This window comes from Ursus americanus, chromosome 10 (assembly GCF_024610735.1).
Source record: "Ursus americanus isolate L20-20 chromosome 10, mUrsAme1.1.p, whole genome shotgun sequence".
NCBI classification, from domain to species: domain Eukaryota; kingdom Metazoa; phylum Chordata; class Mammalia; order Carnivora; family Ursidae; genus Ursus; species Ursus americanus.
In genome coordinates this window covers 15,565,409-15,630,466 of record NC_142136.1, presented here as the reverse complement: position 1 = coordinate 15,630,466, position 65,058 = coordinate 15,565,409, and the positions used below count along the sequence as shown (strand labels likewise).

Below are 65,058 nucleotides of genomic sequence, written 5' to 3'. Positions count from 1 at the left end.
ATAAAGTTGCAAGATACAAGATTAACATAAAAAAAATTGGTAGCATCTGTATACATTAACAATGAAATTTTTGAGAAAGAAATCAATCCCCTTTACAATGGTATCAAAACCAATAACAGGAATAAATTTAACTAAGGAGGTAAAAGATCTATACACTGAAAACTACAAGACATTGATGAAAAAAAATCAAAGAAAACAAAATAAATGGAAAGGTATCCCATGTTCATGAACTGGAAGAATTGATATTATTAAAATGTCAATACCACTGAAAGCCATCTATAAATTCAATGCAATCCCTATCAAGATTCCAATGGCATTTTTTACAAAAGTAGAAAAGCACTCCTAAAATTTATATAGAATTTTAAAAAGCCCCAAGTTGCCAAAGAAATCCTGAAAAAGAAGAACAAAGCAGGAGGCATCATACTTCCTGATTTCAAGCTTTTCTATAAAGCTATAGTCATCAAAATAGTATATCACTGGCATAAAAACAGGCAAATAGATCAATGGAACAGAACTAAGAGCCCAGAAATAAATTCAAGTATATGCAGTCAACTACTATTTTTAAAGGGAGCCAAGGATAGTCAATGAAGAAAAGAAAGTCTCTTCTTTAATAAATAATGGTGGGATAATTGGATATTAACATGTAAAAGAACGAAACTGGGCCCATATCTTGCACCACTCACAAAAATTAACTCAAAATGGATTAAAGACTTAATGTTAAACATGAAACCATGAAACTCCTGGTAGAGAATGAGAAAAAAACTCCTTGACATGGGTCTTGGCAATGATTTTTTTGGATATGAGACCTAAAACCCAAGTGACAAAATAAAAACTAAACAAGTGAGACTGTATTAAACTAAAAAGCTTCTGCACAGCAAAAGAAACCATCGACACAGTAAAAAGACAACCTAACCTTAGAGAATGGGAAAAAATACTTGCAAACCATGTATCTGATAAGGGATTAATATCCAAAACATATAAAGAACTCATACAACTCAATAGCAAACCCCCCCACACACACCCCCAAAGAACAACTCAATTTAAAAATGGCAAAAGACCTGTTTCTCCAAAGAAGATCTACGAAAAGCCAATAGGTACTTGAAAAGCTGCAAAAAATCACTGTCATTAGGGAAATGTAAATTAAAAGCACAATGAGACATTTCCTACCTGCCAGAATGACTATCATCAAAAAGACAAAAGATAATAGATGCCTGTGTGGATGTGGAGAGAGGGGAGTCCTTGTGCACTGCAGGGTGATTATAAATTGGTGCGGCCACTATGAAAAACAGTATGAAGCAGCCTCAAAAAAATGAAAAATAAAGCTATCATATAATCCAGCCATCCCACTTCTGCGAATGTATCCAAAGACAACAGACACACGAACTCAAAGAAGTATCTGCACCCACATGGTCTTAGCAGCATTATTTGTAATAGCCAAGACTTGGAAACAACGTAAGTGTCCTTTGGTGGATAAATGCATAAAGAAGTTGTGGTATAGCTGTAGCAGAAGATATCCTTCAGCCATAAAGCAAAACAAGGAAATCCTACCGTTTGCAACAACATGGATGGATCTCAACCGCGTGACGCTAAGTGAAATACATCAGACGGAGAAAGACAAATACTGTATGATCTCACTTATATGTGGAATCTAAAACACCAAAACAAAACCAAACTCATAGAAACAGAGCTCAGGCTTGTGGTTAGCAGAGATGGAGGGTGGGAGGGAGAAGTGGAGAAAAGTGGTCAAAAGGTCGAAACTTCCCGTCCTAAGTGAGTACTAGGGTAGAATGTAGGCTTGCCTCTAGCTAACACGGCTGCATGGTACAGAGCAGACTTGTGAAGAGAGGAAATCCTAAGCGTTCTCAGCCCAAGGAGAGAAAACTGTTTCCTTTCTTTTTTTCTTTTGATTGCATCCACGTGACAAGATGGCAGTCGGCTGTGCCTGTTATGGTTGTCACTTCACCATACGTGTAAATCAAACCAAAAAAAGAATTGCTTACTTGGCACTTTCCCCTCTCAGCAGGCTCTAACCAACGCTGGTAACACCGCAGTGGTTCTGAGGACAAGTCACATCCATTTTAGAGAAGGGGTAGTCTTCTAGCCTCCTCTCTGAGAGGAGATTACATAGATTTTTAAAAAGTCTTTTGATCCGGCCCACAGCTGGACCTCTCTAGGGCAACTTCCCCTCCACAACGTGTGGCATTCTGATGGCAGTACCTGAGACCACTCGAGTGCAGAGAGGCCCTGCCTAGAGCTTTTGACAAGCTTTGGCTGGACCCACAGCCCTGAAGGCTGAGAAAATCAATACCTTGGCTTGCCTCTGACTCTGCTCTTAAGGCATACAAGAGACAGAAGTGAGCCATCATACGGAATATTCGAACGTATTCTTCTAGGGTCTTGCTGGCCTACAGACTCCATGGATGCCCTGCGTGTCTTTGAAGAATACAGGGAATCTGTCTCCGACCTCAGCCAGCATCCCCAGCGGGCAGAGCTGCAGAACACACCAGATCCACCACACGGAGAACACATGGGATGCCTTGTGCACAAAATAAAAAAGTACAGTTCTGGGTGCTAAAACAGAAACCGTTTTCCTTTCTTCTGCGATCTCTCTCCCAACGTGTCATGGTGGGTTTTTTTAATTTGCTCTTGAACGCTGTTCTAAGTGTTTAAGGAATTAAAATATAGCATGAGTTTTATTGGTCGTCATTATACTGTACGTTGACAGTTTGAAATGAGAATGTAAGTGCGTGCGGAAACCATTAAAGTTGCACCATCTGTAGCTCTTAGCTGGTGCGAGTGTATTCTGCTCTCACCAGCACAGTGGAAACGCTGCGCCAAACTAACTCAACTGTTTCCATTTCACTTCTTTTTTTTTTTTTTAAGATTTTATTTATTTATTTGACAGAGAGACAGAGCGCGCACAAGCAGGGGGAGGGGCAGAGAGGAGAAGCAGGCTCCCCGCAGAGCAGACAGCCCCACGTAGGACTCCATCCCAGGACCCTGGGATCATGACCTGAGCCAAAGGCAGACGCTTAACTGACTGAGCCCCCCAGGCGCCCCTTCATTTCACTTCTTGATACTCACACCCCCTATCAACACCCTGTACCTTCAGCTTACTGGCAAGTCAGGCAGGCAGGAGGAAAAGGAGCTATGGGTGGCTCTGCTTTTCCCTTTCCTTCCAAGTCCTGCTGTGAGGGTGAGTGCTTGCCGAAGAGAGAAGTAACACAGGGAAGAAATGCTGTGATGAGGTTCACTGGCCATTCGTGTTACTTAGAACCCCATCACCCCCTTTCTGCACTCCGAGCGAGTTCTCATTCAAATGAAACTGTGGCCCTTGGGGTCAGCGATGCTCCACTCACCAGTCCCAGGTGTACCTTGTGTCTTGCTGGACTCCCTCACACCCGCTGGGGGCACCGGAAGTTTGTGCTCGTGGGGCACCCCCAAGGCTATCTGAGAAAGCAGGGACAAGGCACAGCAGACACACATAGCATGCCTCTCTTCTCCTCTGCGTGCGTGCTGCGCTGTCCCATCAGACTTTACGTACAAAGCTCAAGTTCAAAGGTAAAATTATTAGGAATTTCAAGATCATGACAACAGAGCATTAAAGTGAGCACGGGGCCCTTTGGAGCACAGGACATACAGGTTACACACCCACGACGCTGACCCGGGCACCCAGCCTGGGCTGGGCCATACACCTGGAGCCACATGTGGCTTCTAGAGTTATGGATGCAAAACATTTACTACCCAGACAAGGAAGTCTTGAAAATAAGGACCCATTTCCTGGAGAATAATGAACCCTTGAAATAGTGAATGTGGTCAGTCAGCCTGGGTGGGTGAGGGAAAGGGACAGATTTTGTGGGTCTCCTGAGTCATTTAAGGTTTTGACTTGCAGTGAGATGGGTGTGATTGGAAGATTTCGAATGCGGTTTGCTGCTGTGATGGACAGTATAGGAAAAGACTGGAGGGGGACGAGGGAGATATTCATTCTAGAACAGCATCAGACACACACCTCTTTGTCAAAAAAATAAATGCTTAGCACTTAAATGTTGTCAAATCTATCGATCTTTTATAATTTTCTAAATTAATGCAAAGCCTTAAAAATACTTTCTAAATTTGGTGTGGTAACTAGAAATGTCCTTTCCTACATTACATTCTAAAGATAATTAACTTACATTTTCTTCTATCACTCTCACAATCTCATTTCTTAAATTTGAATTTTCATCTATCTACAATCTATTTTGGTGAAAGGAGTAAAATTAGGGAGCAGCTTTATAATTTTCCAAATGACTAGTCATTCATGCAAGCTCCGTTTATTATATAACCCAACTTTCTCCTACTGAAAATCTAGTGAGATTTAGTTCTTATTCTGACATACATATGAGCTATGGATAAAAAACCCCATTCCTTATGCCCACTTTGACATGACATCTATACCCCCAAAGAGAGGCATCTATGTACCATACAAGGTAGTTAATTAAGATCACTACCTAAATTACCTGCCAACTCAGTAACTAACAGTTTTTTCTCTTACTTTTCATGCCAACAATCACTTCCTGTGATTAAAAAATTAGGAGAAAGAAACAGGGAAAGACAGAAACAGAAAGAGTCACAAAATTTCCTCCAGTCTACGTGGGAATAGACTTGAATGTTTACTATCACTCTGCCTCTGCTGCACCAGATGAGAAAGCAAACAAGAAGTTAGGTACAAGGAAAACCTTTTTCTCTCCCTCCATCTTCCTGTGAAATATTTCCATTTTAATTGAAAATGGGAAATGGGAAAAATTATGTAAAGAACTCACCAGGAAAGAAAGCCTATTGTAGCAGTCGTCAAAGAAATTTTGTTAAAAAGTCAATAACCAGCACTTACAGAGTAGGGGTGGCTGTGACAATCCTGGGAGAGTCGGGACTGGACATTTGGGTTGAGTTATGTAACCAGATAGTCCACTAGCGGTTCAATCTGTCTTCTTGTGTTTGGTTGATTTCATGTTCTCTGCTTCAAAGAAAGGGATGCCTGAATGTCACCCGGGCAACCTAGGGAAGGTGAGTCACTGAATGTGGGCTCTACGGCAGTGGGTTTGGGGCCGCATGAAAGCCTCCAAGTTCATCTTCTTTTGAAAATAAGAGCAATTGGTGCCATTGTCGCAGGAAAGAAATGTGATCAGACACCTGGAGCTCTAAGATATGTAAAGGAAAAGCTGCCAGGTCCCGCGGGGAAACGCACTCTTTCCTCCGCAGGGAAGGGACAGTTAGTTCAAAAACAAGACTGGTCTGATGTCCAGCTCCACGTTCCTGGGGCAGCTGGTGTCCGAGGAGAGGTGTGCATGTGTCACTGAAGGAGTTGCACCCATCTGCAGCTCTGGCAAAGGAAAAGGGACAGCGCCCGTCAAAGGACAGCAGCAGACAAGGGTGCACAGATCCTTTCAGTAAAGACGGGGCCAGGATGTGGTCAAAGGATAGGAGCTCCCAGTTATAAGGTAAATAAGCGGCGGGGTGTAACATACACCATGATCGCTGTAGGTAACACTGCCCTGTGATATATTTCAAAGTTGCTAAGAGAGCAAATCCTGAAAATTCTCCTTATAAGGAAAAAAACATTTTTTTTCTTTTTTTAGTTATCTATATGAGAAGATGGATCTTAAGAAAACTTATAATCATTTCATATAATATGTGTAAGCCTAGTTATTGCTCTGTACACCTTAAACTTATATGGTGCTGTAGGCCAATAATATCTCAATAAACTGGAAGGGGGAAAAAAGACCCTGAAAAAAAAGGGGAAAAAAATGTCAAGTAGTTGCAACAGAAACTGTCCAGCCGACAATGCCTAAAATAACCATCTGGCTCTTGACAAAAAGTTTGAGGACCCCTTCGTCAAAACAACAAATATAGTTTTATTACCACAAAATTGAACAATATGTGTAAAACTATGGTTTTTATATAACTGAGAGTAAACAAAATATTAAAGACAACTAAATTCAATTATGATTTCAAATGATTGGTCTTGTGTTGTGGCCAGCAAGATTTGGATAAGTAATAAGATAAAGATATAATAAATTTATAAATTTATTTCAGAAATTTTCCATTGGTATGTTCCACAAAATTAAGTTTTCTCTTAATTTTAGTAAATTCAATGTCTTATCATCTAGTTTTCACAAAATTTATGTTTTGTGGATAGTAAAGATTGGAGGATTAAAAATACAATATAACTGTACTTAAAGTATTTGATATTTTCATAAATTTTCATGAAACTGCAAAGTAAACATAAATTTTAAATTATTTTTCATATTTTGCTCTAAAAACTTTTTGTTCTACTGAATGTCCAACCCCATGTTCCTGAGGTTCAAATGTACTGGATTCAGAATGTACTAGATTTTTAAAAATAAATTATTAATTTCAGGGGCACCTGGGTAGCGCAGTCATTAAGCGTCTGCCTTCGGCTCAGGGCGTGATCCCGGCGTTCTGGGATCGAGCCCCACATCAGGCTTCTCCACTAGGAGCCTGCTTCTTCCTCTCCCACTCCCCCTGCTTGGGTTCCCTCTCTCGCTGGCTGGCTGTCTCTGTCAAATAAATAAATAAAATCTTTAAAAAAAAATAAAATAAATTATTAATTTCAAATTTAAGTCAAAGCTATATAAAAATCAAATTTGTATTTTCTTTTAAAAATTTGATAAAACCTTTAAAAAATATTTTTATAACATTAAAAAGAAAAAAAAGTGGACCAAGGTGATTGGCTGAACTGTTTACAACCAATTTCATTAGAAACAATAGGAAGAATAATGAACAAATTGCCAGTGCTTTTTTTCCTCAGGGATGAAGTCAAACTGAAAACTACCTAAACGCTGTTAGTTTTGAGCATTTCAGGAAGGGGAGAACCCCGAGATGGAAATCCTGAATTTCTTAGTAGTGGCTCATATATCATATAACTGGAAAAAAAAGAAAGACGATCCTTTTGGACCTCAAGGCTGCAACTTCAGTCATGCCTACTACTTTTGGAAACAGGCTTTTTAATAAGGTTAGGAATATAATTGCTATCTGTTCATTGAATTGGTAACAGTGATGAGTGATAAAAGAGCCACATTATATTTGCTTTGTTTCTTTAAGTTGTGTTCAGTAAGTATATCATTTGGAGACAGGGGGATGAAGTTCGTTTTACTTAGATTTAACAGTTTAAGTACATAGACATTACTTTGATATGCTTAATAGCTTAATGAAACAGAATTGTCCAGGGTTAGGATTGCAGATTAAATTTAGCCTTGGCCAGGGGCACCCGGGTGGCTTAGTCCGTGAAGCAGCAGAGTCTTGATTTCTGCTCAGGTCATGCTCTCTGGGGGTTGTGAGATCGAGCACGGTATTGGGCCCCATGCTCAGCAGGGAGTCTGCTTGAGATTCTCTCTCTCCCTCTCCCTCTGCCCCTACCTCCTTGCGCTCTCTCTCTCAACTAAATAAATAAATCTTTATAAATAAATAGCTAGTTAGCTAGCTAGCCTTGGCCAAATACTGTTTACCTGACAGCAGCAAATCTAGTTCTAATGATGGTAAATATCCAAAGACGTTGAAGTTGAAAGCCCAGCAGCAAAGATATATTCCCAAGGAGTGAAACGATATTCTCAACATTTTAAGTACACCTCACCAGTTCCACATAATGTCTGATGACGTATCTTGAGGATTTTTGTTATTCTTTCTAGTCTTTTCTTTTGCAACTAAACCCACAGTTAACCAGCTTACATCCTGCTGGGGTTAAATCTATCCCCACTTGATTTCCATCTTTGTATCACATTTGTGAAACTTATCACTAGTGTTATTTTCTTTTTGTTTGTTTTCCACTCACTTTTCTAAAATGTTAAGGAGTAAACACGCAATTAAATATTCAAATAAGTATGCAAATAGCGCAGAGGGAAAAACCTAACAGCTCTGTGGGAACTGAGCAGGCGCCTGGCAGGGGGCCTCCCCCGTGTGGTGTAGCGCACAATTTCCGTTTGGTTCGACGATCCGTGGGAATCCCATGTGCAATCTGTAAGGCGGTCTAAGGGTATCAGTGCGTGATTTGGGCAACAGTATGTCTATAGCAGTCAAATATGCGAAAGACAACAGACAAAATATGGAAAGACCAAAAATGACCTCTGGATGTTTGAAATGATACATTGAAACTTTCAAAGATCCAGGCGAGAGCCAAGTAGGAGGGGCATGTGGCCCAGCAGGGGGCGTCTCTTCATTTCTCCCGCCTGGTCTGTAAGCCTGTAAAGGGCTCACGCTCCAGACGGAGAGAGGTGGAGAGTGAGTCAACCCTTTCCCTCCCGACCGTTCGGTCCCCCTCTGTTTCTCTCCCAACTCAAGGCTAGACCAAAGGAGCAAACTCAGGAGAGGGCAGGGTCTGAGGATCGCAGGTGTATCTGCGGTGACTCCAACCAGAGCCTGCCCATGAAGTTCATGTCTTAGAAAGAACAGGGCACTGGGAACATTTGCTCTGGCTTCCGAGGGGGAAAAAAAAATGAAATTGGTAATGAAGCAGAAGCACCCTGTCAATTGCTTAAAGTTCATTCACATTTAACATTTCACACCCCATTTACATTCCTGTTCTCTCTCCACCAAGTGAAAAAGGCAGTGGTGCCCTCTGGGGCTTAGCAGGACGGTTGGCCTCCTTGAAGTGCCTCTCTCTCTCTGCCACTCTCTGCCTTCCGCTTTTCCCTGACTCAGTGGTGAGAGGTCTTCATGCCAATTGAAACCATCTGTGGCTCAGTGACACTCCCCCCCAACGGAGCGCCAGGAAATCACACAGTCCCTAACGGCGGCGTGAAAGAGCCACGATCGTCCAGCAGAGCCCAGCTCGGTTTTGCAGCTAACCTCGCAGACCCCGCAGAGCCTGCTTTCGCGTTTCGGAGCTGTGATCGCCTGGCTTGATCAGTGAGGTTTCACCTGCCGCACTGGCGTCACACACCGCGCCTTCCAAACAGACCTGACGAGTGACTTCGACATTTACTGAGCGACTTCTCTGTTCCAGGCTGTTATAGGCTGAATCGTGCCCCGGCTCCCATTTATACATGGAAATCTCCACCCGCAGTCCCTCGGAATAGAACCATATGTAGAGATAGGGCGTTTAAAGGGGATGAAGTTACAATGAGGCAATGAGGGGGCCCTGATCCAATCTGACTGGTGTCCTTCAAAGAAGAGGAAATGTGGACACACACAAAGGGAGACACCAGGGGTGCGTGTGCGTGGAGGAGAGACCGCGTGCAGAGGCTGCTGGAGGGTGCTTGTCTTCAAGCCAAGGAGAGAGTCGTTGGACGAAACCGACTCTGGCGCCTGGATCTTGTATTTCCAGCCTCCAGAACCAGGAGAAGATACATCCCTGGTGTTTAGACCCCCCAGCGCAACACAGGCACAGGGTTCTGAAGAGCTTACACAAGTGAGCTCAGTTCATCCCTCCAACGACCTGCGTGTGTACGGAGAGGGAGGTGCGTTCTTAATATCCTTTTGCACACAAGGAAACGAAAGCCCAGAACAGCTAAAAATTAAAAGTTGAAAATAAAGATTAGGTGGCAAATAAGGGATTGAGCTGGGATTTTAATGCCTCTCCTCTGCGTCCAAAGGCTACAAACTGAATGACCCAGTGTACCGTAGGACCCTTTACCTTCAGGGGAACCTTCCTTATACATCAATGTCTTTCTTGCAATCTTTAAGGAACAAAGAAAATGTTTTTTACCCAATAAAGGCATAGATTATGGTGTCTGAAAATAAAGAAGCCAGCTCTTCTGCTTTTTCACTTTATTTTTAAAGTCCCTGAAGATGGGGACCTGGGTGGCTCAGTCAGTTATGCATCTAACTCTTGGTTTCAGCTCAGGTCGTGATCTCTTGGTTGTGAATCAAGCCCCACATTGGGCTCTGCATCCAGTGCAGAGTCTGCTTCAGATTCTCTCTCCCTCTCCCTCCCACTGTCTCTCAAATAAATACATAAATAAAATCTTTTTAAAAATTCCCTGAAGGTGAGTTTATCGTCATATTGTAGAAGAAACCACAGCTCAAACTGGCCTAAATTAAAAAAAAGAGAGAGAGAGAGATGCCCCTCACCTTCGAACTTTCCCTCAAGGAGATAAAATGGCTGCTGTGATTCCAGGCTTCATGTCTTCACACCATAACACTCTGGGGTAAGACCTTATCTTTGGGTTTTACTTCCCAGAAACCTCAGCAAACCTTCCTTTCCGATGTTAAGGCTTTCGGTTTTACATTCGAGGCTGAAACACTGTAGCCAGGGGCATGGAATAGAGTAATTGATTGAAGACCATATGGTTTCCACCCAAAACACAGAACTGAGGGTCTCAGAATGGAGATGGGAGAGACTTCTGAATACCTTGTTAAATAAAGGTTTCCAGGGGCTGGGGGGAGGGGAGAATGAGGAATTATTGTTTAACGGACACAGAGTTTCTGTTTGGGATCACCACAAAGCTCGGGAAATCGATGGTGGTGACAGTGTATGACATTGCGAATGTACTTAGTGGGGCTGAACTGTACACTTAAAAATGGTTAAAATGGCACACTGTATGTTATCTATATTTTGCCACAAAAAAATTAATTTAAAAAATAAAGTTAAAAACTTTCTGAACCCATTTTACTTGCAGGCCAGCTGAAGTCAGTTGGTATTTCAATCCCAGAGTACCCCTCTGCCATTGAAAATAGCCCTTGGGAACCCTCCCTACCCACTAAACCAGGCCAGGCCAACGGGCATGAAAAGAAACCTGCCAAATGTCAACACAGAGAATTATGCTCAGATTGTATTGATCTCTGGCCTGTGACAGGGCGCGGGAAATACCGTGCTATTCACAGGAGCAGACAACCCTTATCTTAGACTGCCAGATATTTCACACGGGGAGATAATTAAGGTCAAGTCTCTTACTGGTGGTTTGAATGGGAAAAGAGTGGGCTTTTTAACAAATATTTTCTAGTGGCATTTTTTAGTGTAGAGAGGAAGGGAACAAGCTTCAGCGGGGCAAGTGACAGCTATCAATAGAAAAGGATCTGCAGCATCTGTTTTGTCCTGTGTCTATGTATAGGGAGCTACATACGCAGAAGTCTCAGTCAAACGTTCCAGACAGCAGAGTTCTCGCCTTCTGACAGTTACAACAAAGGTGAGCAGATTGCTCTGTGATAAAAGCCATGCCGTTGCATCCTGTCTCCAGCAAGTGGAAAACCAGGTCCCAGGCAGCCCTCTAGCTGCAAGGTGAGTTCACAGTCATCTGATGTTCAAAAACAATGAATCTCCATCCATGACACCCTGTGTCAATTTCAGAATGATTTTATCGCGCCTGCTCTTGCACCGCTAAGCTGGAAAATGTGGACTGTGACATAGTGAAGCAGAAAAGGAACAAATTTGCATGTTACTAGGCTGGAAGAGCCCTTTGATTGTTGGAGACACCCGATGATGCTGTCAAGCGGCGGCAGACAGGGCACCCAGGAAGCCCCGATCTCCACTCCCAGAGGCTGACAGCAAACGATTTAGAGTCGGCATGAGATCAAAGAGTTGGGTCTATCTCAAGTAAAAGTGTTAAAAACACAAAGAAGCCACCATCTTGATAAGAGGACAGGGAGAGGAGAGAAATGCACAGAGAGAAAGAAAACGACCTTGAGTCTATATAATATGTTACAAGCCTCGGAATTGTAACATGCCTGAAATGAAAAGAAAATGTGCAGCTCAGATGAGAGTTGCAGAGCTGAAAAGGTTGGAAGTTGTATGCTTGTCACAATGGAAGAAGAAATGGGAACAACAGAGTTCCACAGGATTATGACTGAGATTACATGTCTTTTTTCAAGATCACTTGTTTGCATAAGTAGGTCTGTAACTTCAAGCTCCAACACGTATGCGTTTTAGCTGAGTGTGCCTCCTTGGTGTCAAACGCAAGACTTTTGAAATACAAATATTCTTTTAAGAAGAAAAGAACCGCTCCCTGGCAACAGTCAAGTCAAAGCTTGCTATTTAAAGAAGCAAATAAAAATATTGGAAATGAGATTTTCAGTAGAAACATTAATAATAAATTTGCTGCTTTGGGAATTGGCTTTTCAGCCAAGTGCGCCATGTAATAACGTATTCATCAGTGGGGAATATATTAATGATTCCCCTTAAGAGAAGGCTTCATCTTTCGGCAGTATTCTAAGTGTTTCAAATCTGATTCCCCAGTTTTTTGTTTTTTAGGGTTTTTTTTTTTTTGCCTTTTTCCTACTTTCCATAAAAACAGCTACCGTCACCATGTCTGGGATGCCCATTGAAGAGAACCACCAAAGAAGGAGAACAACAGCTGGGAAATTCTGAACCTCCGTTTTTCTCATGTAAACACAATGTCTCAGAATAGGCAGAACAAAACAAAACAAAACAAAAGGGATGGGAGGTGCCTGAGTGGCTCAGTCAGTTAAGCGTCAGACTCTTGGTTTCAGCTCAGGTCATGATCTCAGGGCCAGGACATGGAGCCCCGCATCGGGCTCCTTGCTGAGCGTGGAGCCTGCTTAAAATTCTCTCTCTCTCTCTCCCTCTCCTCTACCCTCCTTGCTCATTCTCTTTCTCTCTCAAAAAAAGAAAGGAAAAAAGAAAAAGAAAAGCCCTGTCCTGTGTTTCTCCCTTTAATCTTCTCCTGGGTACACATACTAGAAGGGGAAACTTCATAAAAACTAGATAAACAGCATGCTTTCTTTACTATTTGAGTCCCTTTTTCAATCACCTAATATCAGGTAAGCCAGTGTGGGCACCCAAAACAATAGTTGCTTTTGGTAACATCCTGCCAATAGTCTGGTCTTGAAAAGTGAATTTTACACAGTGAAGGACATTTCCTGACACTGCTCACACCCTCAGCTAAACTCGGACACTTAGATCTGGTTTCCATTCACAGATCCAGTATTTTTTCAGAAAACTTCTAAAAACTTTCTCAAAATTTGCCAGCTTCTCAGTAAAAGTTTTTAATTGAAAAAGAAATTTCCCCAACCTCTGGCTATGGTATGAATCACATTAATAATACTGGATGATAAATTATCCCCTGTGTATATCTGACAAGCATAAAAGAGTTTTGCCCAGTGGCTAAAATGTTCCCCCAAATTTTTATGGTTTGCTGTTGAGCATTCAACATTTCAAAATTTACTAAAAGGGAAATTCTAAGAGGCTTAATTATGACTGCCTTGCCTGCACAGGAAATCATTTCCTTCTAAATATTGTGCTTTGTCTGTTCTGATTTCTGAATTCACGGCAAAACTTTCCTCATTTGTTGTTTGTTTATTTGTTTCCGAATTACCCACGGTAGAAGAAAACAGCTAACTTTAGCCCGTGGTGCAATTTTCTATTACAACACTAGAGGGCAGGTTTTGCTTTATTGTAAGTCTAATTCCACACTGCTGTTCATCAGGATGGTCCTTGTGCTAATTACAAATTCAGAAACGCTTAATAACATACAAAGTGAATGAGTCATCAGAGTGTGTGCTCTGGCAGTGAAATCTCTACTATTTTAATGAAGGACAAGCTTAAGCCTTTCTATGAGGCGTTATTTACGACACAGAGCACAATTACACTTGGGAGACACGGGGATAATTTTAGCAAAGAATGGCTTGAAGAAAAAGGGACCAAATTCAGTCATATTACATCCATGAAGTCTGACTCGAGTCAATGGGGCAAATAACACAAGTGGGTTAAGGGTTTTTGCCAAAGAGACAGAGTGTTGATGAGAATGTATAAAGCATACCTGCTTTGAATAGGAACCTTGAGTTTTGTTCTATTTTCTTTTAGAAAACTTCAGCTTATCTTACCGCTCACAATTTTCTTGCATGTTGTTTTCAAGATTTCATTAAACTACCTGCCAAAGCGTAATTACATTCACAGGGGTTATTTCCAGCTTGAATTACCCTTGTAGCTAAAACCAAAGTATCATGTCATTGGTGGACAGTTTCTGAAGAAACTCTTGGGTCCTTCTGCCTAAGAAAGGCACTGGTTTGCCTGCCTTCATAACTAACTCCTTCCACAGAAACAAGGCTTTCAAGACATCAGATAGGGGAGGACCCTAAAATGATATCATGAGGTCTTCACTTTCTACCCTAGTCCCTACAAATGGTAGAATTAAGGCCTACCGATGGTGGGAAGAAGAAAATAGCTGGAAGTGGTCCCTTGCATTAGGTTGCACGGGACAAATGTCCACATAGCATATGGACAGCTCAGAACCTGAAAGAGAGGTTGTTACTAATTTCATGGCAGGGATTGGAGACCCCACTATCTTATGTTTTACCCAGCACATGTTAAAACAGATGCCAGAGGCCCTGAATGAAAAGTTCTACTTTGAGATCAGTTCATTCCTTAAAGAATATTTATGAAGGGGCGCCTGGGTGGCACAGCGGTTAAGCGTCTGCCTTCGGCTCAGGGTGTGATCCCGACGTTACGGGATCGAGCCCCACATCAGGCTCTTCCGCTATGAGCCTGCTTCTTCCTCTCCCACTCCCCCTGCTTGTGTTCCCTCTCTCGCTGGCTGTCTCTATCTCTGTCGAATAAATAAAATCTTTAAAAAAAAAAGAATATTTATGAAGTCCTCAGGATGAGCAAGGTTCTATAGAGATAGGAAGAGTTCAACCTTGGGTTTTGCCATTGCATCGAGGAGGGTGATTCTCTCCCCACTGCTCTTTTACGTCCCTGTATCGCTTAGCCACCAACATTTTCTGGGTACCTGAAGTGCTTTGATATAATGGCACTGCAGCTATACAGAGAGGTGTCCAATCGGACCTCTAGAAGCTTCAATTCTTAATATGGAAGCGAACTCCTCATCACCATTACTTCATGGACTCTAACTTCTTTCTTCTGTGGTCTCAACAAAATGATTGAACTGGAAGGCTTCCCAGGACGATCAGCAAGTTAGCTGCTGCGGGACCTTGCCTCCCTGGTCAGTGACTTGAAGATCAGCCTTTAAACTATAGGGACATCAGAAGTAACTTATCACCTGGGAAGGGGCCGATGTCCTGTTTTTCTGCCTGTATAATTGAGAGCCAGGAAGTAGCAATTGCTAAGAAACTCAAAAGGAAGTAGAAACATCAGTTTATCCAAGAACTTATTTTCAAAAATGAAGTTGTAATTATGTATTTTATATATATCTATATCTATATAGATACAGGTATTCCAATATATGCATACTGAGTGCCAAAAAGATGGGAACTGATGTCCACAAATTAAAAAACAATGGCCTCCAACAGATGAACAATAATCTGCAAAACATTTATTTTTATTTTTCTCTTTAATAAATTTTTTATTTCTTGTTAACATGAGATTAAAATGATTCATTAGGATTATTATAATTAACCATGTTAAATCCTAAGCAAGACACAAATTAATATCCAAGAATTTTAGAATTAGAAGAGAATTTCATTCCCAAAGGAAATAGGCTATTAGATTGCATTCACCTCTGAATGTTAGCTTTAGAACAGCATTTCTTTTGAAGCAGTAATTCATATACCCACAGTTTTTCTAATTCTGAGGCAATAAGCATATAAAGCGATCTATTCATTTTCTTCAGGGTGGAAGTTTTCCCCCTACCGTTGGGAAATATAACCCTACAACACTTTGTGGTATTTTCTGAGTTTATTTGCCTAAGATTCAGTGTAAGTAAATACTAACTTGTTCATTCTAACAGGTTTGTTCTATCTTTAAATTTCTTAACAGGCATTCATCACTAACTGACTGTAACGTCAGGAAATGTGAGAAAATTTTATTCCTCTTCTATGCACTACAACATTAGGGAATCATTTCTCTTAGGAAGATGTTATAAAACATTATATTTATAAGAAGTTGCATCTGCTATAGATAAAAGTAGCGAAGTATAAATGATTACCCTCTATTTCTACCTCAGATGGATCTTGCTTTAAATAAATCGTGTGGGAATACGATGAATGCAAATGCTGAGGTACCAGAGGCAAGAGAGGCGGCTATTTGCTTTATGGAAATATTCATCTAGTTCATCTATAAAAAGTCAATCTCCCTGCTACTTTTATTTTTATTTTATTTTTTTAAGATTTATTTTATTTATTTGAGAGAGAGACAGAACAAGAGAGAGCATGAGTGGAGGGGCAGAGGGAGAGGGGAAGTCTCAAGCAGACTCCCAGCGGAGTGTGGAGCCAGACTCAGGTCTCTATCTCACGACCCCACGATCATGACCTGAGCCGAAACCAGGAGTCAGGCACTCAACTGACTGAGCCACTCAGGCGCCCCGCCCCTCCCCTGCTCCTTTTAACATGTACTTAATTTCAACGTAACTTTTCAGAAACACACTTACCATGCACAATTATATCCTCATTTCAATATTTCTCTTTTGGGTTAAAAACAGGATGTAAAACTGTGTTCCCCAACAACCCTGAGTTTGGACCATAAACCTTCCAGAGTGGAGTATGTTTGTGAAACTTTGCCAAATTTTCCATAGATACTGTTAAAGGCAAGAATTAAGATCTACATGTGGTGGGGGCTAAAGAGCCCCGAACAGGGCTTCAGCCCACGAAAGCCTCTGGGCTCTTGGTTCTCATCTGCTGAGCCCACTCTCAGATATGCCTGTAGCTTTATCAGGTTTGTTCAGACTCAAATTCAGTTCCGATGGGGCTTTGTCCATTTCTCTGGCTTTCACAGTCTTATTTTGGGGGGATAACACTGTGTGCTGATGAATCTCGCCCCCTCTCGCCCCCTGGCCCCTATGTAGAAGGCAGCTAGCTCCAGGGTCCTCTTCCCACCCATCCTCCACACACAACCATTCCAGTAGAGGGCAGCTGAAATGAGTTGACAGGCTGCCTTCTAGACCTTTGGCCTCACCCCTGAAGCACAGGTACCAGATATTAACAGATGAAATTTACCTTGAAATCTCAGTAATCATAAACTTCTCAGAAGTAGGGATCACTTTAGTAAATAAAGAGGGCTTCATTCTTATCTCTCATGATATGATTACTTAGTGGAACATAACCATTTAATTCTGAAATGTTATATTTTGTATGGATGGTTTGCTTTTAAATGATAAGACTTAATTGATTACCATTCATAAGTAACTGTCAGCACAGTGAGGCATTAGTAAAATCGGAAGTCAACTCTTAAAAATGAACCAACTGTATTATACGTGAATAATTTTTGATCTGAGGCTGCCTGGTGAAGAAATTGGTTCAGGATCAGCCAAATAAGACCCTCAGAGCAATGGAACTCTACTCAAATTGTCAGGATTCTAGCCTCACAGCCTTTTCCAGCCAGCCTTTCCTGGAAGAAGTGGTTCTATACGTGTTAGGAGACTTAAAACAGTGTATTAATTAACTAGAAAGCTCTATAATTTAATCTCTTGTCTATTTTTCACTATAGAATCAATGTTTATCCAGTTAGAGAGTCTCACGATATGTCTCCTATTAAGAGCTACAGATTTTGATAAATTCTAGAAAGTCTAATTTACAGAAAAGAACCAAACTGGTCATTCATTCCTTCATTTGTTCTCCATCCTATTTGGAAAATAAGGCCTATTTTCATCTTCAAGGCCGTTTTAAAGGCTGGAGAAGAAAAGACACAGAAAGGAGAAAATTAAGCTGCAGAGAGATGATCGGGAAGGCACCTAAAAGCATAGATGTTCATCGCTAACCTCACTGCGACCCAGGATGCACCTGCCACCACCACCACCACCACCACCACCCTCCGCTACCCCATTAAAATGAAGACACTTGGGCTAAGAAAATTGAACCATCTTGCTCAGGTCTCAAAGTACAGTGACCTGCAAATGAAAATGAATCCGCTCTATCAGTTGTGTGCGTGCGCGCACGTGCGCGTGTCTTCTCAGAACACGAGGAGGCTTAGTCATCATGGGGAATTATTACCAGATACCACAGATTGTCAGCTCTATCTTTGTTTGATGGTAGAGACAGCCTCAAAGATTCCAGTTTGTGTTTGTTAAACAACGAGTAGACCAGAGACGACAGCTGAGCATCTTCTGTATTGGGGTGATCGCCGCAACACGAGGGACTGCGTCCGACGTCTTCAGCTGAAGGAAGAACACTGAGTAATAGTTTGTTCGTAGGCAGGGTCAGAACTACGACTTGGGTGGGCCTCTCTAGGGGAAGGCGTAAGCTCTCTAGGGGAAAGCGTGAGCTCTCTAGGCTTCCTCTGTGTACATCTTATTGCTTAAATGTGTCTCCATCAGCGGTGTGTAGCCTTTCCGGAGTCTTCTGTACTGAAGGAAAAACAGCACCACGAACACACCAACCAAAGCCACCAGCATTCCCATGACCACCAAGAGCGTTGTGCTCCAACCTGGAGTTTCTTCAGCTGGAATTAAAGCAGAAGAGAAGGGGCTACGATTGGGATTTTCACCAGCTGAATACTCTTAGAGAAGAAAAGAATGAACCAATTTGCTTTTCACATGCATTTTTGTTGATAAAGCCAAACTATACCGGCTAGGATAAAATTTATCTTCTTCCCCACCAACAATTTGTCATATCCACAATTGTTTTTCTTGAGGAAATGGCATTCCATTATTTAAATACAGCTAATTGCTTGTTTTCGATTTCTTACAATAAATACTTACACAGAATAAACCCTCCAAGGAAGTATATAACTACTTTTGTGAGTTAGAAACTCATTTGTTAAAGTGTTTGCTAAAGTTGTATCTGGGGAACTGGAAATATGCAACCCTCAGGTGGAGAAATTCCGCTATTGTCTCTACCTTTTTATAGGGTGATAAATGTATAAGATCAGATTGGCTATTATAACAGGAGACATTCAATAGCAGGAGAGGATGAAGTTTGTACCCATTTAAAGAGTTGTGAATAAAATCTGAATCTTGCACCTGATAAATACAATACTCGACTCAAATATACTTTATAAGCACTCGCCACAAAATTAATGGATTTCATCTTAATATGCTTATGCCTATTTGTCGTGTCTTCAAAAACTGTCTTATCCTTGGCCAGCTATTCTTTTTTTTATTATTATTGGTTTTAAAGATTTTATTTAAGAGAGAGAGAGAGCACACGAGCAGAGGCAGGGGGAAGGGGAAGGAGAGGGAGAAGCAGGCTCCACGCTAAGCAGGGAGCCCAATGTGAGGTTCGATCCCAGGACCCTGGGATCAAGACCTGAGCTGAAGACAGACACTTAAGCAACTGAGCCACCCAGGCATCCCTAGGCCAGCTAACTATACTTAAATCCAGTTTCTCCAACCTGGGTTCTTCGTCTACACCCTGCACTTACCTAAATGTAAAATCCTCCTTCTAGTGTTTTCCTCCATTCCACAGAGGGCCCCTGCTCACCCTGCAGGGATTCCTCCAAGATGATTGTACTTTTTCTCCTCCTGCTACAATCCAACATCTGTTGCCAGAACCATCTTCTTAAAACACAGATGTTTATTCTGACATTTCTTTGTTCAGGAACCAAAAATGATTGTTCTTTTAATTGTGGTAAGATACACATGACGTATATTTAACCATCGTAATCATTTTTAAGTGCTCAGGTCTGTGGCATTAATGCACTCACACTGTTATGCAACCATCACCACTATCTACCCACCAGACATTTTTCATCTTACAAAACTGAAATAATATCTTCTCGGGGCCCCAGCCCTCCAGCCTCTGCAACCCCCATTCTACTTCCTGTCTCTATAAATTTGACTACTCTAGAGACCTCATAGAAGTGGAATCAGAAAGTTTTTGTTGTTTTGTGACTGGCTTTTTTCATTTTGCATAATATCTTCAAGACTCATGCATGTCATAGCATATGACAGGGTTTCCTCCCTTTTTAAGGCTGCGTAATATTCCGTTGTGTGCATACCCCAGACTTTATCCATTCAGCCACTAATGAACGTTGAGTTCTTTCTTTTGTCTATTATGAATAATGCTGCTCTGAACAGAGGTTTACAAATAATCTATTTGGGTACTTGCTTTCAGTTCTTTGCTGGATCGTATGGTAATCTGATGTTTAATTTTTTGAGGAGCTGCCATATTGTTTTCCACAGAGGCTACGTACCACTCTGCATTCCCACCAGCAGTGCACGAGGCCTCCAATTACCCCACTGCCTCATTGGCACTCATTACCTACTGCTTTGTCAGTAATAACCATCCTAATGGGTGGAAAGCAGTATCTCATTGTGGTTTCTGCCTCGCTTTTAAGGCCCTCTGTAATCAGGCTCTTCTCACAGATCCGGACTTAATTCAGGTAATCTTCTTCCCAAACCTTCTTCTCCAGCCAGGCTTCTTCACGCAGTCCTCTATACAGACTACGCCTTTCACAGCTGTTTCCTGCCCTTCTTCAATCTAAAATGCTCCCTTCTTTCCACCTCCCTACAGAAGATCCACCATCTCTTTAAATCTGACTCAAGACCCTTCCCCATCAAGAAGCCTGTCCCAAATGCTCCACTCCCTTCTCCAACCTTCAGCTATAGTTATGTCTCCCCAGACAGGATTGTAAATTTCTTTGTCAGACCCAGAAGTGAAACGTGAATTTGTGTCTCCGAATGAGTTCACACATTCTGGGCATAGACTCTCGGTCTATACCTGTTAATTGGCTGATGTCGGAGGAATGGAAGTAGGGGCAAACGCACACCCCAAAGTTTGTGATTGTTACTATGTTCAATTCCAGAGAAAAGAGAGTGAAGTTTTAAAAAGATATCTCAGTTGTCCAGAGAAAGGAAACTTCAAATCAGTAAGGAAAACAAGCAAAGTTGCAGGACTAGAAGGAAAAGCAAGAGACAGATTCCAGGAAAAGCAAAAGACTCTGAAGTCAGAGAGAGAGAGAGAGAGAGAGAGAGAGAGAGATGTGAGCTCACAAGTCATTATGATTATACATAGGCAGAGATTTAGGGAAGATGGAATAGACGCAAATGGGGAAAACTCACCAGCATATGGGCTGTGTGTTTTGGGGTTCTGGACAAAATAAGATACTTTTTATTGTTTTGTCTTTTCTGCCTCAACGTGTCCTAAGATTGTTTAAATGGCCCATGGAGCTATATTGGGGCCTGGGCAAATAGAAAAATATGTGCCTGTATATATACTTACCAATATCCTCCTATATTTTCAACCAAGTGGAAAAAGCTAATAAAAAATCTACAGTGTAAAAACATGATTTAAAGAACTTGAATTAAGAACACATAAATGTGCAGCCCCATGTAGCCCAATCTGTTGGCAGACCAACGTCAACCTCATAAACCCACAGGAGCAGGGCTGGTACGGGCTAACAAACAATAACAACAGCCTGTCTTTATTTAAAATTTTGATGGTGTAATCATCTTTTAGTATTAATTTTGATTTTTAAAAAATATTATATTACGTTATTATTTATCTCAATTACTGAATTTTTTGGTCTCCCCTTGAACTCTGTGCTCAGGGCAAGTGCTGCATTTGCTTCGCCCTAAGCCTAGCCCCTCCTTCAAGTAGTGATTCTCCAAGTCCTGATGATGCCCCTCCACATGTGGCTAGTGCGTTTCGATTTTATTGGCTAGACATTTCAAACCATAGCCAGTTTTTTATTAATTCAGATTATTTATTTATTATATATGTATTATAAGCTATTATTTATTAATTCAGTCATCAAACCAGTCCCTTTTCTGATGTTTAATTGGTAGTTTAAAGGCTCATTTTGCTAAATATATATATTCTAGAAAATTGCTAATAAAATTAACTAGACCTGCGTACTTGAATTTAAGGTCTTGGTTTGCATTTTTGAAAAGAAAGAAAGGTCCTTCAGAAGATGAATGAATTATCCCCTTCGAGGTTGTATTTGTTACCTGGCAGATCGATGGCATAGCGGTAGCCAAGTTGGTCTGCAGTTAAAAAGAATTCCTCATTCGTCACCGGAGGGAAGAAAGGAACCATGTTATACATCCGATTGTGACCGATGGGCGCTAGCTCCTGAGGCCAGGCATCTGCAGAAGGATGGGATCTTTTCATCCACTCATCAAAAATGGCGTCGGTAAAGGAATGAAGCACCTGCGAGACAATTGAACGTGGCATTTGATATTGATCTGCGCGACCCAATCAGGCCAATCTGATTGGAGCTTTCTCCAAAGTGGAATGGGGTTCTTCTGGACATGAGGAACTTCTCGACATCCAACCGTATCTTAGTGACATACCCACTGACATTTTTAGTTACATTTTCAAGGCTGCACAGCATCTCTCCAAACAGGATCATCAACCCCTTTGTCAAGTGAACAAATAAGAGTTCGTTTGCAGATTTAACACTGGTTTGGGAACATCGGATGCCTTGGATAAGTGTGTGTTAATTATTAAGTTGGGGTGAAAGACAAGTATGATAACATATATATCTTTGGTTCTGTTTTGAACAGAAGAGATAGAAGAGGCTGTGTTTAACAGTATTGAAACACAATGGATAGGGAAGGAGGGAGGGAAGGAAGGAAGGAAGGAAGGAAGGAAGGAAGGAAGGAAGGAAGGGGATGAGAGATGGAGGAAGGAAGGGAAGGAGGAAGGAAATCTCCAAAATGGGTTTTCAAATTTTTCTCAGCAGGATGGCTCTTCTATGTACTCACTTTGAAACACCCTCATTTGAATTTTCAGTGCTATGCCAGCAAAAGAAAGTCTAAAAAACGTTATGACGTACATAATGTTCATTTTTATTTTCTCAAGGAAGCTATTAAAGTCCTTCTCAAATACAGCAATTATTACATGTTTTAAAATATTAACAGCAAGATTTCCACATTCATAGCCCCAATTTTGCAACACAACATAAATGTGAGAGTTCAGCCCAACTTTTATGCTGGGTTCCTCTTTTATTCCTAGACTATAAGTTCAAGGACCTAGGGACCCTGTGCCCTTCTCCTCCCCTGGGTCCCAAGTGCTGTCATCCCAGAGCCTGTCACATGGCGGTAGGGGGGTACTTATTCCAATAAATGCTTATCAAATGAATTTATTCACCTGATCACCACTATTCCTTGTTCTCCAATTAGAGCAGTGGCCAAATTATACTATAACTTGTTACTTATTTATCTATTTTCCTTAACAACACCCCTAACTCCTAAAGCTCAGAGATCGGGTCTATTCACCTTTGAAACATCAGCTTAGCATGCAACCTGGACAGAGTCGATGTTTAGTAAGGATTTGTTGCCTGAAGACAGTGCCATGCAAAATAGTTTTGACTCTTGTACAATTCAACTAAAGAGGCCCCTGCTGCTCTTTCCTCAGCTTGCAATCCTGTTTCTTCTGTTTTCTGGCATCAGTCTATCAAGGACCAGTGCAATGGTCCCCGCCCTGAAGCATTTTCCCTGATTGCTCTCAGCCCGAATTCAGAGCTCTTCGTACTTCTCAAACCCTGTAAGAGCATTGCTCTTCTGGCTTATGTAGCTGCTGTTTACTCATGTCTTCCCTGCGGTTCCCTGCAGTGAGTTGCCCCAATCAGGCAACAGCAACTTTCTACCTCTGCTGTCTCACATGGCTACACATAGGATAGTTAAAAGAATCAAGTGATTTACTCAGGGGATTTTTTCCCGAATGGATTTTTACAGTTCATGGCAGACACAATCATCCTAAAAACAAAAACATCAAATTTAAGACCTGGACTTTTGCAGAGATAAAATATTTTTTTTCTTAATTCTAAAACCTTAGCTTTGAGTAACAAAATTGAAGTTCCAAAGAAGGAAAGGCATAACATTTACTGCATAAGCAACAACTTTGGAAGACACGTGATAATGTAAGTCATCAATGTTTCCTACAAGGAGAGCTTAGGAAAAATCATCAGCCCTGAAAAAAAAGAGCTGAGTGTTAGTTGTTGGTGTAGGTCGCTGAGATGGTACGTCATGTCCTGAATCCTGGGGACTCCAGGTAAGTTTAGAAGGTTCCCAGACAGAGAAGTTGTGCTTCATCTTCCAGCCGTAGCCTGGGGAGCCTGCCAGTTTCTAATAGAAATTTTGCCACAAGCATGGAGCCCAAGCAACAGAGGCTGACGCCTAAGCATGGCATGCAGTATTGCTTACCAAATATCCACTCTCCTCTTCTTCCTCTGTAACTTCCTTTGTATTTTGAGTGTATTTGAGTATCAAACTATCCCTGAGATTGAATTAGGAGTCACTGGCTGGGATTTCTAAGGACGCTCTTTAAAGGTGGTGGTCTCAGCTTAAAGTGGCCCTTTATCCCTTTCCATTTATCCTTGCTGTTTCCTGGAACATGGATGTGATGGCTGGAGTGGCGGCAGCCATCTTAATTGCCAATTAACAAAATTAGGAAAGGAAGCAACTCACCAAGGGTGGGAGAGAAAAACACAGAAGGGTCTGTGATGACTCCAGAGATACTGTACCAGCCCTGGACTGCCTGCCACTGGGGATCTTTTACATTAAGAGAAAAATAAACCTCTTTTGTGTTTGAGCTTCTATAACCGGTTTTCTGTTCTAAGCAGCTGAACCAAATCCTAAGTGATACACAGAAGAAGTATCTAGGTGTGCACCAGAGTGTATTTTCCAAAGAAGGTCACACAGTATCTCCTGAGCTTTTAGATACTGTGTGAATTCAAGTCAGAGATCAAATTGTGATTAGAAAAAAAGACAAGGGACTCTCAGGACGCAGAAAGATCCAGGTTCAGTGCTGCAAGAGGCAAATAACTTTTGGAAAACACCAGAATTCACCCAGTGCAAAGTGTGAATAATTAAGGAGGGGACAAGACTCTGCAGCAATTCAGAATTTGGAGAGATAAAAGAACAGGGCAAAATAACAAGGAGAGATTACAGGTCTCAGAGAAGCTGTAAAACATTATACAATAAATGCTCTAGTAGGAACTCTATACAGAGCAGCCAATTTACAGAGTGTAGTAAAAGAGGCTAGGGTGTGCCAAGAAGATGCAAAGAATGCCGTAAACAAACGCTGCAGGCAATAACGTCTCCACAGCCATAACGAGGAGCGGTGCGACCTGTAGCATAGGTATTTTTGTTGGAGTTGTGCGCATTGTTCCCAAACAAGGTACCTCGGATCGCCCTTGAGAAACTAATAGTATCTCTGTTTGACGTGAGTCAGAAATGAGCTCATTTAATGTCTCTGTGAAGGCTAAAGGTATTTGGAGGGTACGAAATACAAGCAAAAATAAAGTAACAGTACACTGTGGTGGCCTTATGTCTGCTATAGAGATACTTCGTTATAGCTGGGTATTAAAAATTGAGTGCTTCAGAAATGAGGTTACAAATTTTGGTTCACAAACCCATTCCATTTTGCTCCAATAATGTAAGGATAGGTACAGGAAGAAAAAACGTCACCTTGGAGGCAGTATTGAAGAAAATGTGATTCCATGGGCTTTCAAGGTAAAATTTTTTCAGTGCAACCCTTGCAGAAAAAAGCAGTTCATCAATGGCTATTGTGCTTGCAGGCATAAAGAAACTTGAATAAAATACAGGAAGTGTGCATATGTTTTTCAGGATCGGTGGAAGATAAAGTTACTATCAAACTTAACCTTAACTTAGATACCTGCACAATCGGATTCCTGTCATAACGATGGCAGGCTCCAGTCCATCACCAAAGACCAGCACACCGTGCTTTTCACCACCTGAGTCCACGTGTTCCTATCCAGAAGACATCATTCATGGTCAGAGTGAATCTTACTGTGATAATGTTCTGCTCCTTTGAGAGCTCATATATGCTCACTCGGAAATCACACAACAGACACCCCCAGTTTCATATGGGAGGTTCCATTTAAAACTTGAGGTAGGGGCATCTAGGTGGCTCCGTTGGTTAAGCATCTGCCTTCAGCTCAGGTCATGATCCCAGGGTCCTGGGTTCGAGCCCTGAGATCGAGCCCCATGCTTCTCCCTCTACCCCTCCCCACCCCGCTCATGCTCTCTCTCTCTCTCTCAAATAAATAAAATCTTTAAAAAAAAAGATAAAGCACCCTTTCTACATATGTATAATAGCATTGTATACAAAATATACATAAGTATACATAAAACATATGCAATATACATGGTATGTAAGATATATTGGCATGTATATAAAAAATATCAATTATGTATGGTGGCAGATGGCAACTAGACTAATTGTGATGACTGTTTTTGTGATATATACTAATATTGAATCATTATGTTGTACACCTGAAACTAACTTAATTTTATATGTTGGTTATATCTCAATTTAATAAAGAAATATCAGTTGAGCCCTTGAGGAAGAAAGCTTATACTTTAAGGACTAAACATTGAACACATGAAACAGAGGGCTACAGAAGGTTCTGCTATTAGTATGACAGCTTTAAAAGAAGTTACCAGTTCAGCATATGTCATAAGCAGGTGGGGGAGAGAGAACCAGGGGGATGTCAGAAGAGATTCTAGATAAGAACTGAGATACTCCTAGGCCATTCATGCCTAAGGAATCACCAAAACTCTAGGAGAAAGGAACCCAAATCAGTGCTATAACCACTTTAGATTTGTATGTAAATGTGGTTTGCCATTACACTACTTAATTTCATCAATGACGAAGAGTACATAGCTCATCTCTTAGTATTGGTTTAGTTCTTCTCAATAGACCATGGGTTTATCCTTACGAAGTTTAGAGTTGAAAAGAACTTCTTCAGGTGCCATTTAGCACCTACAAAGTCAAAAAACCAAAATATCCCTTAGGCCAAGAGTGCAGAAATCCTGCCATCGTGGGACACTCCGCCCAAGCCGATGGCCAGCCACCATCTCCAATCCTTGAGCTCTTGTAAAACTCACCAAGGTGTCAGACTCCATAGGAATGAGTAACTTCATCTCAGTTGCTTAAAAGTACATACATCAAATAAATAAATGTAGCCTTATTCAACCTTCTGCAAGGCGATTTGGCTGTATCTACCAACATTTCAAATGCATTTATTTAATCTTTGACCTGGTAATTCTATTCTCTTGACTTCCTCTACATGACCATGCACGTAAGCATCGTTTGCCAAGCAAGAGATTAGAAACCACCTACATGCCATTGATAGAAAACTGGTTAAAAATTTCATGATAAAGCCACACTGTAGAATACTATACAGCCATGAAAAAGGGAATGGCTTTTATGAACCACTGTGGAATGATGTAGAAAAAGTAAAAAATACAAATAAAAATAATGAAATCACAGAAGTGTCTGTAGCATGCTGCCATTCAGATAACATATTTGCTCATATATTTATAAAACGAACCTGGAAGAATAGGGGAAAATGATAATAACTAGCTGGGAGATGGTAGTGATACAGAGACTTCATCTTATGTCTCTTATATTTGAACCCCTTATTGCATTATCTATTTTAAAATTTTGAAAACAACATATTTAGGAAACTATGTAACAACCTAAAGAGTCTGCATTCTAAGTGCAATTGTACAAACACAGACTATGAGAGGAAATAAGCAGAAAATTGAGACAGAATTACAGACAGTTAAAAATCTTTTTGCCAATATTTCTGTAACCTAAATCATTAAGAATTGTTAAACTATTAAAAAATTAGAAATTAACATGAAACAATGTTAATTTAAATACTCAAGGTATTAGCCTAATTATGCTTTTTCTCTTTTTTTTAAGATTCATTTATTTGGGGGTGGGGGGAAAGATTAGAGAGAGAGAGCAAATCTCTAGCAGATTCCCCGCTGAGCAAGGAGCCTGAGGCAGGTCTCGATCCCACAACCTGAGACTGTGACCTGAGCCAAAATCAAGAGTCGAATGCTTAACCAATTGATAGGCTTTTTCTTTTGTAAGAAAGATGAATAAAATGGATCCATTTTTAAGTGCTTCACTCTTGGGGAGAGAGAAGCAATGTCCTATATTCTTCTTTTTAAATTTTTTAACTAAACTCATACCAACCCACAAGTATTTTACACTTGTTATTATGACTTATTAATTTTACTAATTTTATTACAGCCTAGAACAGTAGAGTCAGAAGGGGATTAACTTCATGTAGTCCATTAGATTCTTGTTTTTAGAAACTCATTTTCTCTTTTCTTGCTTTTTTTCCCTAAATTAATGGAGCTATCTTACCCAACTGTTAGTCACTGTTAAGAAATATAAATGATGGGGGCGCCTGGGTGGCACAGCGGTTAAGCGGCTGCCTTCAGCTCGGGGCGTGATCCCAGTGTTCTGGGATCGAGCCCCACATCAGGCTCCTCCGCTATGAGCCTGCTTCTTCCTCTCCCACTCCCCCTGCTTGTGTTCCCTCTCTCGCTGGCTGTCTCTATCTCTGTCGGATAAATAAATAAAATCTTTAAAAAAAAAAAAAAGAAATACAAATGATGATGAGACTATGTGTACATTCTATTCATGTAGAATTTCAGTGTATAAGGTAACAGACACATGAGCTGTGCAGTGAGTGTTAGCCATGCAACCTATGAATGTCCCAGTCACTTAGGAATTGAGAGAATTAGAACTTGCCGAATGTACCTTTCTAAAAGGATAACATCCAAACACAGTCCATGAACAGTTGCTTTGAAATTGGGAAGAAAATATTCAGTCTCTAACATAGTTTCTTTACTGGCAGTTAATTCAACTGTTTAACTTTAGGGTCTATTGGTTTTTCCTTTTTTTCCCCCCTAGATTATACCAAAATTCAATACTGAAGACAGCACTACTCAGCATTTCCGTGACCTAATCGTATTTTCCACGATAAATGTGTGCATTTCCTTCAATTACCCTATGAATTATTAGAACTTCAGAGACTGGTGTTAGAGTTTTTCTTGTATTTTAACATTATACCTTTTACTCAGTATTGTGATCATACACAACTTTGTACCTCTCTTGCTTGAAGAGATTTCACGAAAATAATTTTAATAAATGTCGTAAGCAATATATTTGCATAAATTGCCTTGCTATCACTCTTTTAATTGAAATGCTTTAACCTGGATCTCAATATGTGCGAGAACTATTTAAGCCTGAATTGGCTTCAACATGAAACTCTGTAAATAGCCTAAAGTAATATGAGTTCTGGAACTAGTGCCAAAGCACTGCGTGCCTGCAAAAAAAAAAAAAAAAAAAAAAAAAAAGCCTGTGGCTTTTTGTCTATTTATATGCACATGATAACTTATACCAAAGAAGAATAAAATTTTAAATATTAAAGGTACTAAAAGTAATGAAGACAAGGATGATTACACATCTAGTATTTTGAACTACGTGTAAGTTCCAGAATTCCTCATCCATAGTCATGATGTGGGCTCTCCTAGAGCAGGAAGAGAAATCTGACTGATAGAGAAAAAATACTGCAGAGAAGCCACATTAATTCCTTAGAGCAGGAGTTGGCACGCTAAAGCCTGTGGGCCAAACAGAGCTCACCACCTGTTTTTTATCTTTTTTTTTCTCCCTCTCTCTCTTTTTTTAGAGAGACAGCATGAGAGAGCATGGGGATGGAGAGAATCCCAAGCGGGTGCCACCCTCAGCTCAGAGACCAATGCAGGGCTCAGTCTCATGACCCTGAGAGCGTGACCTGAGCCAAAATCAAGAGTCGGACACTTAACCAACTGAGCCACCGAGAGGCCCCTCACCACCTGTTTTTTTTTTTTTTTAAAGATTTTATTTATTTATTCGACAGCGATAGAGACAGCCAGAGAGAGAGGGAACACAGGCAGGGGGAGTGGGAGAGGAAGAAGCAGGCTCATAGCAGAGGAGCCTGATGTGGGGCTCGATCCCAGAACGCTGGGATCATGCCCTGAGCCGAAGGCAGACGTTTAACCGCTGTGCCACCCAGGTGCCCCCTGTGCCACCCAGGCACCCCTCACCACCTGTTTTTTAAATAAAGTTTTATTAAAATACCACACTCACTCATAGATGTATTGTCTATGGCTGCTCTCCCGCTACAGTGGCAGGGTTGAGTAGTTGCAACAGAGATCACTTGGCCTGTAAAGGGTAAAACACACGCTATCTGGCCACTCACAGAAAAGTGTTGCCAAGCCCTACCCACGGAATGGGCATCCTCCAAAGAAGGAGATAAGATGTAACAATCTTGAAACTTAGGATGTTGAAAAGCAAGTTACTAGCATCACCCTTATTTCCTTTAGCAGGAGAGAAAGGTTGTGTGGAGACGTATAATCCTTAATTTGCCAGAAGATTCTGCTGTTCTATTCATAATATTTTGGAGTACTGGATAAGGAGTACTGTGACATTTTTTCTCATGAATATGGACTGTGTGTATAAATTATATAGTTGAAAATGTATGTTTTGTAAAAACCGATTTAGAGAAATATAGTATAGATAAATAGATGTAAAGACATATAGCAGAGAAGGGAAACACAAAAACTGCTTGGCATAAGCTGATGGCTGAGACAACAGCCAGAAAAATGATGTGAAATACCAAGTTAGAAACAATGAATAAGGCAAGCATCCTACAGAAGAGCTAAGATGGCTGTGGAGAGCTTGCACGGAAGCCCCCACCTTGTTGGAGTTGGGATCAAGAGTCCACATTTCTGACAACTCCTTCACGTTTTGTTATACAAATATGAGGAAAGAAACGCTTTCTAGAAAAAAGGACTCGCTCATCAACTGCTCCATCTCTTGATTTCCCACAGCTCACCTCTGCCAGGCATTCATCCACCTGGGAATCCAGAGAGCTACCCAGACCTTCACACCACCAGGCAAGCTTAGAGCATCGTGAGCTCTACCTTTACCTCCCTCTTCATATCTCCTTTTTTTGTACCCTGAGTGGAGTAAAAATAATAAATCACCTTTGAAATACCTCAGTATGTCTTGTCAGTAAAATTGCCTTAGGGCCCAACTGTCTGCCATGGAGAACAAGATAAGAAACCTTAATTAAGGCTTGGAAATTCAAAGCCGACATATATTTCTCTAATTCTTTCCCAGCGACTACCATAAAACACGTTGTTGTCTTATGATAATTTTTGTATTGTCCTTGGCAGTTTCTAAAGCAGCTTCGTATTATTCTAGTCTATTAAGTGTTGCATTAATGAGCACACCACTCCCCTCCAGCACCAGATCAAGCCCTGTGACCTGCACTTTGCAGAGGGGGAAACAGAGGCTTCACACGGTTCAATGAGCCTCCCAAGACTGCACAATTCAGGACTAAATAAAAGAGTTATTTGACTTGTAATCCAGTGTTCTTTTGACTATGCCATGTGGCCTCCCAGAAGTCCAGAAAAACAAACTGCTCTAAACTGATGGTATGGACAGAATTACGGCCCCCTCAAATTCATGTGTTGAAACCCTAACCCCCAATATGACTGTATTCAGAGATGGGGCCTAAAACAGGTAATTAGGGTTAAATAAGTTCATATGTGTGGGGCCCTGAGATGATAGGACTAGTGCTCTTATAAGAAGAAACCCCAGGGGCGCCTGGGTGGCTCAGTCATTAAGTGTCTGCCTTCGGCTCAGGGCGTGATCCCAGGTCCGTGGGATCGAGCCCCGCATCGGGCTCCATGTTCCACTGGCAGCCTGCTTCTTCCTCTCCCACTCCCCCTGTTTGTGTTCCCTCTCTCACTGGCTGTCTCTCTCTCTCTCTCTCTCTCAAATAAATAAAATCTTTAAAAAAAAAAAAAAGAAGAAGAAGAAGAAGAAGAAACCCCAGAGAGCTCATTGCCTCTCTCTCCACTGGGTAAGAACCCACCACCAAGAAGGCCTGGTCTGTAAGCCAGGAAGAGAGCTTTCCCTAGGAACCACGTCACTCAAACCTTGATCTTGGACTTTCAGCCTCCAGCACTGTGAGATATAAATTTCTGTTGTTTAATAGTCTATTTTATTTTTGTTATGGCAACCTGAGCAGACTAAGATACACTACTAAAATTAACATTAAGGTGAGGAAAAATTCTGGGGGAAAAAACCCCATAAAGTGTTTGTTTGCTACAATACAATCTATCCTAGATAATAATTTAAATTCAAAATGCTGGCAAAATAAAAAACGACCAGTGGTGAAATTTCTTCTTTGAATTGCTCTGAAACCATCCATCCAAGACACACAACCCTGATGGCAGAGGGTTAAAATAGTGGGTAGCGAGTTAAGTATCTGTAAAGCTGAGACAGGGTAGGGGTTTAGCAGCTGGAATACAAATGTTTAAGAAGTCCAAAGGCTCTAAGCCAGCTCTGGTGAGCTGTACTTCAGGGGGAAAAATACAGCCCCAGACATCCTGGAGAGGACCTGGCACTATCAAGGAGGCCTTGGTGTTCTGCTGGGCATAAACAATCATGGAACATCAACATCAAACAAGGTCTCTCCGTGACCGCGATGGATCAGGACAAAAACGAGACAACTCCATGATTGTCTCTGAATGTAGACAAAACTTGAACCTTTTCCAAACCATACAATACCTAACATGAACATCAGCCCTTTCCCGGCTAATATAAGCGACTCCCACTTCTCCACCAATTACTAAGAATTATTGGGGGGTACTCATCATAGAATTGCCCCTGCTTCCTGACAGCATCCAATCCAGAGCAAAGCCCTGCCTCGTTAGCCCCTCCCCAAATCAGCTAGCACAAGCCCAAATCCTTCCATTCTTTTCTAGCACCTGAGCCACTAGACGGTTTCCCAGGGTGTCCCAACAACAAGGGATACACCATCCTTGGTCTTACGCGATCATGCAACCACGTGTTCGCCACCAGTGTTCCTTGCGGTCTTCCGCTGGAGGGCGCTGACCAAGGACCGCGGGGATAACATGGCCCCGACCTGCACCTTCCCTGTTTTGTTAGTCTCCAGAGAGCCCCCTTGGTGAGCAGATTTTAAAACTACTGTAGCTTGGGATTCTAACATTTCCAATCCCACTGTCGAGTTTCTTTCTGTTTTTCCTTTTGTTTTAAAGGGAGACAGAAATCAGGCTCAAACATAGCAAGGGAGTTAGTTCCTCACACTTAGAATTTTAAAGAACTGTAAGGTTCCTTCATAGTCAGCAACCGCTCTCTCTGTACTGGCTGTATTTCCTCTTAGAGATACGAAGCCAGTTAATAAATTAAGGGACATCAAATACGGTTTTTGTATTAATTGAAGGCATTTGTCATTTTTTTTCTGTCCAGCACTCCTTTCCCCATGCTCCATCCCTCTTCTGACTAACACAAACCTTCTTTCCTGCAGGAAGCTCCCTGTAGCAGTGTGTGCAGGGCTCACTCACATGCCGGGAAAACCAGGGTGAACACGTGAACTTACTCTGGCCATTCAGAATACCTCATTCCCCTTGCCACACTGATTGGTTCATGGAGGGCAGGTAATCCAGAGCTGGCCAATCCTGGGACTGTGCGCTACGGTGGTAACACGGCTGCTTCTGGTCCCTGCCCCACGTGCTAAGCTGGTAGCGTGTATATTTGTGGCTGCCAATGGCTAGCTCAGTTAGCACATGGAAAGAGATTGTTTATGAAGACAGAGACAGAGCTGATGTCATTTGAGACCCCAGATTCAACAATACCTGAAGCCAGCAGCACTCCTCAGTTTCCCAGTTATTTAAGTCAGTAAATTAGTTTTTATCCTAAATTAGAGTAGAATCTACTCATATGCAAACAAAAAAGAAATAACTGAATATACCTGCAAGTTTGCAAACTGACCCAAACCAATTTTTCTGTTCAGCACTACCAGGTTCTCTTACACATAGGCAGCCTCCTGCATTTGGGGGTGGGTGTTGGCCATAGTCCAACAAGTAAACTTGTTACTAGGTCATACTAACCATGAAAGCAAGTAAAGACCGGATTCTGGTACACCTCCATTGATTAGCGAGTAGACACAGAAGGAATGAAAGAACCGGTTCTTATACACCCAGGGAGGTCCACACTGTCTTCTGACAAGTGTGTTCGGTGGAAGATTCAGTCCAAAGTGGACACAGTGCTATTACGACAGCAGGAAGAGCTCATTTTTAGGCAGAACGCTTTGTGAATGAGGGAGCCAGGACCAAACATCAATAGAGTGGACTTCCTGTGTTGCCCCAAAGGTACCAGGTGGCTGGGCTTCCTGCGAGGGTCATGGTGGTTCCACCACTCTTGTTCAACCTCACTCATTTTATCATTGAAAAATTATTGTCATTATACTAATTTATTATATAAATTATGCTAAATCATGATATAATTTATAATATCACTATGCTAACTTAAGAATCCACCTCTAGACTATAAACTCCCGTGTGGTGTCATTCCAAAACTAAGCATTTCTAACGCATGGGTTTCTGAAAAGGGGACTTTTTAAATGCTGCCTGACCACCTGTAGGGCGTAGAATAAAATGAATTTAACATGTGAATACATCCCATTGTTCACAAAGAGAATAAAACACCAAACCTTAATCTTACTGAAAAGCAAATCAATCCAACATCTTACGTAGAAAATTTTTCATCTATTCTGAGCCTTTGAACGTACCACAAAAATAGGATCATTGGCAGCAGAATGTGGCAAAGCGCTGGTCCCGTTCAAGAAGGAATGAACCAAGTTATGGAGGCTCATCACTTGAGAGTCCAGGATGCCGTTTGCTTTATCAAAGCCTTCCAGGGCATTCCTGAGAGAAAATCAGCATGTCAGCGACAACAGTTACAACTGATAAAGGTCTCTTTTTATTGTTTCTAGCCTAAATATCAGTCTTCTGACTTGCGATGGGGTAGGGACATGGGAAGCTCTGTCATAGCTAATTAAATTAGTCCCAACAGGAGCGCCTGGGTGGCACAGCGCTTAAGCGTCTGCCTTGGGCTCAGGGCGTGATCCTGGTGTTATGGGATCGAGCCCCACATCAGGCTCCTCCGCTGGGAGCCTGCTTTTTCCTCTCCCACTCCCCCTGCTTGTGTTCCCTCTCTTGCTGGCTGTCTCTAGCTCTGTCGAATAAATAAATAAAATCTTAAAAAAAAAAAAATAGTCCCAACGAATTAGTCCTAACAAATTAGTCCCAACGTTTAATGACGATCTTCTATCAAGGGAGGGAACTCTTAATCAATGCTACTTCTGCACCGGCTCAGGTGGGTTTTTATATACCGTATGACAATTCTTTACCTTCCTATCTGTCTCCCATGCCAGACTAGGAAGTCCTAGAGGACACAGACTGTGTTTTCTCCAGATTTTTATTGCCAGAGCTCAGTACCATGCCCAGCACAGGGTCTGTGATCAGAAATATTTTCTGAATTAACATATAATCTTATATTCCCATTTCTCAACCAAATAGACCTCCAGGTTGACTGTAATATATTCAGCTTTCTAAATGTATCCCCAAATTCCTCTCATACTTGTCTTCTTCTCCTCCCCATTTTTAGGAAATGCAAATTGTCCTTATCCTAACTAAGTGATCCTCAAATTTGAGCATACATGGGAATCACTGGAAAGAGACAAGTATTTCGTGCCCCAGTCTCAGAGTTTCTGATCAGGAAGTGTGGGCCGGGTCTTTACAGTCTGTGTTTCTAACCAGCTCCCAAGCGATGCCAATTGCAGTGGTCTGGGCCCCACACTTTGATAACCACTCCCTTAACTCAAATCTGTAAAGATTGCGCTCCATGTCAATAGCATTTTTACTACTGTGAAAAGTAAACAGATACTCCTTTTCAAACAGTCTTAAATGTCAGCCTTTATATGACCTTTGACACTACCCTGAGAGCTGTGTCCAACCCCATGCAGACTCTGAGCTCGGCTGCACTTGGCACAACCTCTCCATTTTTCAGTTTACCACACCTCTGCCCCAAATAACCCATCAGATATATAATTCACACTCAGTTAGGAGAGAGAGTCTCTGGTTTGGGGGAAGACCATGAATCTATCCACCGTGTCTTTTTGGAGCCCCATTCATCTTTGTTTAAAATCTTATTTATTTCCTTACTTATTTCTCACAATTCTTAAAGTCTTTTTAGGGGGAGAAAATTATTAGTTGGCCTTTAAATTTCAAGTATTGTAACATCATTGCTGTGCTGTAACTTGAGTTGCCTTTGGTCTGTAATACTCCTCTGAGATCTCAGACTTCAATATTAAGGTCTATGGCTGATACATTTAAAAGAAAAGAAAAAGAGCATGAGAAAATATTTTTTAAATACTCTTATTTAATGAAGTACGCTGGTTCTGAACACTATGCCTTTATAGGCCACGATTAGAAATACAAAAGATGGGGGCGCCTGGGTGGCACAGCGTTTAAGCGTCTGCCTTCGGCTCAGGGCGTGATCCCGGCGTTATGGGATTGAGCCCCACATCAGGCTCTTCTGCTATGAGCCTGCTTCTTCCTCTCCCACTCCCCCTGCTTGTGTTCCCTCTCTTGCTGGCTGTCTCTATCTCTGTCGAATAAATAAATTTAAAAAAATATATTAAAAAAAAAAGAAATACAAATGATGGTTTTGAGCAGCTACGTTAGAAACTATTAAAACGACACTATCCATTGTAGTGGGTGGACAATGACTCCCTAACACTGATTCCTTGTTACCCTTACTTGTCAAGCCTTCTGCATGACTCAACTTTGTACACGGCTCCCAACACCCAGATGTCCTTCCAGTTCATCACAGCCAGAGGCGTGAAAATCTTAAAGTATTTTAAAATGCCATCTAACAGGGCACCAACCTGAAGCTGAAGGTCGAGTTCTGGAAGAAAGGGGGGCTGTCAAACTTCTTGAGAGACAGACAATCTTGTATGTCTTTTAAAGTTGGCAATTTCTCACTGTTTAGTCCCACTTGATTTCTTCTTAAGAGACCTTCGTAGGTCCCATTACAGAGGGTGACCCGGCGGTTGTAGTCATCTAGGCTAAGGGTTGTAAGGAGAGTAAAAATGGCATGTTTTAATTTGGATAAGTATCATAACTTTGGGCCAAGCAAACCAATCAAAATCTTAGTCATGATAAAATCTTATTGCAGTTACCCACGCCAGCATGCTGGAGAGCACTGTCCAGAAGGCTGTAGGAAAAGCCTGGGGTGCAGGAGAGGGAATTCCTGCTAGACTGGCCTACACCCCCACAAACACATACACACCCAGACTAGGGGTGCGTTCAAGGAAACTCAACAAAGACTCGGGGCAGGGGAGCTAGAGCCTTTGGGTTAAAAACAGGCAGATTTGGAGGAAACAGATAAATAAAGGAATGGAGGGGGCGCCTGGGTGGTTCTATAGGTTGAGCGGCTGCCTTTGGCTCAGGTCATGATCCCGGGGTCCTGGAATCGAGCCCCACATTGGGCTCCCTGCTCAGCCGGGAGCCTGCTTCTCCCTCTCCCTCTGCCCCTCCCCCTGCTTGTGCTCTCTCTCTCGCAAATAAATAAATAAAACCATTAAAAACTAAATAAATAAATAATAAAGGAAGGCGGAAGAGCCTCTTGGGGAATCTTTTTTTGAGACGTGTACCGGAAAAAAGAAACAAATGTAAGGAATCACTGAGGACAGGATTCTCCATGGGCTGCAGGCTGCCCATTTGCTTATGCTGTGTTCCTCAGTACCTCAGAGATCATTCTCCCCTGCCCCATTCCCCTGCCCCTCTCAGCTCACCATCGCCCTATGGTCCAGCCATACCGGACTATTTCCAGAGACTTGTCCAGTTTCATACATGGTGTTCCCTTCATCTAGGACACACTCACCACCCTCCCCTCCATCTGCTTGAGGACTGCGCCTCTGCCTCTTAGAGACTTCCCCTGACGCTCTCCTTGGCTTTGCACTTAACATCTATCATGATACTTTTCACATCGTGTTGTAATTTGTTTACGAGCAATCTGCCTTTGTAAATATAAAACGATATCCAAAAGGGAAGCTCTATTGTATTCGTCCTTGTATTCTCAGTACTATTACACTGCTTGGAATAGGATCGGTACTTAAGAAATGTTTGGCTGAATGCAGAAACTACTTCTACTTTTAAAACAGTTGATCTAGAAATGATAACCAAGCCCATTCGATTCACAAGTGTGATTTCCAGACCTCTGCTTTTTTTAAATAAAAGTGCTCAGATTTTTTTTGAAATCCCACTTCCCTCAGGAAAACCAATTTCAGAAACATGTAAAAAGAACCCAGTCTGCATTAGAAACAGAAATACAAAGTGCCTCTCCATCTCTCAGACGTAGGAAAATATGGTCTCTGGATTTCCATTGCAGGAACACCATCATTACCTATCACAGACGATTTCCCAGCTGGAGAATCTTGAGTTCTGACTAATTAGAGTTGGATCATCTTGTCTTGCTGCCCCAAGCAGCTGGTCTGTACACACGTCACAGTCGTTCCTCCCAGTGGCAAAGTTCCAGTAGGGCAAAGCAAAGGACTCATTGCCGATGAGTTGCTAAAAGCAAAGGGCGTACCTAGTTATTTAACTCATAATATCAAATACAACAAGAAAGCATATAAAGCAAAGACTGAGATGGGTCTTGACCAAACGCAAAATTAAAAATACCGAATGCATAGTTTCAACCAACCTGGAGATCCCTTTCCAGCCACAGCAAATGGTACCGATGCCAGGTCACGAAGGCAGGTCCTTGGTGTGAGAAGTCGATGGCCTTGTATGGGCGCCCTGGTCCTAAAGCAATTGGGAAACATATTAAAGTTCATGGAATAGAATTTTTTTTAATAAGAATCCTTACCCCAGTGGAATGTGTCTGCAGAGCCAGTAAGACCATGCTGTTCTAATTGAAAAAAAAAATTTTTGTTTTTGTCATTTATCGCTCTGAAAGCAACAACAGCAACAACAAAACAATTTCAGAAGCAAACTAGCATTTCTAGGGTAAATTCTCCATCTCTCGAAAGTTTGTCAACAGAGATCCAGACATATTCAGGTCATTTCAGCTTTGAGAGTCCGGGTCAAATATTTAATTTTTAAGTAACATTTTATTAAGATGAAATAAGAGTATCGGAAGGATTAGATCATTAGGACCTCAATGAAATGTATTTTCCAAAGACATTTTCTAACCTACTCCCTACAAATGCACTCATTTACAAGGGAGGGATTAATTAATAATAAAGTAACTTGGACGGCTCATCGTCCTAATTCAGGCATTTATGTCACCAAAAAGAACCTGCATGGATTTTGCCTCCCCCATCCATCAGTTACAACCACCAGCTGACGAGCATGGTCGCCAGGACTAGAAGAGAGAAAAATACATTCAAACCAATTTGGCTGGTCACTGGAACCGCCAATTTCAGTGAAAAGCTCTGGGCAATTTAATGACCCCCTTACTGCCCATTCCATCCTTCTTCCCCTTTCGTAAAAGCTTTTGATGGTTATGTAGAAACTTTAGCTAACTTTAGGTCTCTTTCAAAGTACCTATAATAACTTCAGAGAGCTGAACAGACACGAATATAAATTTAATTCCTAGGTATGACCAGAAACTATAGTCTTCTTTCCCTCTTGGGACACAACCCTCTCATAAAGCAAAAATTCCTCCAAGTGATGACAGGAAAACTGTAAAGGTTTATAGCCAGAAGAGCCCCCTTATCTATCGAGAAAGAAAGACAGATGCTTAGCGGAGAGGCACGATTTTTAAGGACTCACGCTGAGGAAAGACATGCTATCACTCGCTGAGGGCTACGCAGACCTTTTTAAATGTTTTAATTCAGAACAAAGCTTAATGTTCCCCAAATGAACTGATGGGGTGAGACCAAGCAAGGGGGAGCCAGTGATAAACACAAGGACAGACAATTCCAATGAGAATCTGACTATTCAAAGGGAGCTTGACGTCTTCATTCACCCTGACCCCAACAAGGGGCCCCAAAGGTGGGGATAAGAGGTACAGCCATACGCAGAGTAGAACCAGGAACGGACTCACATCCCCCTAGAGCGAGCGGACGTCGGTGTATTCACTGGCTGAGAAATATCCAAGGGTGTAGCTAGTCCTACTAGATTAATGAAGTTCTTTTTTTTTTTTTTAAGATTTTATTTATTTATTTGACAGAGATAGAGACAGCCAGCGAGAGAGGGAACACAAGCAGGGGGAGTGGGAGAAGAAGAAGCAGGCTCATAGCGGAGGAGCCTGATGTGGGGCTCGATCCCATAACGCCGGGATCACGCCCTGAGCCCAAGTCAGACGCTTAACCACTGTGCCACCCAGGCGCCCCTAGATTAATGAAGTTCTTAACAAACAACTCCCATTCCCAGTCTTACACAGGCCCCGATGTGCAGAATCTAGAAAGGGCAGGGCACCATTTTCCCAGGCATCCACTGTAACGGTTCAAAGGGCTAATTCAGGAGGAACTCTCCATCGCCGGAGCAGCTCATGCTCTTCCTTGACAATCCGACTCCGAACAAACCTGAGGATCCCGGCAGCATTGCACCATGTTACAGGCTCCGTGAATGAGGACCCAGAAGTCTACAGACTAACCCACGCGGGTTTAACGAGATACGCTCTCCACACAAACACTCTAATTCTGCACCAAGAAGTTTCATGTGCTCTAGCACGTGTTCGGTTAATTCCTCTAATCTGAGGGGAAATGTCAGGAAGGGCTACATGTTTTCTTCTGGAATCAAAAGGAATTTGCCTCCGCTTCACCAACTCTTACCTTTGAAGATTAATAGCTTCATAGAGCAGAGTTTAGACTTTGAACCCAAAACGCCAACGACAGGAGAAAACATTTCCCCAAATGTCAGCCCACGTATGGGTAGAAAGTGCTCCATCCCAGCTTTCGGCGGCATTTGATAAACCTCCGACTTTCATAAGCCTAACCCTTCCTGGGGTTGCTCTCTTGTTAATTAACTTGCCGGAAATTACTTCTGCACCCATCCCCCCACGGCCCCAAACGATAATAATATACCCTCGGCTAAGGAAAAAGCCCACCTAATAATGTATCTCTAACGGAGTAGTAATGAAGCCACACAAAGAAATCATAAATGCTGCAGTTGGCGATCTGGGGCTGGGTCCCGTTGGGCCCCAGCAGGCCGAGCCAGTGCTGGGTGGTGATCACGTAGTCGGGGTGTGTCGTGTTCTTGGCCAGGTCTAAGGCGTCCAGGAACTGCTCCCTCTCCTGAGCAGTCAACGAATGGATATTTTTCCGGATAACCGGGGCTTTCCTCTGATTGCAGTCGTGGCCGGTCCAGCCAAACTTGCAGCCTCCACAGTTGTAGCCCGCGAAATGTCCTAGTTTATGTATAAAAGAAAAAAAAAGGGAGGGGGAGATGGAAGAGGGAGTCAGTGTATGTAACTTGGAAGACGTGTCTGAATTTGAATTCTGGGATAGAATGGAGGAGAAGATGAAGGTGTTTACAAGAAGGCAAAGAAAGCAACTTTCCTTCCCTTATTCTCCTCTTGAAATGTTGGCATTTCCGAGTGAACAGAGCACTAGAGTTCCTTAGAAATACTCCCAGCAAAGACACAATATGAAAGGTATCACAAGCTGTCATGGGTGGACCGCGTCCCTTCAAAATTCATGTGTTGAAGTCTAACCCCCAGTTCCTCAGTATATGACTGTATTGGGAGCTGAGGTCTTCAAAGAGGTAACGAAGTTAAAAATGGGGTCATTAGGTGGTCCCCCAATCCAATATGACTGGTGTCCTTTCAAGAGGAGGAAATTTGGACACTAGCAGTCACAGGGGAAAGACGGTGAAAAGACCAAGGGAGAAGACAGCCACCGAGAAAGCAAGAGAGGGGGCTCAGAAGCATCCAAACCCGCGGACACCTCGGCCTGGGACTTCAGGCTTCCAGAACTGGGGGAGAACAAGTTTCTCTTTCCTCCCTCCACCCCCACCCCCTGGCTGCACAGCATTCTTGGCTGGCCATGCTGCTGAGCCCTGCTATCCTATGGCACGTGCAACAGGACCCACACAGAGGGAGGGGTTCACTGATTTAGAGAAGTAGGAGAATATACACCCAGCTCAAAGTGGAACCGAAATAAATAAGCTGATTTCCGGGAATTTAGGTGAAATCTAACATTACAAAAGCTGGTTTATTTCGCAAAGGAGACAGAGGTAAGATAAAAATCAATGGAGGCTGGCGGGTCATAAAGGTGAATTAGCTGCCACGGTATCACGAAGTGCAAATCACCGCAGGGCTCCTCGGCTCTGGCACAAATGTCCCTGCTTTATCAACCCAGGGAAGGAGTACCGGTCAAAGGAACCAAGCATCTTCCTGATTAGCATCTAAAGTGCAAATTATTTCAGCTTGTCCTGGACTTTTCCCTTTTTAGTCTTGATTACTACTTTTGGTATGACCCGCACCTCATTCCCTAGGTGGTGATAAATTAAAGAGTAAACATTTAAATATTATCGGAGCAAAAAGTTGAAGCAAAAGGGGATAGTAATGCTCATCTCCCAGAGGATTAGAGGGGTTACATAAAGCATTAATGGGGGAGACCAACTCTGCTCTCTTCCCCTCCCCCTCCTCCCCTCCTCCCTTCCTCCTTCCTGCTTCCCCCTCTTCCTCCTCCTCCTCCCCTAACCCCTTGTCCCTTCCTCCCTCCCCCTTCCCCATCCTCCTCCCCCTTCTCTCCTCCTTTCCCTACCTGTACTCCTCTCCTACTCCCCTGCCTCCCTCCCCTGCCTTCCCCTCCCCCTCCTCCTCCTCCCAGACCTTCTTACTGGCTCTCACTTCAGCCCATAGCACTTTTCCCTCATCATCTCCTTAAATGCTCTTTGCCTGGGTTACCTACTCCTGTTTTCAGCCTCACGATGGGTGGTCTACAAGGTCATCCTTGACTCTGACAAGGTCAGATGCCCCTACCCTGAGCTCTCCGGGCACCTCATATGCCCCCTCCGTTGGATTTATCACACCAACAGTAATTATCTACTTGTCTCAGATACAGGCAAGTGGAAGGTAGTTATCCTACTGCCTAGGCCTGTGCTTGGCCTTATACAAAATGAATATTTGTTGAATGAATAAAAGAAATATAAAACCAAGTCACTTGTGCACTTTAAAAATCGTACACTTTCATGTGTAGTCATACCTCGATACAGCTGAAAATTTTTTTTGAAAAATTAACTAAAAACAAAGAAGTGTAAAGCATGTGGTAGATAATGCAAGAAACATAAAATTCCTTCTGCCTCTTTCTCCCTAACCTTGTGGATTAGAAGGAAAAACAGGCCCTGTAAATAGTTTTGATAAACTGTAAATACCAAAGCAGAGGTAAGCAAAAAATACTGTGACCATAGTAGAGAGAGGATTATTTGAATTTCTACAGACAAAGAAAATTTTACAATAGCATGAAACAAAATGATTAGCATTTGTATTATGTAAACAAAAATGCACAGGCCTCCTTTTCTATTAACCCAGTGGATTTTTGTGATGGTTAAAGAAAATGTCATTAAACATATCATGAGTAGGAAGAATTTTTCTTAAGGTAATTTATTTGGGTTCTATGCTCCTCATAACATATAAAATATCCTGGGGCGCCTGGGTGGCACAGCGGTTAAGCGTCTGCCTTCGGCTCAGCGCATGATCCCGTCATTATGGGATCGAGCCCCACATCAGGCTCCGCCGCTAGGAGCCTGCTTCTTCCTCTCCCACTCCCCCTGCTTGTGTTCCCTCTCTCGCTGGCTGTCTGTATCTCGTCAAATAAATAAATAAATAAAATCTTAAAAAAAAACAAAACATATAAAATATCCTAACTATCCTCACACAGCTCAGTTATCTGCAGCTGACTGTGTTTTAACACCCGATGAGAATGTAAGTAAAAAATACTTAAAAGGAAAAAATTCTGCTAGTCCCAAGACTGAAACATGTTTGGAATAGTTTCAGTTAAACATTAAAATTTACATTGATTACTAGAGTGAAACTATTAAGTACAAATTATTTATAAATATTTATTGAGCAACTACTATAGTACCAGATACTATACATCAAATCCAGAGTTATTTTCCCCCAGGGAACCTGCTAAAATTGCATCTCTGTTTCAAAGCACCTTTGATTAAAACATATCATCTTCTCTGGCAGTTTTTACAGGAATAGAATATTTTTTGAAGAGCGAATGAAAAACTACATCCAAAGAATACTAAATACCCAAACTTCCAGCCATTTACCTAGAGCCAGATGACTGGAGGTGGTTATAAAGCCGCAGCTTTGCATTAAGAGAGTGAGTCTCTCTTTCAAAATGCTGAAGAAGAGCACACCTCAATTTTATCATAAGCGACTTAATACATTTCTACATTTATTTTTTTTTTTAAGATTTTATTTATTCGACAGAGATAGAGACAGCCAGCGAGAGAGGGAACACAAGCAGGGGGAGTGGGAGAGGAAGAAGCAGGCTCATAGCGGAGGAGCCTGATGTGGGGCTCGATCCCATAACGCCGGGATCACGCCCTGAGCCGAAGGCAGACGCTTAACCGCTGTGCCACCCAGGCGCCCCACATTTCTACATTTAAATGCATAAAACTTGTCTCTGAATTTTGTTGAAATTGAGTAATTCATAACTTATGCCATGACTTTTAATATTCCTTCACTTCCTTTACCACAATTATTTTTGATTGCTAGAAACAAAATGATCGATAACTAATTATCTCCCTCATCTGTTTATTCAACAGATAATTTATTAACACCTACTGCGTAAAGGGCAGTCAAAACTCAGCCCGCCTCCCTCTGTGCTCCCGCTTGTTATGTTCAGAGAAGTTGCCATGCTTTATAACCCTGAACTTCACGTCTCCAAATCCGTCATAATGGGATAAGAGTTCTACTTCACAGAGTTCTTATGGAAAATAAGCAGGTTAGTATATTAAGCACTTAGAATAGTGTCTGGTACCTAGTCAGCCCTATGTTAAGTGTTGTTATTATTACTAGATACCACTTAGAAGCAGTATTGTATTTGTTTTCATGCTGTCTTCCTCATCCACTATACTGTGGACACCTTAAAAATCATATTGTGTCCCTCCCCCCCTTTGGACCTGAAGGGCCTAGCATCACTGGTGCTAAATAACGTCGGTCGGGTGGGTGATAAATGAATCCATGAATGCTGGAATAAAAAGCATGAGGTGCTAGGAGATACAGGTAGACATAAGGCACAGTGTCTTCATCCAGGAGATGAAGGCCGTGTGTGCAATGAGCCCCCAACACCAAGTCTAACCGTGGGGAAAAGTGAAAACAGAGGAATAAACCAAGCACCACAGAAGACAAAAGACAAAATGATTAATTCTGACTCAGAAGACCAGAGCTGCTCCATAATTACGTTGAGCAAAGACATTTCTTTTATTTGCCCCTGAAAAGCAACGTAGAAGGACCAAGAAGAAAGAATTGGGGTGGGGAAGGAGGCAAAATGGGGGAAGGGGATTAAGAAGTACGAACTTCAAGTTACAAAATACATAAGTCGTGGGGACGTAATGGACAACATGAGGAATATAGTCAACGTTATCGGGTAATAACTTCTACGCGGCGTATACAATGTCAGACGTCTGTGTTGCACATCTGAAACTAAGATAATATCCTATATCGATTATACCCCAATAAATTAAAAAAAAAGAAAGCATTTGTCTGCATGTGAGCTCACCTATGACCCAGAAATGTAAAATAGTCCCTTTTCCAGGATCTGTCCAAAAGCTCTGCAGTCAGGCCCCTTTTATCTTTGGAGCTTCTAAACATGGTCCAAAGAATTCATGAAAATGCTGCTGACAACGGAAAAGTGCCACAACATGGAAGCCCAGCACACAAATGCTTGTTTCTCTAATTTAGATTCCCTGCTGGTTCCCTTCATCAACTTAACCTGAGTTCATTTATTCCCGTAATCTACCAATAACAGCACCAAAAAATACAAGATGGGCCTCTTAGAAGAGATGGCATTTTCTTACTGGAAAATGGAGAGAGAAAGAAAACTAAAGGATCCCGAGATACCAATCTATCTACTATTGAGTATGTCCTTGGGCAAAAATTTAAATTTAAAAAGACAAGGTCATAAACCTACTTAGGACTTGGACAGCAATGGAAAAGGGAGTGAGAACGATCAAGCCGGGCACGTTCCTACATGAACTGTACCAGCTCAACCTCAGAAAGCTATTAGACTAAATAAGCCTAAAGACCACCGATTAGTGAATTTACAGGGAGCTCTAAATAGCCTATTCCTTTTAATTAGAGATTCTATTATTTTAATAACAATACTTTATACTCACAGAGAGCCTTTCATCTACAGAGCTCAAAAAGATTTTACAAGTGCGGTTTCATCATTATCCCCATTTCAGAGATTGGAAAAATGGAGGCACTTAGTCACTTGTACAAACAAGAAGTTCTCTGACAACTGTTCAAAAACTATGTGGTCTGCACGTTTTCCAAAAGTCCAAAAACACAGCTGCAACTGGTATGTTCTCAGAAACGCCAGTTGGCAAGTCAGACGTAAAAGGCGAAGAGCTAATGCCAAAGTCTCCTGAAATTCAGCTCTTCATGACAATTAAGGTCGGTAGGTTTAGGGTTTCAATTTTATCCCCCCAGAGAATAGAGAAGTTCTCTCCAGAGGATTTGAGCACATCAATTAGGGGGGTTTCCCTTCCAGAGTTTGTTTTTATTTCTCTTTGTTAGGCTAATATCTTTTACCACTTCAAGCTCGTGAAGACTATAGAGTTATTTTATTTTATATTATTTTATTTTATTTTATTTTATTTTATTATTTTATTTTATTTTATTTTATTTTATTTTATTTTATTTTATTTTATTTTATTTTATTGTAGTTGGAACACTTAACATGAGATCTATCCCCTTAACACATTTTCAAGTGTACAAGACATTATCGTTGACTCTAGGTGCAATGTTGTACATTAGCTCTTGTGAGCTCATTCATCTTGCCTAACTGAAACTTTCTGTGCACTGATTACTAACTCTCTCTGTCTCACTCCCCTGGCCCCTGGTAACTAGCATTCCACTCTTCAATTCTATGAATTTGATTTTAGTTCATATAAGTAGAATCCTGCCCTATTTGTCTCTCTGTGACTGACGTATCTCCTTAGTATAATGCCGCTTAGGTTCATCCATGTTGTCACATACTGTACGATTTCCTCCTTTTCTTTAAGGCTGAATAGTATGCAGTTAGATGTATATACCACTTGGCTCAAATGTGGAGAAACTGGAACCCTTGTGCACTGTTGGTGGAATTGCAAAATGACACAGCCACTATGGAAAAACACAATATGGATCTTCCTCAAAAATTAAAAATAGAATGACCATATGATCCAGCAATTCCACTTCTGGATATTTGTCCAAAAGAACTGAAATCAGGATCTCATAGAGATATTAGCATTCCCATGTTTATGGCAGCACTATTCCCAAGAGCCAAGATGCAGAAACAATCTAAATGTCCATTGATAGATAAATGGCCTATTTATTTTTCCATTGCACTAACAAAGTTCAGGGTCATCAATAGTCTGGTTTCCAGAAGCTAAACTACATCTCTTCCTTAATAAATTTTGGGTGACCTTGAAGAATCCTAGGAACCCTATTCGCAAAAAAATTGTGAGGATAACAGAGAGGAGGGCTTTTGCATTTAGGTTTTGGGATCAGGTTTAAATTCTGAAGACTGCTTCCCAAACCATGAAAAGCTACCCTTGGGAGACAATCAACTCACTCTTTGGGGGAGAATAAGCTGAATGAAGGTCCTATGTCTTCCTTTGGGACACATGACACATCACAGAATGGTGATTACTGTTTATAATAATTTGGTTTCCAGCTCAGCCACTAGGACTTGGTCTGATGCCCTGAGACTCAAAGAATAAGACCATTTAGCCAATATAAGTGGAGCCATCCAGAGTTGGTATGGAAAGAGCAATGGTCCTGAATGAGTCTACACAGATCAAATCATGGAGGAGGGGAGGAGAGCCATAGGCTGGCAGTTGGTCTCAGGAGCAGTCATAGCCTTGACAATGGCTGGCAACGGAAACCATAGACACGGAGAAAGCTCTGTTCCTTGAACTGTCCTACAGACATGTGATGTCTTTAACAGTCCGGACTCACAGGCCAAACCCTCTTTCTGACCCACTGCCTCCTAGGTGTATGTCCATCCTCCTCAGAGCAGGGAATCCCTTTTTACGTAAGGAAGTAGGTCACTGTGACCCTAACATCCTGTCACTTCTGGAGGAATATTTATAGGGCTGCCTTCTGGAAAGGGAGATTATAATGATCCCTCTATTCTACCATTCTCTGTTCTCTCCATCTTCACCTTTGAAAAACAAAAGAAAACCAAACAAACTTGCTAACCAGGTCAAAAATATTAAGTAGATGATGATAAGAAGAGGTAAGAGTCACAACTGATTTTTTAATAGCTCCTGCCCCAGGATTCCATAAATGGAGATGCTCAACCGTTGTAAGTGGTAGCACTCTATCATTGATTTGGCTAAGTTCTGGAAGAATTTTTGAGTCATAGACAAAGAAGTTACTGCGTAGAGTGGTTTCAATCACACAGGTAATATGAAACCTGCTGGTACTCAGACAAAAGCCAGGAGAATCCATGAGATAATATCTCTAGAAGAAAATGTTCAATTAGCTCAGAAAGAAAATGGATAGGGGCGCCTGGGTGGCGCAGTCGTTAAGCAGTCTGCCTTGGGCTCAGGGCGTGATCCCGGCGTTCTGGGATCGAGCCCCATGTCGGGCTCTTCCGCTGGGAGCCTGCTTCTTCCTCTCCCACTCCTCCTGCTTGTGTTCCCTCTCTCGAAGGCTGTCTCTCTCTCTTCAAATAAATAAAAATAAAATCTTGAAAGAAAGAAAGAAAGAAAGAAAGAAAGAAAGAAAGAAAGAAAGAAAGAAAGAAAGAAAATGGATAGTATATGTTCAGGATTTGTCACAACGAATACCCAACACAAAACTAACAGTTCCTTTGAGTCTCAGAATTAACAATATGACCACAAAACGATTATATGGTCAGAATTTTTTACAAGTTCACAAAAACTAACATCCCTATATCGACATCACAGTCCTTTGTACATTTCCTTAGTTTACCTTTTTATATCCCTACACAGCCTAATCACTTGCATTCCCTATGTGCCGGCATCACATGAGAACAAAAGCAAAAAAATAATAATATTATTAATTTAAAAAGGAAAACTTGGTATGCAGCTGGCTGCCGTAGAACAGCGGCCAAGGGCTTTGCTAAAGTTGCCGCATGTGTTTTCTGTGCTTCAAATGCCCTGCCAGCCTTTGAGTGTTTATCACCGCTGTGCATAGCCGCTGAACACAGGCGCTACTGGAGAGGATTTGAGAAGGCTCAGAAGAGCTGGAGGCATAAGAAATGCAAAGAGATTTCAAAGAAATGAGTCATAAGAGAGACCAAAGTCTGAAAGAGGGACACCAAGCAAATGTCGAAATGCCCACATCCAAACCAGGCAAGAGCAGAAAAAACCATGGTTATCTTAGGACTCTCCCTCCCCAGCTCGCAGGAACTCTGTCCCACCACACAGCCCTCCGACTGTGGCAAAGTGACAACCCAGCCCTAACCTTAACTAGCAAGATGTACTCTGCCTGAGACCCGTTCCAAACATGAGAAACGCTGAGGCTAAGACCGTCGAACGCCTGCCTTGGACGCCTGTCTTCTAGATGCCAAGGCTACCCACCCCACCCCCCACAAGTGCAAACCCATTTCAGAAGGGGAGGCCACCGAATCCATCTTGAAAGGACTTGCTCTGAGCTTCAAAGCTGACTCTGGAGCTCGTTAGCTTCCCCCCTCCAACAAACAAGCCAATGGCATGTTGGCATGAGTTCACATAACCATGTAATATTCATTTGGTTTCCATAACTAGATGTGCAAGAGGGTGTGAAAAATATAACCAAGACAGCAGCCTGACTCAGTTCGCTGCCTGTGAAAAACAAACTTGGTTGGCCATTTAAAGCCTAGTCTAACAGTTTTAAGAGTCTCAGCTCTTCCTAACAAGGGTCTCCTTTCCCAGCTGGGGCCTCCCCACCTGGCTCAGGGCACGGCCGAGTCTGCCCGCCTCCCTCACCTGTGCATCGGCAGGTCCGGTGGAAGAACTTCCTTGGCCAACCTTCTCGGTCATCCTGGTTCCGTAGGACGTAAGGACCGCTCCAGGGCCTGGTGTCAGCTTGCACCTCTGTGCACTGGCCCCGGCCCTCGTGGGAGCCACAGATGTTGTCGGGCTCCAGACCCAGCGACGGGCAGCACTCCTTGGTCATCAGGCTGTCCACCGTCATGCAGATCCGGGGGAACTGCGCGCGGGCTCCGGGCAGGATTCCACAGCCCAGGCAGCCGAGCACAAGCCCCCACCCGAGAGGGCTCATGGCTTTCTCTGCAGGAGGACTCCCTCTTGCTTTCCACTCCCTGACTCTACCCTGCCTTTCTCCTGGTCTTCCACTCTTGATCTCTTGAGCGTTCATTCGGTTGATTTTTGCTTTTGGGGGTGGGTGAGTTGATATTGTTTTGTTTTGCATTCTATTCCTCTCCTTTTTAAAAAATACTTGCAAAAATCGCAGAACCCACGTGAGTGCACGTGTGTGCAAGCACACGCACGGACTATTTTATGTGATTCAAACAACTAAAACACATTTAATGCCATTAGAAGCGCCTCTAACAGCCAGATTTAATGAGGGTAGTGCTTCTCACCATCTTTCCCCCGTTAAGTCAGGCTTTGTCTAATTGAGTTAATTTACGGGGTACTGCAGTCATACTACTTATTATACCGGTATTTCTAAACCCCTCCTTTCCTCCTTAGCCCATAACTTTAATTGCCTTGAACTCAGTTCAAAAGCCAAACACCGTGCTGCCTTCATTCTGTCTGGCTTGCCAAACCACGGGGCCTTGTGGGGTTTGTAAGGGCTGGGAGAAGCCATCATTAGGGGGATTAGTATTAGAGAAACCCTCATTGTTAGCACATGACCCACAGTGCATAATGAAGTACATACAGTTGCTGGCTTTGTTTCAAAAGGGCAAAATCATCTTCATTATCTGGGCTCATGTGCCCCAGCCAAGCTTGTGACCTCAGACTTCCCGGGGAGTCAACAGACACAGTGAGCTCCTCGTTGTTATTAAAAGGCCTTTACAGACAAGCATGCATTGCTAACCACAATTCACTCCTGACTGCTCCCTGACGTGCTAGAAAGACCACTACAGGAGGTCACACAATTTCAGAAATAAAGAAACATTTATTTAGGGCTGACGTACAAGGAATTGCTTTGTTCCACAATTAAGGGCCCTCTTCCCTCCAAACGAGAACGTACTATTCTCCTATTCAGCACATTGAGGCCGTAGATTTTTTTTAATTATCCAAAGTGGCATGCCACCAGAAATTCAAAATTATAATTGTCCGATTGTAAGGAAGGCAGTGGGACAACTGGGAGCAAGGTCTTGTGAGTGACATCTTTTGATTCATGTTAAAGTTAAGCGTTGTCAGGCTTCAGTTTAGAACACAATGCCCCCCACCCAGTGCTTCTGGGGGCAGCGCGGGGAGTGTCCTAGTCAGTAGCGATGGCTACTGTTAGAGCATCCGTTTACCCCTTCGTGGTGGAAACAGGACTGACTCAGCGCCATTAGAGTCTGTGTAGACAGCCGACGTGCCACGGCTTCAGACCGTTTCCAAGAATATATTTGGGCATAAAGACAGAACGTTGCAAAGAAAATTCCTAAGGTTAAAAAAATGTTTGTATAGATGTTCCTCCCCCATGCACATCTGTGTCATCCCCATGATATTAAGTTGTCGTGGCTCATTAAATGGCAGTTCTCATCTCTGTGCTCCTGCCAGCCGAGACCCAAGCCCACAGAGGCAAAATCTCTGAGAGTGTGGCCAGGCCAGGATTTGTAGTAGGTTCTCTAAGCCGTGTTGATGTGCAGCCACTGTTGAGAACCACAGGCTTAGAATAAAGCATGGTTCCAAAAGAAATGTTGGAATAGAGTCAACTGAAAGATTCGATGTGGGTTCATTTCCTCAATCACCATAAACTGAGTGGCTTAAAATAACAGAAATTTATCCTCTCGTAATTCTGAGGGCAGAAGTGCAAAATCAATCTGGGGGCTGCACTCCCTCTGAAGGCTGTTGGGGAGACTCCTTGCCTCTTCCACTTACCACTGGCTGCCACCATTGCTCCTTTTCCCTGGGTTGAAGCAGAGCCCTTCCAGTCTCTTCATAGTGACATGACCTCTCCTCCTCTATCTCTGTCTCTCCTCTGTGAGTCTCCTATTAGGACACTTGCCATCAGATGTAGAGCCCACCTGGATAACCCATAATGGTCTCATCCTGACGTTCGTAAGTCAGTTACCTCTGTAAAGACCCTCTTATCGAACAAGGTCACATTCACAGATTCTAGGCTATGAACATAATTTCTCAGAGGCCACTCTTCAACCCAGTATGTCACGGCTATGAAACTTAAATAATACCAGAATTGCAATATCTCAGAGTTGGGAGGGTATTTTGGAGCCCATTCATTCATGTGTACCTACTGATCCAGTTCATGCCAACCTTGTGCCACTTTTGGATCCCATTCTATGTGTTGTGAGGCCCTGGTTCTGTAATTATCAGATTTGAAGTTCTTGGATAATGTCACTGACAGAGTCAAGAACTCTCATGTCAGAATGCCCCCAGGCCTAGCTCTTAGGATTGCTTTTCTTTCATAACAATGCTTGCTAGATAACTCACCAGGTCTGTGGCTTTAAATGTAGGCTCTCATGACTCCCCCAAATTATAACTCTGGCCCTGAGCTCAGCTGTGAGCCCCAGACTCATATATCTAACTTCCTACTTGACCTCTCACTTGGAGATCTAGACATTTCCCAATTAACATTTCAAAGTAAAGTTTTGCTCCAAATTTCTTCTCCATTAGTTTTCTTCATCTTAGTAAGGAGCACCACCACAATCCCATTAGTGCTCCTTGATTCTTCTTTTTCCCTCCTCCCCTGAATATGCTTCCCAGTGCACTTCGAGTAAAATCCAAGGTCTTTCCCATGCACTTATCAAAGCGAGGGCCACAGATCCACAAACACGTGTTCCTGGTCTACATCAGAATAAATACAATAAGGAGAGAAATTGAGATCAGCATTTAGAAACTCTCACGGCCAACTAGGCATTGGCACAATGTTTAAGCACACGATCAATGGACTCATCTCATTGAAGAGGAGTGTAGTTAGGGGGTTGTCAAACTTGCATGGACATGATCCGGTAGCATAAGCTACAGACTAATCACGTTGGATTGCATGTTGGCCTGTGGCTTAAAATTTTTTTTAATTATTTTTAAGTTCTTCACCATGGATAGTTTGAGCAGAACTGGCATGGAAGGTCCTCCATGATCTGTGCCTCGCCCACCTCTCTCTCCCTCTTGTTCTGCCATCACAGAGCACACCCGTCACTCTAGTACTCAACCACTTTGCATTCATTTCCACGCTGGTCTTTCTTCTGCCATTCCCTCTGCCTGGAATGTTCTTCTTGGGAATCCTCCTTGTCACTCAGGTGTCGGGTCAAATGTTAGTTCCTGAGAGAGATCCTTCCAGACCATTCACTCTACTGTGTCTACACCCAGCCACCTACTCTCCACCACATTGTGTTATTTTTCTTCAGAGCCCTTATGACTGCCTAAAATTATCCTGCTTGTTGGTTTAATTGCTGATAGTCTGGCTCTTCTATTGTGGTATAAATTCCAGGGGAGCCCTGCCCCCTTCCCCAGTGCTAAGCACAGTGTGTGCAAAAACAGACTACTTGACAACAGTTGGTGAGTGAACATCCTCAGTTCAATTTTTATGTTCATCAGAAGAGTCTCACCATTATGGGGATTGACTTTATACAAATTCAATGTTGTTAATTTGACTACAAAAAATAAATTTAGACTACTAAATATACCACTATTATGTTAAGAGTTCCTTATAAGATTTGTTACGTTACTAAAAATATTTGAAAACCACTGGCCCAGTCCAACACTCCACCCTTGGCCCCCACCACATCACCACCAACAACCAATTCCCTCCTCGCTATTTCTGACAAGATATCAGCAGCATCTGGTTAAACACCTCTAATAAGGAGATTCCTTTAAGAAATAGTTCTAAAGGCTAGGAAATTCTTCCTTTTAATAAGTATTTAATATTTAATATAACTTGAATTTAAATATAAATAGTGAAAATTTCCTTCACCAATGTTTCCAGCAAAAGCCCTTGGGAACTCCCCCTACCCCAGCTCCCTAGAATGGGTACAGTGCATTTTCTACAGAATTTTGTTCCTTATCTTCTCTTTTTTCAGACTAAGTTTCCTCAGTTCCTTCCATTTTTCCTTCATGTGAAGGAAATTTTAAATCTGTCCCTAATTTTAAATCCTCCCATTAGCCCATACTCTCTTTTTCTGGAAAATTCAGTTTCCCATTTGACCCCATGATGCATGTTACCTGTAAGTTAATTCAATGTTCCTGATACAACCTAAGTAAAGATGACTGAAAAATTAGCTCATGAGCTTTGCTTAACAGCCACATCACTCATCAATTTTGTATCTGTTAGCTTAAGCTAAGTCAGGTAGCAATTAAGCCCTCAAAATCTCATTGGCTTGTGAAACAATGTCTACCACCCAACAGCTCTAGTTATGCTCCACATTGCCTTCTGCCCAGGACTCCGGGTGAAGGAGCATCTTTTCCTTACTCTCCTGATACTGCTCATCTTGTAACAAAGAACTCAGCGATGGGCCACCGCTTGAAAAGTCTACCTCGCTCACTTCTGCTCACATTCTATTGGCAAATGCAAGTCTCATGGCCAAGACTGCCGCTCTCAAACACGGGGCTTCTGTGAAGAGAAGCCCTACAGGGAGGGTCAGCAAGTATTTTATTGCATTTTAAATCAACTTAAATGCCTACCCTTCTTTCATACAGCTTTCACGGAACTCGATCAAAGTCAAATGCCTCTCCTATCTCCATCCCCTATTCTTTTCTTCTGGACTTGCCTTTGGGGTCCGTATTAGTTTGCTAGGGTGACCATAACAAAATGGCACAATAAACAGAAATGTATTTCTCAGAGTTCTGAGGGCGGGAGGTCCAAAACCAAGGTGCCAGCAGGGTTGGTTTCATCTGAAGCGTCTCTCCCTGGCTTGCAAATGGCTGTCCTTCTGCTGCCTCTCCTCATGGTGTCTCCTCTCTGCACACGGGCCCTGATGCCTCCTTCTGTGTCCAAATTTCCTCTTCTTGTAAGGATGCCAGCAGATTGGGTTAAGGCCCACCCTAACAGCCTTGTTTTAGCTTCACCTCTTGAAAAGCCTCATCTCCATAGAATAGTCACATTCTGTGGTACTGGGGATTAGGGTTTCAACATGTTAATTTTGAGGGAACACAATTCAGCCCATAACAGGATCAAAACATGAGTTTACTTTTGTCTCTATTAAGTTAGAATTACCTTTTGATATCAAGCCATCTGCCAACATAAAGACACGTCATGCGAAACCACCAGGTGGGACTTCTAAGGCATTTTTGATGTCATTTAATACACCTCACGGTACCATTTTATGAGGATCCGGGGGAGAGATTTCTCACAGGGCTCAATATCCCAGAAAGCTGTGTTTCCACATAACAACTAGCCTGTCCTGGACTTTTAGACCCCGTGGATCTTAGAATGGTGTTTCTTTCTTTGCCTTGACCAGTTATGAAGCTTAGAGCCAACTTGCAGCCCCCATGTCAAGCAACTGATTCACACGTACTTATCCAGTTTGATATTTTCTTTCCCACATGTTCCTGGACTCTGGGATTCTTATTTTATCCTTTTGCAAATTTATGTGTTTTTCCAGCCTATCTCAAATCTCTAAATATCAGATACAAATATATATATGCACACATGTGCTTCTGTGCAAGTCCAAAGGTAAGAAACAGCCAGCCAAGTCATTGTTTGTAAGCAAGCCAAGGGTTAGAGAAGAATTCAAGCATTCTTGAGAAGTTAGTGCAAGTAATCAGAAATCTAAGAACCAAGCCAAGAGAAGCTGAGATGTCATGTCATGAGCACAGCTGTGATTAAATATTGCCTAATTTACAGAAGCAAAAGTCTTTGCTAGAAACTGAAGAGCAGAATCCAGGAGGAGATATCTCATGGGCAGATTGAGACCGTTTGCTTCCAGTGGAAGCCATAAGATCACGGACTATTCTAAGGAATGTTCGGACACCCACTTAAGAGGCCGAGTACCACAGAGCTAAATAATCTGAGAGTAGACAGTACCTTATTAAAAAGCAATTTGTTTTACAGTAGAGGGAAGCATCTTAATAAAAAGAAAGTTCTGCATACTTTCATTTTGCATTTCAGCCCCTAGCACCTTCTTGCACCGAAGAGGGATTCAGTGCGTGTTCCTGGGAATGAATTGAATCAGAAATTTGAGGGAGTTTGTGAGTGAGTGGTACAGGGGGGCCATGCAAAGCCTTGCAGGTAGGATGCCAGCCTGTGCTGCCCTACATTCAAAGGAGGAAGCCACGGCTCGGAGCCTGGTAGGCAGTCCAACAGGGCAGTCAATATTTTAGAGCTGTTGCTAAGGTTAATACAGAAAGAAACCATCTACATCTTTCTTCTGCCTGTCAGTGAGTTGCCTGTTCTTTTCTACATGCCTCTGAATATGAAAATCCTCTCCGTTTTTAGTCTCTGCTGGACTCCTCTGCCTGCTGCTTTTTGATCTATTCTCTGCTGCCACATCATGGGGAAAAGAGATTATTTTTTCCCCCCATGTCCAAATTGTTCCCTAAATGCTGGGCATCTGTCCTGATAAGGGTTTTGCTTTCTACATCTAAGAGCTTTTCTTTTCTTGGTGATATAAATTGTTCTTCAGAGGAATTAAGGGTTAGGAATGTGCTGTGTGGTTTCTGGTATTTCAGTCGGAGGCAGCTGGTCCCTCCTGCGTGCATTTCGGGCTAGCCTGTCGTAAAGCTGTGTTTATACATCAAACACATTTTTTAATTTCAGATTTTGCATCGCTCATCTTTATATTCGCCTCAGCTCTTTGTTATGCCCACTGCTGCCCTCCAATTCTTAGTTTATCCTTTGTTTTCTATTCTCTGCCCTGGGAACAGGTATTCAATTTAGAGTTTTTTTATGTGTGCCCCTACAATTTAATGACTCACTTGGGTAGGTAATCTACCTACGCCTCCTTCAAAATATGGAAGGAAGGGAATCACTCCCTTTCTGCCCACCTCTGATCAAACCCAGCAAGTACTATTTCCAAGTTTGTGAGAAATCGTAGGGGCTGAAAATGTAAACTCTTCAGGAGAACTCTAATGCTAACAGATCCATCAGAGATTATAAAGATGTGACTAAAACTGTTAGGGATCTAGAAGGATCACCAAAATGTATTGTCAAGTGAAAAACATAAGGTGCATAACTGCGAATTTACGGTGCTGACGTTTACATGTGAAACGATTGGGGGAGGGAGGGAGAGAGAGGCCGGGCCTATCTGGCTGGGTGTAAATGTATGGGGCATACGCAGGAAACACGTTGGCTGTCTCTGGGAAGGGAGCCTAAAGGGCTGGGAGATCAGAGAGGAAAGGAGACTTATTTTTGTTTTATACTTCCATACATTTTGAATTTTGAATCATGTATATACACTACTTATTTTTTAAAATCATACCTTCAAAAATTTAAGTTAAAAAATCAGAATCAGGGGCATTTGTGAGGATGACATTAAGCAGAGCAACTTTTTCTGTAAGTTTAGTAAAAACACTACGGCTTTGGCACAATCCAGATTGGTTTTATTTATCTTGGCCCTGCTACGTCCTAGTTCAATGACCTTGGACAATGTGGTTACCTTCTGTTAGCTCCAGCTTCTCCATCGTCAATCCAAGATGATAGTATCTACGAAGTTTAATTCTAAGGGTTATATATGGCACCACATATACCTTGCCTAGCAAAACCTAGCACGCAGTAGGTACTCAGCAAAGGTAACTATAATTATTATTATTATTTCCATAGAAGAATCCATTGACACCATGGTCAACTTTTTAAATTTCTATACTGGCAAATCATTGGTCTGACCCATTATGTCATTTTTAATTTGTTTGGAGAGCCATTACCTTCTTAATCAATAGCCCATAATTCCTGTATTTCAACGGACAACCAAGAAGGGGGGAAAATCCCACTAGGATCCTGAAACTCCCCCCGAATATTATCCCAAGATTTATCAATTAATACACACATATGCATGCATTCATGCACACACACACATTCATACCTATACACATACACACACCTAATCCAAGAACCTAATTATAATATTTCTATAATATGTTTGCTTCTGGAAACTAAATCAGTGCTTCTAACTTGGGCATATGGAAAATATTTTCATCCATAATGCAATGTTACTACCTAGAATGAAAGGATCTGTTCTCTTTTTTTAAAGTTGTATTTATTTAAGTAATCTCGACACCCAATCATGCAAACGCGTGACCCCAAAGTCAAGAGTCCCATGCTCCTCCGACCGAGTCAGCCAGGCGCCCCGGAACTGTTCTTGCTTAGACTCTGCAAGATTAATTAAATGATATGTTGTGTTTATAAGTGTATTATTCTCTTAGCCTTGTAACGTAGGAATCTCCATCAATTATAACAAAGATATGGGTGAGCAAAGCTTAAATAAACCACAGAGACTATGGATAAACCAGATTAGAAACCATTCTTGTTAATGTTAAGAGCGGACAAAAATGAATGCTATCATTAAAAATAGAAAAATACAATAAGTCTTCTTCAAAAATGACTTGATCTGAATCTGGTGCTTTATACGAAGCTCATTATTTTATAACTGCTGTCAAAAAGCATCTAATCATGGTGTCTGTCTGATATTCTCTTTGAAAATGACTCCTTCTCATTTAATCTCAGCTGCTCTAATTTAGTTACTTTTAATAAGCCGAGTGCACACACACACACACAGCCCAAAAGAATAACTCTAAACTTCCAATTCATTTCATAAGCTATAGAAAAGAAATGTGTTCTTACAAATCATGGCAGACAGCTGCCTGCCAAATGTAAATTTCCCTGTTATGAATTTTTCATTTCTAAAAAACGTTCTAGTATAAGAAGAAAAACAGACAAAACAAGATAATTTCATGGAGGCTTTCGTTTAGCTTTAGGTATAAAAGAAGCTTATAATAACATAATATTTTTACAGTCTATTGAATTTATGCCACGGAAATGGATTCCATCTTGAGCAGGATGATTCAAAGGCCAGGTCAGAACTCAGTAGAAGATGCAGAAATGATGGAGGGCTGAGCACTCTTCTTGGTGGAAACGTGTTTGTCCTCACTGAAGACCCGAGCAAATATAAAACTGTACTTGAACAAGCAAGGTCATGGTGCATAAGGGGATTGGGAACCATGGAGGGTGAAGAGGTACAAAAACCCAAAAAAACAAAAAACCTCCCTATCTGTCTTCAATTTCCAATGAGAAAATTTGAGCTCATCGAATTTGTGTGAGTTACCCAAGATTGCACAGATGGTATATTAGTTTGCTATGGCTGTCATGAGGAACTTCTGAAAGACGGACTGAAGCATTTTACATTTTTTAAGAGTTTATTTCAGTAAACATTGATTCAAATTGGGAAACCCCAAACCAGAAGTGATTAGGAGCACTCCCCTGACAGTTGCTGGGGGCAAGGCTTTTCCACAGAAAATGGGGAAGCAAAGCAAGGAAATTACTTGACTGGCTATAGCTTCTGTGATTGCATTCTTTGGGAAAGCCCCCTTGGCTGTTTGTGATTGGTTGTTCCTAACCTTTTCCAGTTCAGTCTGGCTTAGGTTTTGGTTTGCTTACATAGACTACCAACACATTAGAGCTGCCTCAGCCAACGGCCTCCTCCTTTGACTGCTTTCACACAAAGTACCACAGACTGAGTGGCTTGAACAATAGGCATTGATTCTCTCCCAGTTCTGGAGGCTGGAAGTTGGAGGCCAGGGTGCTGGCAGGACCAGGCTCCCTCTGAAAACAGTAGGGAAGGATCTATTCCAGGACTCTCTCCCAGCTTCTGGTGGGTTCCTTGGTTCATGATAACACAACTCCAATCTTCACACGGCCTTCTCCTTGTGTGCCCATATGTATCCAAATCTCCCTACTTATAAGGACAGCAGTATATTGGTTTTGGGGCCCACCCTAGTCCAGCACGACTTCATCTTACCTCTAATTAGATCTGCAATGGCCCTATTTCCAATTAGGATTGCATTCTGAGGTACCGGGATTAGGACTTCAACATATAAATCTGGTGATGGGGGACACAATTCAGCCCATAACAGATGGTAAGTGAGAAACCTGGGCATCAAAGCTCATAACCTCATTCTCTTCTCACAGCTAGGTCACACTCACCACATTCTCAGGCTGTTGGGTTTGGAAGGAGGGATGGTATGGGTCACATGGATGGGGAGGAGACACTGAAGAGAAGTCAAGGAGAAACCATCATCTAAGCCTTAGCTTATTTTTAGTGATACGTTGAACTCTGCTTTGAAAATTCCAAATGCGGTGGAGGGGAGCCCACTTCTGTGAGGGTTAGCCTGTGTCAGGCAGTACCAGGAGCTCCTTTCAGGCCACAGTTAGGGCTATCCGTGGTTTCTGAACTATACTACCTCACAAATTATCCACCTGGACAAGAAGTTTAAAAATCATTTAGACCAGGACTCTCAATTGAGAAAACCAAGGCCCACCCATCTAGTCAGCCACAAAGCCTCAGTCTCCTGATTCATAGTGCAGTGCTCTTTCCTGACACGACGTGATCAGGAGAGTAAAATATGAGAAATCTGTTTCCTGATAGGGACACTTTTTCCTCTCATCTTTGGCTCAAGCATCTCATATTTAAAAGTCACTCTTAGTTCCCAACTCTCTGGGGCACCTGAGAGGCTCAGTCAGTTAAGCGTCTGCCTTCGTCTCAAGTCATGATCCCAGGGTCCACGTCCAGCTCCCTGCTCAGCAAAGGTCGGCTTCTCTCCCCCTCCTCTGGCTTATGCGCAATCTCTCTTTCCCTCTCTCTCTCTCTCTCTTTCAAATAAATAAATAAAATATTTTTTAAAAAGTCTCATCTCTCTCCAGCTCAGCAGTGAGGGATGGACAGATAGCAAGTGCTCAATAGTATTTATTCAAGGAATTTACGTATGAGAACAAGGAGCACTGTGCCTTCAAGGATAAACATCAGGTAAACATGTACCTGGCCTCCTGACTTATTTGCCTCTCCATCACTTTGGAAAGACCCAGGGAGCTCCTCTACTTCCTTCTGAATTGGGCGGTGGCTTGGGCTCCTCCTGGAAACACTTTCCCTCTCTTCCCCTCCTAGATTTTTCCCTTGAACTGAACTCTTCAGAGTTTCCGAGTGCGGCTGCTCCTGTTCCTGCCGAAGAAAGAGAAGCCTCCTTGGGCGTCCCACCGTTGCGGGCTGTGGCTGGAGACGGCCTTCACTTCCGTGTGCCGCCATCAAGGCTCCCTTGAGACTGCGCACAGCTGAATGATCTCCTTCAGGAATATTCCTTCCATCAGTCTTCTTCCTACAAACAGACTTCATGTTCACAGGTGACGTTATTCTGTCTAGAGTCCCCACAACCTGATGTTCTTTCACATTTATGTTAACTTCATCCAAGAAAATAATCCAGATTTAGGGGGATGGCCTCGTCATCCTTTAAGGAAATATTTAAATATTTTAAGATGTAAAGAAAAATCTATCTTGAGGGAGGCCTTTATTAAACAATGTGAGAGAAAGAGCCAATGTTGCAGAATCCTGCTAAGACAGGGAGAGGTGCCAGTTATGTTCGAAGTTTGATGCGGAGTCCAAGCTGTCTCTTTTCCCTTTTCTAGTATTAAACTCTCCAGAATGTGTGACCTGTACTATAGTTCTGCAAGATGGTACCATTAAGAGAAATTGGATCAGGGGCACATAGAATCTCTTTGTCTTATTTCTTACAACTGCATAGAAATCTACAATTATCATAAAGTAAACAGTAACTTTACAAAATCTCTAGAAGAATGGAGTCGGCAAGCGCCCCGAGAACAGCAGTTGCCAGGGCCTGAAAGCACTTTAAAGGCCCTTTGTTGTCTTTGCAGTAACCGATGGAAGCACCGAACGATCACGCAGAATAACCTTCGTCATTGGAATGGGTTCACCTTTGAGAACCAAGAACAGCACTTTTCTCCTTCTCTTTCAAGGCCTACTTCCTGGTTGGAAATCTTAAACACCCCCCTTGACTGTCCCATTCAACTCAGGGAACGGACCCACATAACTGACTAACTATAGAGGGATCTTCCCAAGAGAAAGGGACGGCTGTTTTGTTCATCTTTATATCCAACATCTAACACAGAACCTAGCACCTACTAGCTGAATAACAAATGTTTGCTGGAGGAGTAACTGAATGAATGATAGATGGTAAATAATGACTCTTGTTGCCTCAGGGCTCAAGGCAGTTGGAGATGGGAACTACTCCAAATCACTTGCTGATTTCTTGCAAACCAAAAGCCCAAATTTGGGGCTTAACATAAAATTTTTTCACATTTTTCTGGGTAACGATACATAAGTCATTTTAGAAAATTTGCAAAGCACAGAAAAGGATGAAGAAGAAAACTTAAATCACTCATAATTGTACTGTGGAGAAAAAATTCTAATTAATCTTTGGCTGATTATCGTTGTAGATGAATCTAATTCTTCATTCCTTCAGTAGTCTTTTTAATCAAATTGGAATTATAATACACACATTTTTATAATCTACTTTTATTCTCCATTAATTATACAATGAAAATGCTTTTCCATAATTTGCAGTTGTCAAAGTACACAGCTAAGGAAGGCTGAAAGCTTCCCTCAGTCAACACTGTGTCAGTCATATCAAAAAGGGGCAGTCAGAGTGGCAGCGTCCAGGGGGTTCACTGGGCTTGGAAGGTTCGTTGTATCAGATTGTGAAAATGCTTCATGTCTGTACCAAAGAGTGTAGAGACTCATTTGCAACACGACTCAGAAGGAAGAACAGTTCCGGCTATCATCATAACTGAAGTCAAATACAAGAAGCTCTTTAATGAGGGGATATTTGACATTAGGACAAATCTCTGGCTGCGTATTACTAGTTGACATCCCCAGGAGACTTGCCAACTTCTTGGAATTTAGACTTCCACAGAATCCAGGGGAAATGCCTCCCCCCACCTTGTGCTTCATGAAGGAAGTCAGACAAATGGGCTCATGCCGTAGGAGTCCATTTATATCAACTTTTAGAAAATGCAAACTAATCTCAAGTGGCAGAAATCCGGGTGTTCGCCTGAGGGCAAGGTGGCAGGTAAGGGTGTGAAGGGGGAATTATAGAAGGGCATGGGGAAACTTGGGGCGGTAGGTACATTCATTATCTTGATTTTGGCAGTGTCTCCTTGGTGTGTAAGTACGTGGAGACGCATCAAATGGTAGACTTGCAATGTGTGCAGTTTATCGTGTATCAATTGTATCTCAATAAAGCTGTAAAAACAAATAAAGGTGCCCGGAGCAACCGAGATGCCCTTCAATAGATGTGTGCGTGAACAAAGTGTAGGGTACAGCCGCAAAATGGAGTTCTAGGCACGTATTTTTTCAAAAAGCCTTATCAAATAAATAAATAAAATCTTTAATAAATAAATAAATAAAAAGCCTTATCAAGCCATGAAAAGACCTGTAGAGACCTAAACGCATGTAGCTTAGTGAACAAAGCAGGTTGAAAAGGCTATAAACTGTGTGATTCCAACTCTATGTCATTGTGGAAAAGGCCAAACTGTGGAGACAGTAGAGAGGTCAGCGGTGGGCAGGGGTTCAGGGCAAGACAGAGAGGGGTGAGTAGGTGAAGCACAGAGGATCTTGAGGCAGTGACAGTACTCTGAATGACGCTGTCATGGTAGAGACACCTGTCAGCACCCATAGGATGTGTAACACGAAGAGCGGACCTTGATGGAAACTATGGACTCCAGTTTGTAATAACGTATCAATGTGGGCTCATCAATTGTAATAACTGTACCTCACTAATGTAAGGGGTTTAATAATAGGAGATACTGGGGACAGGGGGGAAGGGGCCTATGCAAAATCCCTCTACTTTCTGCAAACCTTAAACTACTCTAAAAAAAAAGAGTCTATTAATTAAAAAAAAAAAAGTAAGGTGCCAACAGTTGCAAAATGTGGAGGTTGCACCGCAAAGTTCAAATCTCAAGCTCATCCCAAAAGACCGGAAACTCCAGCAACTCTGCCTTCAGCCCATCCACAACCTCCCCCGCCCCCCGCCAAGCTCCCACGTCCAGTTCTTGCCTCCACATACCCTGCACCCCCAGGGCCCTGTAAGTCTTACCGATGGTGACACCTGCCTTGCGGGATTGGACTCGGGGCCTGCTCCTGGAAGACCCCAGGAGACATTTCCCTAGAGATGTGATCTCATTCCTTTGTCACTCCATTCCCAGGCTCGATCTTTTTGTCTGGGTTCTTTCAGTCTGTTTTAGGTGCAGTCTGACTCACTCCTTCCACTGGGAGTTCCCTGAGACTAATTTCTCCTCTTTGTTTTTAGAGATTCCCTAGGCAGGATCCTACTCAAGACTGCCTGATTAGGATTATTCATTGATCTTCCCTTCCCTCCTTCCTCACGTGCACCCACTCTCCCCTGTGCAGCACCCCCGTGCAGGGTCCTGGGATCGAGTCCTGCATTCTGGGCATCCATGTATGAAATCTGGTTTAGCCCTTTGCTGTCTGGCTTCTTATGGGTCTTCCCTAGCATTGACCTCACATTTGCCCTTTGGTGAAGGAATGATTCATTTCATTGTAGAAAGTTTATAATGTATCAAGGAAGCCAGAGGGGAAGGCATTCACCCATTATTCCCTTATTCAAAGATACCTATGGTTTACATTTTAATGTTTATACTTTCTATCTTTTTTCAGTACATAAACATAATTTTAAACAAAACTGTGATCATATTTCGTTCTGCAGTATAATTTGTTTCCACTGAACAATATATTATGCATATTTTCTCATTTGATTTTAAGGGCTCTGTAATAACTCACTGCACAATAAGTAATTGTGATGTTATCATAATTGCTTTAATCAATTCCTCTATTTTTGGACATTCAGTATTGTTTGCAGTTTTTCACCCATATTAATAATTCTGCAACAAACATCTTTGTCAATTCATTTTTATATTCATCTTTTATTATTTTCACAGGTTAAATTCCTAGAAGTCGGACTGTTGTGTTGAAGTACTTGTTTATTCGTAATGTTTTTCTACGTGTTTCCAAATTGCCTTCCAGAAAGATTACACCATCTCCACTTCCAAAAGCAGAGTACGTGAGTGCCCAAGAAATGATTTCATCGTTAAAGCCAAAGCTTGAAGGACACATGAGTTTGAACTTTAATGGGCTGGGGAGTGCTTGTCAAAATGTAAGATACAAAAATTTGGAGAGAAGATAAGAATATAACATGGGACCTTTGTGCACTATGTCACGACATAATATTTCTGTTAAATGTTAATTGCTACCCACTCTATATTCATCGCTCTGGCACTGTAGAGAATAGAAGATATGACAGCGTCTCAAAGCAA

General features: G+C 42.1%; 1 protein-coding gene across 1 annotated transcript; it reads right to left on the bottom strand.

Moving 5' to 3' along the window:
• Nucleotides 1-17,806: 17,806 nt before the first annotated feature.
• DCT (dopachrome tautomerase) lies at nucleotides 17,807-49,971 on the bottom strand. The gene is made up of 8 exons (XM_045811104.2): nucleotides 49,581-49,971; nucleotides 40,528-40,827; nucleotides 38,176-38,276; nucleotides 37,876-38,042; nucleotides 36,356-36,535; nucleotides 34,196-34,331; nucleotides 21,726-21,927; nucleotides 17,807-18,277 (listed from the first exon to the last, which is right to left on the bottom strand). The coding sequence occupies exons 1-8, from the start codon at nucleotides 49,969-49,971 to the stop codon at nucleotides 18,105-18,107; spliced, it is 1,650 nt and encodes a 549-aa protein (XP_045667060.2). The 3' UTR covers nucleotides 17,807-18,104.
• Nucleotides 49,972-65,058: the final 15,087 nt, after the last annotated feature.

Coding starts and splice junctions, on each gene's coding strand:
- DCT (XM_045811104.2), bottom strand. CDS start 49,971: ATGAACGCTCAAGAGATCAAGAGTGGAAGACCAGGAGAAAGGCAGGGT. Junction 38,277..40,527: donor CGTTAGAGATACATTATTAG/GTGGGCTTTTTC, acceptor CAATTGCTTTAG/GACCAGGGCGCCCATACAAG. Junction 21,928..34,195: donor CCAATGATCCTATTTTTGTG/GTACGTTCAAAG, acceptor ATTGTCTCGCAG/GTGCTTCATTCCTTTACCGA.